We start from the raw sequence: 64,028 nt of genomic DNA on the forward strand, positions 1-64,028 counted from the left end.
TCTAATGTGTTAAATAAAAAGAAGAATAAATAAGTCAAACAATTAAAAAACATGAAACATAGGTTGTGAGCTAAAGAATAGACTTGCTGAATATAAGAATGTTAAATAAAGGGTAAAAAAATAATAAACACAGAAATATAATATGCATCAGTAACTGAGCCAACAATAAAAGGAAAAAGAGGGAGAAATAGTAAAAAAAATATATAAACGAAAGCAAATCTGTCTATTTAAATATACAAAATAAACAAACTGAATAAAAATAAATAAGTCTACAACAATACTTAAATAAATAACAATACAGGAAAATTAAAAACAAAAATAGTAAGAATCAAAAGCCAAAAAAATTACAATATATTGCCTTTTAACATGGAAATTTTTAAAAATATAAACAAAATAAAAAAACATACTTTTATAAATATAGAGAGCAAGTTTTCATTCAAAAAAAATACATATTTACATAAATAAATAAAATTAATATAATGCATAAAACATCAGCAGTGGAACACAAATGAATTACACTATATTGAAATGGAATGATTAAACCAAAAAGGGAACTAAAAATACAGTGTGTGTGTGTGTGTGTGTGTGTGTGTAAGTAAGATGTAAATATATTAATTAAAAAATGTTTGCATCTGTATCTGAAGAAATAACCAAGAATGTTGAGAAATATCCATTGCAGTTATACATGAAAAGGAACAGTGTATAAAATAGACATAATGAATGATAAAAAGTATATATATATATATATATATATATATATATATATATATATATATATATATAGATATAGATATAGATATATATATATATATATATATATATATATATATATATATATATATATATATATATATACACACACTTCTTTTCAAAAATGTATTCAAACAAAAAAGTAGTTTATTTGAAAAGTTTGTATTTACTTATCCATATATTTCTAAATGTAATAATTTTTTTATTAGTGCATTTTCTTCCTGTCGTGCCATAACATTCGAGCTGATGTCACGTTTCTCTCTGAACAGGAGACCGAGAAGCTGGAGGAGGAGAAGGCCGACCTGCAGAAGGAGATCGAGAACCTGCAGAAGGAGAAAGACAAGCTAGAGTTCATGCTGGTCGCCCACAACCCTGTGTGCAAGCTGCCCATGGAGGAGCGCCACCAGCAGTCCAGTCACCAGCAGCAGCAGCAGCAGCAGCATCCGTGCAACCCGCTGCAGCTCACCATGCGCCCCGGCATGAACGCACGGGCTCAGATGAACCAGGTAGTGGTGAAGCAGGAGCCCGAGGACATGGAGGACGAGGTGGGCAAACCCCAGCGCTCCGTCATCAAGCCCATCTGCCTGGGGGGCGGCGGCGGCGTCGGCGGCGGGATGTACTGCCCAGACGGAGACAGCCTAAACACGCCGGTGGTGGTGGCGTCCACCCCGGCAGCCACGGCAAACAACGCCCAAAACTTCATATTCACCTATCCCAACGTGATGGAGCCCGAGAGCCCCTCGCCCTCCTCCGAGTCCTGCTCCAAAGCCCACCGGCGCAGCAGCAGCAGCGGCGACCAGTCCTCCGACTCCCTCAACTCACCCACACTCCTGGCGCTCTGAGCTAGCCGGGTGGGGCGGGGCGGGCCGCCGAGGCCCCGACTGGGAAAGAAACACTGTGGTTGAAAACAACGAGGACAGACCTCCCCTCCATCCCGAGACCGTCCGGTCTCTCTAAAGCACACTGAAAAAAGTCCAGACCAAGCTGAGCGCGTGAGCCGGTTCCCCCTCTGCGTGAGAGGGGAAGGGAGAGGGGACCCATAAGGGCTACACCGCGTTTCTTCTTCTCCTTCAGCGTGAACATTTTTGTATCCATCGACGCGTGTGCAGTCATCCGCCATCCCTTCGGCATTTTCGACCCCCAGAGTGTTGATTTACTTACTGACATTACCGAAGAAAGGGAGGGGAATAAATATAAAGAAAAAGAAGCAAAACACAGCCATGTTGATGTGACATCATCCAGAGAACGACTTGTTGATCTATTTTTTCTGAAAACACCTAAAAAGCCATGCGGTTGACGCTCGCACTCTGCCGATCAGTCGACAACAAATCACCAAACGAGGTCAGCATTCTGCTGGGATTTCTGCAGAGGCGAAGACTATCATTTTATTTTATTTTTTATTTTATTTCTCTTTGACTCTTTTGACTCAATTCAGGACAGAGGTCTCACTCTCTCATATTATCTCCACCTCTCTCAGTGTATTTATGACCTGTGCTGATTGAATTTTTCTTGTCCTCCTTTAAAAATCTGCGAGGGTGACCCGAGGGTGACCTCCTCCTCAGCATTACAGAGAATTTGAGCCAACTAGCTTCTCAATACTTTCTCTTTTTTGCCATAGTGGCTTGAATTTGCAGTAGTATTGTGTGCTTTGTTCCTCCTCGGTGATTCTGTACCTGAACCCGTTTTTTTATCAATGTTTTTTTTGTTTTGTTTGTTTGTTGTTGTTTTTTTTTTTTTTTGGACAAAGTGTATGTGATTTACATTGATGTCAGGGATTTTTTCTCTCACGTGTTTTAGTAGAACCCCTGTTGTGAAGAGTGGTTGTGGCAAAGGTGGTACTAAAAAAAAAAAAGAAAGGGGGTAAAAAAAAAGAAAATTATTTAATTTCCTCACAACGAGTTGTTTTTCCAAAAAGACCAAAAACAACAACAAAAAAAAACTAAAAACCAAACCCTCCTCTGCTTCGTTCTCTAAATAAACATCCTTTTGTTCCGCCACTGCCTTCTCAGGGGCAGCGTGGGTTTCAAAAAGCCAAATCTGCTTTTTCTCGGCACGTGTAATCCCGTGTTCCATCGGTCTCTGTCCAAAATTTAAAAAAAAAGAGGAATTTTTGGTCAACTTGAACAAAAGCCACGGTGGTCCAGACTGTTGCCAGCTGCCAAATGATGTCAACCCTGTTTATATATATATATATACATAAATATATATATAAATATGTATAGGTTATATGGTGTTTGTAAACCAGTCACTTTTATGACGATGTTTAAACTCCACTCAGATGGGCTGATTTCTGGGTGCAGGAGGTACTTTAGATGGACGAGGAAAAGGATGAAGAAGACTCTCTCTACAGCTGGTCTGACGTGAAAGAGCGAACACTTTGAAGAACTTCTTGTTCATTATTTGTACATGTTAAAAGGGACGAGGGTTTGGGCTATCATGCACTGACAGATCAGGCGATATTTACCTTTTATTTTTTTGTTTACTTGAAACATTCCAGATAATTTTAACGTCAAGAGGTTTGAAACCAACCCCCCCCCCCCCCCCTTCCCGTTCTAATTAGAGGAGTTTAAGATGCTTCTGAATGCAGAAAGACTACATTTGATAACCAATCCAAGCTGCTGTTACTTGTTTGGAGAGAACTCGTCTGCGGTTTTAAATGTGATTTTTTTTTAGTTTGGCTGGCTGTTTTGAATCCAGCAGGTGTCTTTCATTTTGGCTCGACAGCTTAAAGACACAATCTGAGAACCAAAACCTTCTAAATGTCTATATGTGAGAACGTTCTGGAGCTCAACCCTCAACACACGTAATAAAAGCCATTGACTGTAGAGGTTCTGCTGTACATGTCATCTGCTGTCTGTCGCCTGTTGAACTATGATTTCTTCTTCTTCTCTCCCCTCCCCCCACCCCAAATGCTTTAACTGTTTAAAATGATTCAAAATGAATAAAAACAGCAATATGTATAGCAGTGTTTGTTAATTTAAAAGAGTAATAATAAAATAATTTTCTTCTTGCAACCGCCTGCTTTCATGCTTTCATTCAGGTAACAGAAGGTTGACATTTTGATCGTGCTTATCGTGTCAAAACTAGAAATCCAATTTCTGCTTTCAGGAGGACAGAAAAGTATTTAGCCGTTGAGCAGAAAACGGGATATTTCAGGATATACATTTGCCTTGTAGGTACAGCGCAGCAAAATAAAGGGTGATGCTTTTAGAGATAAAATACAAAAAAATAATGACAAAGCGAGGAAACAGATTATGTGTCCTGAATAAGCATAAAGAACTCCATCACTCCACGTCTGCATTTTTAAAATACAGAAACCTCTACACAATAAAAAGGTTCATAGGCATAAAATCCTTTTCATGAAGATGGTTCTAAAAATCTGAAAACAAGCTGCCAGTCTATTCTAGGTAAACAATTAGAAAATATCAGAAAATCAGGAACAACAGCCTATATTTGATTTATCTGTGTTGTAAATCAAGGGAGATACTCTCAGAGATAAAGATATAGAAACTATCCTGGAGTGGGGAAATAAAATCAGGCATTGTGTCCTGAAAACTTAGTAACAACTCCCCCACTACACCTCTATATTTCCAATATACAGACACTTTACCATGCTAAAAAGATTCATATGAGTGAAATAAAGCAGAAAAAACCTTTTCAAGAACTCGCATTGAAAAATCTCAAATCCTGACTCACAAACTGCAAGTAAACATTTACATAAGAATCTGAAAATTGTCGGCATAAACATTGATATTCATCTGCCATAGCTATGCAGCTCGCCGATTTAGACGAAAAACAATAAAATGCTCTGAGAATTTGGCCCCAAGTCAATGAAACATGAGGCATGAGTTTTACAATTTCAGGAAACAATATTCTAAGTTATTCAGCATGTGGTGCACACATGTTTAGGATGATGATGATGATGATGATGATGATTATTATTATTATTATCACTAAGGGGGGAATTAAGTGACTCAAAACAGTCGTGATAATGACTACAGAAAGGTGTGAAGGGGGGAAAGGACAGTTAACAGAAACAAAAAGGTCACAGAACCTAAAAGAGCAAGCAAAACGTGGAACCATAACATAAATAACAAACCAAAATCCCAAAGATCATGACATCGAAAACTGATGTAGTTTGGTTGTTAAAATATGTCCAGCCATACAGTCCTGGCCCCCTAGGTTTTACCCTGAAGCACATAAGTCCTACAGAATATTCTAACACTTTTCCATTATTTTTTTTTTTTTTGCTAAATGAACCTAAAAAAAAATGGAAATGGGGAATGTAAACATTCTTTAAAATCAAATCCACTCCCCTTAAAAGTTTATTTTAAGTTCCGATTCTGATATGAGTGAAGTAGCTATTTCAGGCATGACAACAATTTGTTTTTATATGTACTCAGACTAAAAATGTAAGTTTTTGTCATTTTTATAACTCACTCTTGACAAGCAAGGATATTTTCGGTTTAAAAATTGTACATTTGGATTTTCTGTAAAATAGCCGCAGGTTTTCCAGCTCTGATCGTGAATCTTTTTTACATTTTATTTCTAGTTTTACTTTGTTAATTGAATCAATTTCTCCCCTGTCAGCACAGGACAGTGGAGCTATTCGTCTGAAAGTCAAACAAATCAAATAGGACAAAGCCGTTTTCCACGCGTGAGAAAACAGGATCGTCTTCATTTTCAACACTAAATTTATGTCAAAACGGTTGAGGTCTGTTTTGGCTTCCGTTTCCTGCCGTGGATGATTTTATTAGAAAGGCGAGGATTCGCCTGGTTATGGTGAAATGATGTGTGTTTGCTGCCCTCTAGTGGATCTGTAGGCGAATTACAACTAGAAAGAAGAACGTAAACTTTTAGAGCTAAAAGATGTATGAAGATTTAGTGAAAAATAACATTAACTAAGAATGAAGAACTGCAAACTAACAATGCAAGTAAGCAAGTAAGTGTCATTACAGATGTAAACATTTTTGAGCAAAAATTGCACCATTAGCTAGAAGCCGTGTGACACATTATGGCCTTACATTCAATATGACGTGTAATAGGGATTTGGGGGTCTGGGCAGTGTCAAAAGTAGTCCCTGAACTTGTTAATGAGCCCAGTAGCAGACGGAAAGAAGCAACTGTTCATGGACCACAACCTGCTACAGGAGGAGAGCATCTCAGAAGGACTGTGTCTGTCCGTCTCTGCTCCTTGCTGAAAGGAGCAGAGTGCTGCCAGAACCCTACAAAGTGACTGGTGTGAAAGTCTTTGACCAATCTGTTGGAAACAGACTTCATGTGGGTGACCTCAGGGTGCGACGTCCTTTAGAAGGCCCTGCGCTCACTGCCAAACACCGTGGAGCTCGACTGGCATTTGCCAGAGATCACCAGAACTGGCAGATTCAGTACAGGCGCCCTGCTCTTTTCACAGCTGAGAACTGAAAGGGTCTGAAGAAGCTGTGGTGAACATTATACCGCGTGCAACATTGTTCAGCATGATTGGTTTGGTGGTGTGTTGTTGTTATTTTGTTTGTCTGGGGAAGCATCGCTATGGAGAGACGCACAGACATGTAGAGAATAAACGACAGCACCCTGACTGCCATTAGGTACCAGGATGAAATCCTCAGACTTAATGTCGGACCATTTGCTGGTGCAGTGGGTCCTGGGTTCCCCCTGGTGCAGGATAATGGTCGGCCTCCCGTGGATAAAGTTTGCAGGCAGTTCTTGGAGGATGAAGGAACTGATACCATTGACTGGACACCATGCTCCACTGACCTAAACCCTACAGAACATCTCTGGGTCATCATGCTTAGGTCCATTCGACGGCGTCAGGGTTTACTATAGTCTGTTCAAGAGCTCAGTGACAACATCCATCATGTCATACGAAGCACACGGGGCCATGCAAACTACTGAGGACCATATAGAGTTGCTGCAATGACATTTTAGTAAATTAGGCCAGCCTGCTGTTTCGCTTTTCCAGTTTCAATTTCTCGTTGAATACAGATGAAATGCTATGGGCTGACCTTCTTCATTTTCTTTTCATGGTATCTTTTTGTTCCTAACGCATTACCCATTCCATATTAGTACGGCCATCCAGGATGTTTTTTTTTCCCAACTGAGATCTAATGTATTTTCAAAGTGTTGCTTATATATATATATATATATATATATATATAGATAGATAGATAGATAGATAGATAGATAGATAGATAGATAGATAGATAGATAGATAGATAGATAGATAGATAGATAGATAGATAGATAGATAGATAGATAGATAGATAGATAGATATAGATATGGCTACCTTATTTAAAAAAAAGATAAAAAAAAAACATTGCCATTGTTCAGACATAGATAGATATTGATAGATCAGTCAGATGATTTAAATCATAATGAAGGCATCTCGAAAGGATTTGAGATGTGGGATGAATATATTAAAGGAAAAAAAAAGGTTCATTCCAGTATTTTTCTGTGCCTTTTCATGCATTTACATAGAACTTTCACCTCAGAATGGGACTAACTATACAAGGACTTACGTTTTTGTTTCTTTCTTTCTCCGTTTTCCATAAACAGGACATGTCTTTCAAGAAAATGGTTTGTCTTCTCATAAGGTTTGACATTTTTCTTTGTTCTAAAAACCTAAATATAGATCCAGTTCTGAGGTGGCTGCAGACCTGCTGACAGAGACTTTCATGCAGGAAAGCGGAGAAATGAAATCAGAGTGGGGCACTGGGTGACTTCAAGTGTAAAGATGTGTCACAGGAGGAGGATAGATATCTCCAAGTGCTGATTTAAATATTTATCTGAGCTGAAACCACAGACTAAGTACTGACAGCTGCACTAAACGTTCCCAGCTGCCACTGAAACAGAGCCGGATGCAAATTGGTACACTTGCTCAGTGAGGCTGGGGATAACTTTTGGTTTTAAACACTTGTGTAAAAAACAGTTGTCGGAACATTTGTCTGAAATTCATTGTACAAAGAAATGTCTAACAAAGCTAATTTTAAAAGTATGAATTACTTGAGTTGGAGCTGAATGTGACTGAGGTGTAACAGTCATAAAGTAGGTACATTTTGATCAGATCCTTATTTAGACGTGTCACTAGCTGGCTTAGGGCTGGATGATAATTCATTAACAATATATATCAATCGATAGACGTGTATTGATGATAGGAAAAAAGGGTCAACAAAAAATTCAATAGAACAGTTTCCCTTCCTTCTTCAGTGTAGCCTATCATGTAGGTTAATATTACAGCCATTAAATCCTCCCAACCAATCACAAACACAGACCCAGGAGCACTCCGCCCCCAAGCTCCGCCCCTTCAAAGAGTTCAGAGTGCATGATTTTTAATATTTTTTTTTCAAACTTGCAGTTTTGGTAAAAAGTCGGTTGAATAAAGGGTTGAGTTTGGGCTGCACTTAAACTATATGTTTTGATTTTGTTGATAATTATCAATATCGATCAATATGATTTCTGTTATTTGCTTTTTTTCTATATCATCCAGCCCTAACCTGGCTCCTGCAGAAGTTGGTCAAAATTCAGTTATTATGCTTCTGCTAGATTCTCACATAAAGTTGGGTCTTTTTATGGCTTTATTGGCACTTTTTTTGGATGGAATGATTATAGCAACACAATTATAGAAGCACAAGTTTCAGAAACAGGAGTTTTGAGCATTAGTTTGATTATATGGTGGATTTTCTCAAATCCACACAGGGTCAAAATTGTGGGTGCAGACGTACATCCAGCCCGGCAGAAGCCTGCTAAAGAGCCATTCATCTGATTCAGGCGTGATGGAGAAGGGATGCATCTAAAAGCTGCAGGACAGTAGCTCTGACACGCTGATGAAATTTGCATTCATGAGGAGCAGTGTGGCTTTCACCCTGGTCATGGAGAAAAAAAAAAGAGATCATATCTAAAGTTTGGTTGTCTAATCCACAGGTGCTTTGTGGAAGCTCTTTTTGCATCAGTAGGAGTCAGTTGAGATGGTTTAGAGATTTCATCCAAATGCCTCGTGGGAACTTCCCTTTGGAGGTTTTCTGGACACTTTCCAATTTGGAAGTGCGCCAGTCGAACCCAGAGCCTGATGGAGGGACCATATACAGGTGCATCTAAAAAAAAAATTATCTCTATAAATAATTTTCTCACTCATATTCAGAAAGGGAAAATCATGTAATACAGATTGATTACATGCAGAGTGAAATGTTCCAACACTTAATTTCTTGTAATTTTGATGATTAGGGTTTACAGATAATTAAACCTCAGTCAATTACAATATTACATAAGATCAATAAAAAAAAATGATATTTCAAACAAAACCGAGGCTTTTTAAAGGTATGTTCATTTATATGTGGGCAGGTGCCAAGTCAAGCTGAAAAGTGAAACTGTCAGCAGAAGGACGCGTGAAGTGCTCTAACATTTCCTGTGTCGACTGTAGACTTCAGACAACACAGCGGACCAACACTAGCAGGAGACATGGCTCTCCAAACCATCACCGAGTGTGGAAACTTCCTACTGGACTTCAAGCCATGTGGGTTCAGTGCCTCTCACTCTTCCTCCAGGCTCGGGGTCCTTGGTTTCCAAATGTAATCCAAACTTTACCTTCATCTAAAACGGAGATTTTGGACCACAGAGCAATAGCGCGCATGTAAGGCGTTGTTTCTGGTCTAGAGTGCTTTGACATGCAGAATGCAGCGTTTGCAGCCCGTGTGTAGTGGCTCCTGATGTGCTGATCCAGCGTCAGTCTACTCCAGATTCTCAAGGCTGCAGTTATCCTCGCTTCTTGTGAACCCTTTTCAACCACACTTTTTCCTTCCACTTACCTTTCTATGCTTGGATACAGCACTCTGTGAGTAACCTGCTACTTTTGCGGCTTACCCTTTATGTGGAGGATGTCAAATCACTCGTCTTTTGGAAATCTGTCAAGTTAGCAGTCTTCCCCATGATGGTGTAATAATATTTATGCATTATAAATGCTTTTTAAAACTGATATTATGTAATATTCTAATTTAATGAGACACATATTTTAGGTTTTCATGCGAGCCGTAATCATAAAAACATGAAAGGATTGAATTATTTCACTGTTTAATAAATGTATATGAGTTTCACTTTCTGAAATGAGAGCTGAAAAATATTAAAGTTTTTCATGATAGGCTTAAGTTTTTTTAAAATGTACCTGTTTCTTCTAATTTGGGAGCAGTTTAGGATCCCTGAGAATGAGAGGGTTACTGGGATAACAGATGCCTGGGTTTTCCTCCTGGATCTGTAACCATTGCATCCAAATCTCAGATGAAGACAATAGAATAATGGATGTTCAACAGAATGAGAATGAGGAAGAAAAGAGCTCCTGGAAATTGCTTGGTAATTCAAACTTGAGCTCTCCCTCCATCTTTTAAAGCTCCACTGGCTCCCTGTGCATTTTAGAGTTCATTTTAAGATTATTTGTTTTTAAACGTTTCCATGGTATTGCCCCATCTTACCTCTCTGAGCTGCTTCACCCATACTCTCGTGGTCAGCTGCTCCTGGAGGTGCCGAGGTCTAAACTTAAGTTCAGAGGAGACAGAGCTTTTAGTGTTGCCGCTCCTAAGTTATGGAAGGTTTTGCCGTTCCATATTAGAGGTGCGCCTTTTAAAACTCGCCTTAAGACACTTATTTATTCCTTGGCCTTTAACACATGTTGAGACTTTTGCTCTTATTCTCCTTTTTATGTTTCTATCATAATCTTTTGTCCATATAAGGTAGAACAGATTACTGGATCAATGTGTGCTTCTGTGCTTTTTTGTCTGTCTTGTTGTGTCTCTGCTCTGTCTTCTCTAACCCCAGTCGGTCGAGGCAGATGACCGTTCATACTAAGCCTGGTTCTGCTGGAGGTTTTTCTTTCCACTGTCGCTTCATGCTTGCTCAGTATGAGGGATTGCTGCAAAGCCATGGACAATGCAGACGACTGTCCACTGTGACTCTACGCTTCTCCAGGAGTGAATGCTGCTTGTCAAGATATGATGAAATCTACTGGGTTTCTTCAGATAGGAAATTTCTATTGACCGATCTGTATAATCTGATTGAATTTGACTTTGAAAGTGCCTTGAGATGACATGTTTCATGAATTGGCGCTATATAAATAAAATTAAATTTTGTTTCATTCCATTTTAAAATGTTTATTGACTATGCAGCACTTTGTTGCAGCTGCTGTTGTTTTAAAGTGCTTTATAAATAAAGAAATAGTAGCAGCAAAGCAGTTAGAATTCTTCAAAAATCTGTATAGTGAGTTTATTTACTCTTAATTTTATTTTAAAGCCAGATACAAACTTCTCATATTAAAGTATTTCAGTTTTCAAAATACATTGAACTGTTGATCGTAAAGTAAAGCAAAGATGAAGATGTTACTTCCTGTTTACACTGGCAACATGTAGTTATTGAGCTGCTCGTCTCTAATCTAATAATCATGTAGCTGCCCGTTTAGAAATTAGCATCCAAACGTCTGAACATTGAGCACACAATAAAAGGCAAACTTCCCTTTTCTGCCTGAAACACACCCCTCACAGACAATGTTGTTCATCACGCTACAGGACTGTGGCACAGCGGGCAGCAGCTGTATTTACTGATCTCCTGTTCCACAGCGCAGTGTTTGCACACGCTGCACATCCAAAGCTGGTACACCTGGATGGGCAGACCCGTCACGATGCAGGTGGGCAGTTTTCCCTCCGCTCTAATGAAGAAAGGAAAAGCAGAACACGTTTAAGAAATATTAGGAAATACCTTGGAAATACCTTGGAAATACGATGAAGATAAAGACAGTCTGTGCTCTGCTTTGTTGTTAACACAGTGATACACGCTCCCAAATCTGGTCTTGGTGTTCAATGCTCAGAGTGCATTATTTTGTGTCAGTACGCTAACAATGGAAATTTCTATGGAGAGATTTAGGGTTTGATCTTGACACTGTGGAGTTTCTCACCCCTCTGAGGAGCCCACCGCCTCCAACACGTGCTTATCCTTTGGAGGATGCTTGGTGAAGATCTGCTGGGCCAAGTCCTCGTAGAGCTGCCGCTGTTCGGGGCTCAGACTCTCCAGAGATTCCAGCTTGATGAAGGCCTTTGAGCAGGTGCCAAAAGCCCGGTTCGCCGCCGAACACAGAGCCAACAGAGAGTAGATCTCGACGGCGGGGATGGTGTCCTCGTACTCGCGAAGATGGAGGGCTTGCAAGATGGAAAACACGGCACAACGTTTACTCTCAACTCAACAGATCCATAAAATTGACAAATTCCAACTGGACAGTTTAGCGGCAAATTTATGTCTTAAACTAATTAGTTTTGTCTCCAAAACTGGTGAATTGTTTTAATTAAAATAAGGCCATATGTACAAAATATAGACAGCTCAGTCCAATAACAATAGTCACCGTTCTTCATCTAAGCTGAGTTATAAATCATGTTTAAGTGGTTTAGAAATTGATTAAAATTCCAATTACATTTTCTAAGATATAGTAAAATAATTCCGGAAATAATAGTGCAGTACATAATGTTAATTTTATAATTTTCAACATCGTTCCTGATTGGCATCAGATCTGCATATTTTTGACCTTGAGGTGTTAATGGCTGACCTCTATAGTTGTTACTGTATTGAACTGGTTGGACCTGGGCTCAGTTCTGATCAGCCCAGTTTGGTCACCTCACCTATTGGCATCACCTGCCTGGCTTGTTAAATCTAGTTAAGGCCAGATGAATTATGACAGGGGAAAAAAAAGAAGAGGATTTCCTTAATGAAATATGTAAATCCAGTTGAGTTTTTATTATTGCAACTCTTGAACACCAGGTGGCAGAAGACTCTCAAAATAAAACCAGAGCTGGCGTCTAGTCAGTAGTAGAAATCCTCTTTCAAAGTGTGTACAAAATGGCAAATAAAACGATGTGATGAATCTGTTTTGTATCTAAAAGAAACTTTTTTTTTTTAAATTGGACCAACATATTTTGTTGTTTACAGGTATTACACACGTTGTAAGGTGTAATTATAAACTTAACAGCATGAAGGAAATGCTGGTTCTAATAGACTTCATTCTTGCTTTAATAATACATAATATATTATTCACTACCCAGGGGCGTGTATTTAGAAAACGCTAAACTATAAAGATATTTTGAGTTATTTCACAATTTTATGTTTGAGACATACTTATATATACTTCATAGCTTTGGTGTCTTTGCTGTGTATCTACAATGCAGAATGTCATCAAAATTAGGAAAAGCCACTGAATGATAAAGGTGAGTCCAAACCTTTGAGTGGTAGTGTATATCATATGATATGAGATATTATAAAACACATTCCAGTCTAGTCTTTCTCTGATATTGTATTGGGGGACAGAACAAGATTTTAGGACTTCTGTATTTATTCAACAGCTGCAGGTTTTTACAACATGCTGTGGATACAGGTCATCAGACCAGCAATATCAAAGTAAAGCTGTGCTCTAAAACAGCTGCAATCAGAGACCAACATATTTTTTTTCTAGAAAATCTTTTACAGCCAATTGTTACTTTCTCCAGCCCCCAAAGTAATTATTCAGCGCAGCTCTGGGAACTAGTCTGCACCTGTCCGCGTGGCGTTCTCCGTGTAGCCCGCGTGGAGCTGCCTCTGAGCGAGCAGGAAGAAGTGATACGCTTCAGCTCCACGCCAGGCGCTGTCAACGATGCGACTGTCCGACGACGTTGCGTCTTCTTCAAGAAGGCCGGCCAGTGCGAATGTTGCCTAATTTAACACAACGATACACACGACAGTACACGTTGCGTTTAAAAAGCTCACACGTGGTCCAAAGCATTCACCAACCACAGTGTACAGATGAAGGGCAGTGAATTACCTCCGACTTCTTCCCTTTGGCTTTGGCCTGCTGGGACGCCTTCACCTGCTCGTGGTAGTCCTCAACAAGCTGAGCTGCCAGAACATAAAGCTTCTTCACCCTCAGAGGTCGGCTCATTTTCTTCGCCTCCTCGTCTGCTATCTACAAACAGAAGCCGCCATCGCAGTTTTGACATTTACGAATGTTTTTCCACGTTCTGCCGTCAGCTCTCTGTAGAAGCTTGCGATGCAGGTTGATTGGTAGGTAGTTAAGTTATAGATTATTACTGAGAGACTGGGGGATGCATGAAAGGCCTGAGCCAGGCTTGAACAGACTGAAACGGAGCCAAAACGAAACATAAAACCTGAGCATGGAGCACTTCGAGCAACGCGGGAATCTTATTTAAAGTTTACCAAGTCAGTTCTAACTTTAGCCACATCCCACTCTGCCAGTGAGAGCTTTAATCCAAAGAAAGGTTAGCAGATTCTGCTGTCTGAATATAAAAACGTTTTGTTTTTTATTGATAAAAAAACTTTAAGCCTACCTTAAACATGAGCTTGGCTGCATCTAGAAAGTGGTGAGCTTTCCGATAAAGTTCCACTGCTTCCAGAGTTTTGTTTTCCTCTAGAAGATGAGAGGCATATTTGGAAAGAAGGGATTTTATCTCCTTCATGTTGTGCGTCCTTGCCAGTTCCACCGCTTTGTTCCACTGACAAAAAAAAACAACAACAGCTTTTGGTTTTAATTCAATTCTATATTCACAAATGTAACATTTATAAAATTGCTTTTAACATTTTCTTAAAAATACTCGTAATTACAAGCATTTAAGAAAGTTCAAAGCTGTAATCGCTCCTTAAATGATCCCAATAAAAGCGGTGCAGCGTGCTTGTTACTGGGAAAGAGATTAAAACCCTGTTTATGACAACAGGAGTTCATTGTTTTTACATTGTGTCAAACCACAGACCTACTGCAGCAAAGATAAAAGTCTGAGAGCTGCATTCACACTCCGGGGCTAAATATCTACAACCGGGCGGGCAGGAGTAGCCAGGCTGGCTGCTGTTCCTGCAGCGTCCGTGCGTCACTCGGAAACTCCGGCGCCACAGTTTGTCTTTCTGTCTCTCACCTGGTTCAGATGGACGCACGTGTCCACTGCCGCTTTTGGCTGGTTGCACTTCAGGTACGCCTTCACAGCCTGTTCACACATCCCCACGGTGACAAACATCTGTCCGATTTCCTACATACAGATGGGCAATAAAAAGGGAGACCGCATAAATTTAGAAACTCTCTAAATGTCCGTACATGCCATGACAGAAAAATGGTGTTACTTTGGCGCACCGGTAACAGTTTGTGATTTTCAGGGAGGTCTGCAGCTAGTTGCTCAAGGCCGTCGTAATCCTCCAACCTGTAGTAGCAATCAGCCAGCCTCTCCTGGTTATGGCCCTTTAGGTAGTACTGCGCTGCATTCACCCTTTAAAAAGGAGAATGTTTAAAAGTGAGAACATTAATTTAACTTCCATTTTGCTAGGGTACAAAATATTAACATTCCCCCCAAAAAAGGAGGAAAACTTTTAGCCTCCTCCTTAAGGACAATCTGTACACGTTTTATCTTGTCAGGAAGTGGTGTTGGTACGTTAAACCTGAACATTTATGTCCTTGATTTGTGTCTGTGTATTATATGTGAATTTTGAGCCAGTGTCTCACAAAACTTTCATTATGGTTTCTTAATGACATTAATGACTCTGGATTCTTCTGCAACTGTTTATTTTCCAAATCCATTTTTTCCCTATAAAAAATAGATTTGGAATCTGAATTTGCCCCTTTAAAGTTATCTTAAAGGAGCAATAAGTAAGATATTTACTGTAAAATCAACCATAATCATTCTCATTTGTCACCCAGGATGGAAGTAGCATTCCCTATAAAGAATCGGTCCTCTCCATCAACAATGTCTTTGTCAAGGTTTTTTCTTTCCAAACCTAGAGGTACGGTCAGGAACTACTTCAGGAACTACAGTGTTTACTTCCTGGTTCCTGAGCCAATCATATGCGAGTTCCCAGGGAAGTCAGTAAGAGAAGCGGAACAGAAATAAAACAAAATACATGGTATACATATCTTGTGGAAGTAAAAAAAATAAATCAGTGCAACTACGGACCGTTGAGTAAATGGTTTTTCCGATTTTAACCACTAGGCGTCCGTATTACTTATTGTTCCTTTAAGACACAAACACTTTTTTTCTTTAATCTAATTACACAATGATCATAAACATAAACAACCATGAAAACCGGTTTTTGGAGCGATTGTTCAGCTGTAAAAACACTAAACTTTAGCTGAAAGAAGTGTTCAGATGGTTTGTGAGGGCCCTACTTTAACTTGTAACTCTTAAAGTCAAAGTCTTATATTTTAGAACTAGAAACCATAAAAATTGTGAAGGTATGAAACAAAAATACATTGCAATCAGCATTTCTAACGTTTTAATCCACTACGAAAAGTAAAACTTAGATGAAACAAAAAGTGCATGTCTTTTTTAGACATGCACTGGAACCATTGATGGACTATTAAACAGCACATGATAACGACACAGCCTGGAAATCTCGCATTTTCACTTTTTATTTGAGAAAAAGAGCCCTTTGAACATGAATATGTTAAATGGATCTGGGTTTGCTTAAATGCAACAACATATGGTTGGAGATATGTTCACTCAAAGATAATCTATGCAGGACATATGGGTCAGGTCTGTGGAAGTAGGGAGTGAACGAGAATGACTTACTTTTTATTCAGCAAAAACATTCTCTCTCCTAAAAAAAACACTTTTTATCCAAAAATTACAAAACTATTTGAATCTTGGATTTCAGGAAAGGAACAACTTACTGTAAAACTGAGGGAGGAAGACACAACATAGTTCATACCACAGCTAGTGCAGGGAGTCAACAGCCAGACCACTGAAGCAAATGTAGCTGTTAATGAGCATAAAGTTTATCTGGTAAATTATTCTGTTGGCGCAAACCATCTACAGTTGTCTCCAGATCATGTTAATAAAAAGAAATATCAATAACCCCACTCCACAAACTTTCCTGCTACCTGCTTACCCACAATAATTATCTGTAGCACCCAACTGTTTTTTTCTTTATAAGCTCAATGAAGGATAGAGCATTTGACTACAGCTGCTGTCTTATTATATATTAGTATTTTTAACATCTTCCATCACCAGACCATTACTTTTTAACACTAAATGACTAACTGCAGATGTCCTCATTGTGGTCCCACAGTAGTTTAGTGGTCTGACAGTTTTTGTGCTTGGTATAGCATTTTAACAGCTACATCACTGTAATACAGTTACATTCTCACAGGGAAAAGACAAACTGATCATGTGGAAATCAGTGAGACTGGCAGAATCACTCGCTAAAATAATTTAGGGTACTGTAGTGCAAAGCTAGTTGGAAAAACTATAGTGTTGGTGTCTATTCATATCAGGGTAACAATTACTGTAGATCTACATTCAATGGGTCACTTATGTTCAAATAGTGAAAAATGCCAATAGCCTCTGCTATTCTGAAAAGACAGAAGTCTGGAAGTAAAATTCTATCAGGCATAGTGTATATATCGATGGTAGAAGGTATGTAGATATTGATTTTAGGTGTGTAGCAACGGTTTCAACAATCAGAGAAACACCAGAAATGAAATCAAATACCACTTCTGTCTGTCAGCATAGTAGTCCCCAATCCCATTATATGCCTGTTCGAGCAGAGCGTCATCGGAGTCCCCAGAGCCACTTTCGAGTAGCCGCGGAACCTTAAACCAGTCTCCAAGCTTGATCCTTAGGTTGATGGCGAGGTCCCTTTAAAGACAGGCACCGTCACATATAAATAACTCTAAAGCCTGAGTCAAGCTCAAGAGAAACTGGAATAAAAGGAATCATTTGTCCCGTTGTACCTCCGATCCATATGCAGATACATGCTTACAGCTTCCTCAAATCTGCCAAAGTAGGCCGCCACGTCGGCTTGTTTCATGGGCTCGCTCTGCAGGTTGCCCAGGCACTTGACAAACTGAATGCCTGGATAGTCTTTGCACCGGACAAAGGCCTCCTCTGCCGTCTTCAGATCCAGTTTCTGTAGGGCTGCCTCAGCCAGCAGGTGCCTGGCAGATTCCCAATGAAACATGCAGAGAGATTATGTAAGATTATGGCTGCATGGCATGAAGTTTACATGTTTAGATTAAATTCTATTCGGCTGAGTTTATTTATATAGTGCCATTGCACAACAAATGTCCCAACAATGCACTTTACAAGAAATAAGTCAGTTCAATCTAATCATTCAGACATATTCCAAGCCATTTCAAGCTTTTTGTAATGATTCTTCAGTGTAATAATGATAGATGATAGAAATTATTATCATTATTACATTACAGATTGTGACTGATAGAAGAGCAAGGCCCGTTTTGTTTTTATAGCCAGGTTTTGAGGGATCCTGCAAGAACTGACACCTAAGCCAGAGAACACACAAAAGCTACAGTGGCCACATTGGAAGAAATCTCTGATATTTCACTGTCATCCTATACTAACAGATCCCTGTTTGGACCTTTCTTTACCCTGCCAACAGAAATAGCTGTTGGCAGGGTAAAGAAGAGTTTAAATGCTGAATATGACCAAGATTTTAAAAGTGAATTATTATTTGTACTTTAGAGCTTTATAATCTTTTCGCTGCATAAAGTCCACATTGCTGCTCTCATCTACATGTCTGCCGCAAAATAGAAAAAAAAAAAATAGAAAGAATTGTACTGAAACTTATTTGCAATCTGCAAACAATGGATACCTAAACGTCAATAAAGCTAATCTGGAAAAATAATGTCAGCGCTATGTTAACAAAAATTTACCAGAGTCTCGGGTGAGGATTGTCTTCAATGAACTGTGAAGCGTCTTCAATGCCCACTTTCTCAATAAGTGCCCGGCTGTCTCTCAGGGAGCGGATTTCAAAGTTGATGAGGTTGTCTTTGTTTGGCCGCTCTGGATCCTGCAAAGAAACATCTCATGATCTTCAAATAAACTTGCATGAACTTTTGTGGTCCAGAGTTTTGTAAAGAGCCTTTGTTTCAAAGAAATATATAAACTGTCTTCAAGGTTTACCTTCATAATTTCATCAAGCAAAACTGATTTGATTTCCAGATCCTCAAAGTTGCAGATGTATCCAGATGTTTGAATGGGTTCCTATTTAGTAGAGATTCAATGTTAAATAGGTTTTAATTGGGAATTACACAGCTGTAACTTGTTATTTTTAAAGATCACACTTGAAAGCTCACTTCCGGGTCAAGGTTCCTGAACACGTACATCCTGGTCTTCTCCATCATGGCAAACAAATCGGGATTGTCGTTTGCCCACTTCATGTCCCAAACATCTTTACGCTCAAACTTGGATGGATCTCCAGAGGCTGCTTGGCTTCCTGCGTCTTCGTCTGTGGCAGAACGGACTTCCAATTCCAACAAAGTGAGCAAGCCCGAAATGTCAATTATGGCCAGACGACTAGAAATGAAAACAGATCATGAGACTTTTAATCAGGAATCTAATGTACTATGGAGATGATGATGAAAACATATATATTGGCTTATTCTGTAACTAATTTGATGTCAGCCAGTGGTTACCTGGAGTTGCAGTTTAGAGACAGATAATGGGCTCGGTTGTTTGAGGAATATTTCTGGATGAGGGTAACATTTGGAAGGCTGTATCTGTGGAGGGCACCGGACTCCCGACCCTGTAACCACAAATGCTGCTTTACAAAGATATATGTTTTCACAAGCTTGTTATATTTATTTAAAAACCTTAAATCAGACAGACAACAAGCTAAGCAATATATTTATTTAATCATATGATAAATCAATCTTTAATGTTTCGATTGATTTCCTCTCTCTCCCATTAACCATAAAGGTACATACCACCACCAGGGTTTTGTCTGTTGCTGTAATACAGCAGATAGGATCTCGAGTTGGCTGTTGAAAATAAAGCAAAACAAAAGAATAACAGGTATAATACTTCCTGCTTCATAGTCTTCATAGACTCTTTCTCATTCGTTCTCCCATGCTAGCTACATATTTAAAATCCTTTTAATGTGCTTTTGGCATCTCAGCATAAAGTGCTTTGCAAAAGTATTCATACCCCTTGAACTTCTCAATATTTTGTCACATTACAACCACAAACAAATATATTTTATTGGAATCTTATGTTAAATGCCAACAAAAAGTGGTTGTTAAGTAGATTTTTTTTTATTTTACATAATTAAAAAATCTTTTTTACAAATAAAAAACTAAAAAGAGCGGTGTGCAAAAGTATTCAGCCTCCTTTTCTCTGAGTGCCACCTATTCAGTCTTCAGAAGTTGCCTGAATATTGCTAATCACTGAATAGAGTCCCCCTGTGGGTAATCTAATCCCAGTGCAAACACAGCTGCTCTGTGATGGCCTCAGAGGTTGGTTCAGAGAATATTGGGGAGCAAACAGCAGCATGAAGTCCAAAGAATACAGCAGGCAGGTGATGAATAAAGTTGTGGAGAAGTTTAAAGCAAGATTAGGCTATAAAAAGATTTCCCAAGCTTTGAACAACTCACTGAGCACAACTGTAAACAAAGAAAAGGCCGTCCTCCTAAACTTCCAGGCCCAACAAGGAGAGCACTGATTTGAGATGAAGCCAAGAGGCCTATGGTGACTCTGGATGAACTGTAGAGATCCTCAGCAGGTGGGGGAATCTGTCCAAAGGACAACCATTAGACATGTACTGCACAAATGTAGTCTTTATGGAAGAGTAGCAAGAAGATTGCTATAAGGAACCCATAAGACGTTCCGTTTGCAGTTTGCCAGAAGCCATGTTGGGAACACAGCAAACAGGTGGGAGAAGGTGCTTTGGTCAGACGAGACCAAAAATGCAAAATGCTATGGTGGAAAACTAACACTGCACATCACTGAACGCACCATCCCCACTGTCAAATATGGTGGCGGCCGCATCATGCTCTGGGATGCTTCTCTTCAGTAGAGACAGGGAAGATGGTCAGAGTTTACGGGAAGATGGATGGAGCCAAATACAGGGCAATTTTGGAAGAAAACCTGTTGGAATCTGTAGAAGACTTGAGACTGGGGCGAAAGGTTCACCTTCCAGAAGGACGACACTAAACATAAAGCCTACTACAATGGAATGGTTTAAAACAAAACATATTTATGTGTTAGAATGGCCCAGTCTAAATCCAGACATAAACCCAATCGAGAATATGTGACAAGGTCTGAAAACGTCTGTTCACAAACACTCTCCGTCTAATCTGACTGAGCTTGAGCTGTTTTGCAAAGAAGAATGGGCAAGAGTTCGAGTGACTAGATGTGCAAAGATGGCAGAGACATAACCTTAAAGACTTGGAAATGTAATTACAGCAAAAGGTGGTTCCACAGAGTATTAACTCAGGAGGGCTGAATATTTTTGCACAATGCCCTTTTCAGTTTATTTGTATAAAAAAAGAAAAAGAAAAGAAATCATGTAAAACTCTCGTTCTACTTCACAAATGTATACCACTTTGTGTTGATCTTCACTGTAAAAATGGATCTAAAAATAAGTAAAATGTTCTTAAAATTAGTGCATTTGTCCTTGATTTGAGCAGGTAAAAAATATTATCTAATAATAGTATTTTGACCCCTAAAATAAGATAATTAGATATCCTGCACTTGAAATAAGATGATTGAGATGAATTGTTCCTATTTAAAGTGCAAAAATCTAATTCCATTGGCAAATCATCTTATTTACCTACTCAAATCAAGAACAAATACACAAATTTTAAAAACATTTGACTTATTTTTAGTTCCGTTTTTGCAGTGTTTCACGTAAAATTCCAAAACAAAATAGATGTTTGTGGGTGTTATGCGACAATATTCAATTGAATTGAATGCATAAATACTGAAAGTCTTTATAATACAGCAGACAAAACAAAGACGTGTTACTGTAAAGGTTTTTGAAAAATCTGGCCCATCATCGCTGGCTCCAGGTTGATTGCTGTCGATGTGATAGAACCTGCAGAGGAAGAACACCGAGCACATGAGAGAGAGAGAGGAGGGGGGTGGGGGGGGGGGGGGCACATAGACAAGCAGCTGTCGGTCTGCGGGAGTGTGAGCTTTGGTCCGGGTGTGTGGCCAGTCCTGGCAGAGCAGTAAACACACCCATACTGTCTGGAACCTCAGTGGCACTTCATGAATGAATGAATCCTTTTCATTGCACTCTCAGAGCCAACACTTTACACTGTGATGATGAACCAGTGAAGCAGAATCTAGCACTGTGGTGCGCCTGCTTTTCCGTAAGCGTTCAGTGATGCGTTGTGGAAACCCAGAGGTGGGCTTTAGAAAAAAAACGTCTTGTTTTGTTTGTAACATTTATGTGCGTTCCTTCTGACAGCTAACCATGATTATAAATGTCACGGACATGTCTGGGCTCACCTCTCTCTGCCCCCCTTCTTGGTCCTGGTCACTTGGTTGATTTCCAGGGCGGTCAGTTTCTTTGCCACCCTGTACTGCCACAGATAGAAAGCCTCTTTGGACGCGGCGATGACGTGCGTCCTCGTCATGGTAACAAACAGTGGATCTGACCAGAAAGAGAGGAAACTCGGTATGGAGCGAGCATAATTTTTTGCAGCTAGTGAAGAAATTGTTTTATGCTGGTTCTTACACTATTCTTTTAGGAGATTACGTGTGGAAATAGTTGCAGGACCTATATTGCCAATAAAGAGCGTCGCTAATTTCTTCAGTTTTATACCCTTTAATTTCATCCACCCATCCATTTTCTATACCTGCTTTTCCATGCAGGGTTGAGGGTGGGGCTGTAGGATTTTGCCAAAAATCAAAATTGCGATATATTTCAACCATCATTGCGATTCAAATTTGTACCTTTCTCTGCATTAACCACAAGCAACGAAAATGGCCTATAGATAAAGATTTTTGTAAACAAGGACTATTTAAAAGAAGAAATTTGACTGTTTTAATTAATCAGAATATTATCAGTGAAGAGAATAGCTTTGTGAATTGGACATCAAGTGTAACCAACAAACAAGTATATGTATTAAACTGTTTTACCGCTATTTAATGCTATGATGAAATTCATGAGAATTTCTGATAAAAAAGTATGACTATATAAACGCTAAAATAAATTTAATATTTAGATTATCTCACTGCTGCAGCTCTCTTTCCTTCCATGTGGAGGCAAACCCACTTTAAACACATTACCAACACCTGAAAGACGTGACTGATCCATTAATTGTTACGTAGCCAAAAATTGCAGACCTCTGCGATTTTGGAAATTGCGTTTTTTAAAATTGCGATTACCATTGCAAATGTGATTAATTGTGATTAAGCCCTAGTTGTGGGGATCCTTTAATTGGTGTTTGTAATTTATTATTAAAATTATTAAAAGACGGCATGTAGGCGGAAGTAGGAGATATGTCGAAGAAAGTGCAGAAGTTCACCTTCCAGCAGGACGAGAACCTAAAACATGCAGGCAGCGCTGCAATCAAAGCCCACTCATGTGTTAAATGTCCAAGTTTAAAGTCCAGACCCAAATTCAACTGGAATCTCTATCCAATCTGACTGGACTTAAATTACTTTGCAAAGAAGAACAGGCAAACATTTCATTCTCAACGTGTAAAAACTGGAAGAGACATACCCCAAAAGACACGCGGTTGTAATTGAAGAAAAAGGTGGTTCTAGAACGTGTCCACTCAGGAGGACAGGCTACATAAGAATCAGCACACTTTTTGGAATTTCATTTGGAAAAGACTTTACTTTATAACACACAAAATAACTTGACAAATTAAAGTCAAACTAACCAATATCGATGTATTTGGAGTCCAGAGGAGTCCCAATGGAATTGCAGAGGATCAGGACGTACTGAGAAAATACACACCAAGTTAAAACATGAACTGGATACCAAGACAGATAAGGCATGAGGATTTAAATCTAGCATTACCCTCGCAGGACTCCCAGTCTCTGATTCTGCTTCTTCCTGTAAATCAGGAAATTAGAAACACACGATCAAAAACTAAATCCTGTTGCCATTTCTTAACACTAATCATGTCAGTGAGACTAACTTTGAAAAGCATCAGCAAAGCTGTCTTTATTACCTGAGGTTGTAATTCATCAGCCTTGCTAGCCAGGATGCAGAAGTCTCCCGAGGTCGTGATAGACATCAAGCTCTTGACATATTTCACAAACTTCTCGTTGTTTTTGGTGTCCCAGAAAACCACACAGTACTCCTGGCGCTCTGGCTTTGTGTAGGCGTACACCACCGTGCTACAACAGTAGCCCCACTGGTGGGACACAAAAACAAAACAAAAAAAACAGTGAGGAGAATTACCCCAACCATGTGGATCCTTTCTGTCAACAGACAGAATCTTAAATCTCTTTATTATGCTTCCTTTCTTTAAGATGAAACATTACTGTATAATTAAACTTAAGGTTTTTCTCTTCCTCTGATATAACTAGTCCAGGTAGACGTTGTAACCAAAAAAATCTGCCGGTATGAATGAAAAGTGTTAGTATTTACTTTGTAATCTGGTCTTATGTTGGCAAAGTAGATGTAAGAGTCCACAGCCAGGGCGATTCGCAGGCCTCCACCCTCCCATGAGATCCCAGACATGTGCTTCCCGGGTACTTTCAGAGTTCTCAGATGCTGCATACAAGCAATCGACAGTGGCAGGGATCAAATTAACTTTTTTTTAACCATTTCATAACACTTTTAAGGCCAAACCGGAGTTTATTTGTGAAAAAATATAACTGTTGGCTGCATGTTAATGTAAGAAAGTTTTTTCAATGAATAATTATATTGGCAATTATTTCACTTCATATGTGGTAACTTTCAGAATCCTACTTTAGGCTTGATGAATTAAATAGTTTATATTATCTATTATATAGTAAAGGTATATAAAATTTTTAATTTAAATCTACACACCTCCCCAAAGGGTGTATAGAACTGCACCACGTTAAATTCTTTTTCCAGATTTGAAACTCTGAGGGAACCTGCCACTGCCAGGACGCTGCCGCAGTGGTTCCACTGGATACTGATCACATTCATCAGAGTGTCGATGTACACCGGGTCTGCGGGAACATGAAGGGGTTTCAACTGTCGTTGGAGAACGTTTCTTTTACGTTCACAATCAAGTGATTGAAAAGGCGTTCGGTTGCTCACTCTCGTCATTCTCATAGCGCATGATCTGACACCTCCCGTTGTCGAAACAGATGGCGAGGCAAGGGCAGTCCGGCTCCACGTAACCGCCAGCCCCCGCGTACCAGTGGATTCCAGCGATGCTGACAGCTCCGTTTGCCCCGGTGAGGCAGCTGATGGTCATTTTCATCTGAAACGTAGCAACACGTAACAGGCTGAAACATTTAGAGAAGTTTACAGGAATCAAAACGTACATCACGAAAGGATTATGCTTTTATTAAAAAGCAGTGATGAAACTAAAAAAACGATGGGTTGAGGTTGAAATCAAAGGAATTTGTAATTTATGAATGTTCTTTTATAACAACATGAAAGAAGGAAGGTGGTGCCGTTCAAGATGGCCTAAGTTCACAACATATATCCTCCAGTCAAGTTCAAACACTCACTATGAAGTTTCCTTGATTGTCATAAATATGTACTTCGCCGCTGGCCATGCCGAACAGCAGGATCTTACTGTCAGGAGACCAAGCGACATGAGCAAGCTGACTCCCCTTCAACTCCTTCCCCCAAATCCGGTTGCCTGCAAACAGAATTGGAGTCCAATTGAAAATATTTGTATCCATTTATTCAAAAAGCAATAATTTAAATAAAATAAATAATCTATGGGGTCTTTTAATGCTTTAACCCTATGTACTGTTTTCTGTTGAAGTTACCGTACCATCCACCGATCCAACGATGACGGCGCCGTCTTCATACACGATGCAGATCTTCTGACCATCGGCGTTCCAGCTCATGCTCCTCACTACCGATTTGTTCCTGTTGTTGATCATCTCCTCGTACCATGCACCTCGGGACAGAACAAAGCCATGCAACCTGACAACACTGATTCACGAATAAGCAAACTAAATCTCGGTTCGGCTGCTGCCCTCACCTTTATATAGCATCCACACAATAATGAGTCCATTCTGGTCACTGGTTGTCAGTTTTTCATACTGTTCATTCCAGGTCACTACCTGCACGGCGCCTGAATGGGTTTCAAGTATGAAAAGGAAGAATTATTTTCATGTAACGCATCCTATGCTTGAACACTACAGTTGGTATATGTAGTTAAAAACATATACATATTAATTACCCACACAAAGAAAAATTTATAAAAAAGCCAGAAAACCCAACCACAACTACAGACATTTAACATAAAACGACACATACATCCCAAAAATATGCTGTAGGACGGGTTGCTGGACTAAAACAATATGGAGGATCGATGCCTTGTCATCCCCAAATGATGCTGGGACAAGTTCCTGCAAATTAAAGCTAACTTCTTCAACTAAACCTTTTGAGTAAGTCTTTAAAAACTATTAAATCCCATGATGCATCACATCTGAACCCAGAAAAAATAAAATAAAACTAATGAATGTGTTGTGATTTTTTCATCATTTAAAAATTGCACCACAAGCTATATGTGAAGCGTAATCAATTAAAATGAACCACCATCAGTTACTATTCAACTCACAAAATTAATCAGGGAGCAAAGAACTGTGAAAAGACCCACAATGTCCACATAGAGAAAAAAGCTGGAATAACAACAGAGCAAATATAAAAAATTAAAATTAAATGAACAGTTGCCCCCTTTTTGGGAATATTTCAGGACTCTATTTTCAGTACATCTTAAGAAGAAATACATTGTTTTGTTTTGAAAAACTTTGGTGTCCTGAGTGAGATGTAACTTTTCATGTTCTACTACGATGTTCATCAGGGAGGCTTTACTCAAAAAGTAGAAAGAATCAGAGTATACCAGAGATATGACCTCATAAAAATGAGTAAGGGAGCCTTTCTCTTAGCATCCAGGTTGATTTGATGCAAGCACAATCATGCGATGACGACGCTGTGCACCGTACTCACCACTGTGTCCCTCTAAAGTCTGATTCATGGACAGGTTGCTGGGCGCAGCAAGACCTTTCAGTCTACTGTCGTCTGAAAGACAGCAAAAAAAAATATATGAGTTGATTCATTATTTATTGTGAGTTGCACAGCATCAGGAAAACGTTTGCAGTGGTGTTACAACTTGAGATACACAAGTACCCTTTTTTCCCACTCATTCCCCCGCTTTTGTTTCTTTGTTCACACTCAGAACATTAATCTGTGTTAGTTTTAGCACTTGAAGGTTTCGATCCAATATGTTACTGGAGGTTAGAACGAAATGAGGCTATAATTACCTATATCTGAATACACTCAGATCGGTCCATTGCGAGTTTTGGCCAGTTCTCCGTTGCATTTACCATCTACACAACAACTGCAGGTCTGTCCCACCGACAGGGTGGTACCACCTCTGCTTATAGTGCCTGGACATTGAGGGACCTGAGCTAAGCCTATTAATGTTTTCAGCAGATTTCTTTCAAACTGTAATGGCTATTGTTTTAGTCGCCGTATAATCTCAGTCACACAAAAGGTTGCGTAAACGTTTCAGACGGCAACAAACCCACTCTGGCACATATAGAACATTAATCCTCACAGCCACAGTAACAGTAACAAAACCAACTTAGGCTCTATTATGTAATAGGCTCTATTATGTAATATGAGGTCAAGATAAAACCGATATTGTCCAATTTATTTTTTCTAAAGGTGATATAAATAGGGTGGCAAAAGATTACCGTGTGTTCAGTTCTTTTAGATTTTTCATGAACTGACATTTTCTCACATTTAAACCACAAATATTTCAAAATATATTTCACTTTTTTTTTGTTATAGTCTTATTAGCTCCAGATATCTTCTCATCAACTTCGACCAGCTTCTGTGTCCCACCTGAAGTAAAGTATCTCCACTACATAATGCTGTCATAAGACGTTTTCACAGTAAGTAGGGTGTGATCAGGATTTTAGCTTTCTGTCGCACGTGGCTTTTTGCATCTGGGACAAAAAAAATATATTTTTCTGTTCACCTTTAACCAAAGGACTTTCTTTAATGTCTTTGCTGCATCTCTTACATGTTTTGTGTCAAGCTTTCACCAATTCAATAATCTTTGAGAAGGGCAGGACTAATAGTCTATTCAACAGATTCCTACCTGAGCTGTGGATCTTTGCAGCTCCTCAAAAGTTACCGTGGTTCTTTTTTTTTTATCCCTAGCCTGACCAGTGTGCTCATGACTAGGGCGTGTTTTGTTCTAACACACCCTCTTATTCTTTAGATTAACTAGTGAATTGCAAACAACTGCAAGCTTATATCCCGCCTACTGTACAGTACACTAGTGTGCAACATGACCTTCTCAACAAATCAGCTGTTTTTTCCCGTTTGCAACAAAACAGTGCTTTCCTAATACTACTTACACCTTCTGCCTCTCAATATGTTCCCAAAACCACTCCCTTACTGCCTAATGTAATCTCATCTTTTATATGTTATTTGATTCTATGGTAAAAAATTATTTTTGTTTTGTTCCTTTTCCCCATAGGAAACACAGTATTTTCAGTCCTGTACGATCTCTGTTTAGAGTATTTCATAATTATTTAATATCTTCCGTTATTTTCCCTATATTCTTTGACCCTGACAGACGTTTTTTTTTTTTTTTTTTTGTGAAATGTTCTTCCTTTCTGATCCTGATTCCATCCTTTTTTGCCGTAGCTCCGTCCCTTATTAAAACCCCGCTGGACCTCTTCCAAGTGGAATTGCTATTGCTATTTAACCTGTAAGGTGGGGTTGCCCAATTCCAGTCCTGGAGACCTACTATTCTGCAGCTTTTAAATGCATCCCGTCTCCAACACACATGAATCAAATTCATACCAGGCCTAGAGCTGGTTAGGATGCTGATGGGGGAATTCAGCCATTTGTTTCAGGTGCATCTTAGATGGGTTGCATCCAAAACTTGCATGACAGTAACTCTCAAGAACCTGACTTGGGCACTCCTCTAAGTCCTCCGCAGAACATCCATAGATCTACTTGGATTAAAATACACTCCTTGTCTGTTTAGGAGCTTTTCCTTATTGATTCCATGCATTGCAACATAAAGCAAGTAAAGCTGTAAAGAACTGCACCCCAGTTCTGACTTTCAACCTACCTGTCTGTGTTTCAAGCTTCAACACCCTCAGCAGACCATCTTCTCCTCCGCACGCAATGAACCCCTGCTGCTTGTTCCAGGAGAGGCATTTCAGATGGATGTTGTTGGGAATGGCGATCTACAGGACACGGGGAGATGACAGCCACGTTGTTCCCCCCACATCAGTTTAACCACCATGTTGATCCATAGTTAACTGCTCACCTTCTTGCTGAGGTAAATGAACATAGTGGTTGCGTGATGATAGTGTGTCTGACTTTAACGTATAAATATGCAAGTATATACATATATCGATGAGGGCATTTAAACGTTAAAACTAGCTAATAACTGTCGCGTGGCCTCTGTTTTGAGTGCGTCGTTCACCGTAGCCTACGCTGTTAGCTTAGCTCGGTTCGCGTTATAAGTGCCTAAGACAACAAAAGGAAAAGCGTTTTGTGTTTTTAAACCGTCCATGTTTTTTTTTAAAGCCGCGCCGTCGTCACAAGAAACAACGAAGGCTCCAGCGTTTAAAAACCCCGTTCACAGACGAAGTTTATCTGCTTCTGATGCTAGACTGGAACCCCTTAACGCCGTTGGCTACCAAACGTTTCCCATGGTAACAGTAAACCGGAAGCGCCAAGAGCTTGGTGCTTCTGGTAGTTGTAGTTTTTCTTGTAACATTCCAGGTCAAGTACGTTTCGGTCTAATTTCTAAAAAGAAAAAAAAGGTTGCTAATTTGCTTGTCATTTCAAATGAGAGCAAGATGGTCCGACACCTCAACGAACTCTGAGCTAAATTTCCACCTATTTACTCATCATCATCATCATCATCATCATCATCATCATCATAGAAAAGAAAACGGGGGGAAAAAAAGAAGAAACGGACTAACAAAAAATAATGAGCATTGTTTTAAGCTGAATTTGACCGACATCCCTCAAATAAATAAATAAATAAAGAAAGAAAGAAAGAAATGAATAAATAAATTATAGTGTTAATGGCCGTCTAGTTTTGTCATCAAAACAAAACAAAATTAAAAAAAAATGGTTGGCATGAAACAATCACACCTGTTGAGGTTTTCAATTAGTCCAAAGCAAACACTGCACAACAAAATGACACACACCTTAGAACGTTATGAAGTGAAAGGGAATTATTTTTATGTGTTAATTGTTTTTCATAATCTTTAAAACCAGTTTCATTTTGGGCTGCAAATGTATTCAGCACCTCTAAGAAAATGCAAATGTTTTGTACAACCACCTTCCTATGCAATGACAGATGCAAGTGTTTAATTGTGCATCTCTGCCAGCTTTGCTCATCTAGATATTAAAAATGTTGATCATTCTTCTTTGAAAAGTAAGTCAAGCTTACTTAGACTTACTGGAGAGTTTATGTGCACAGCATTTTTCTAATCATATCACATTTCGATTTAGTTCTGGACTCTGTTTGGCCTTTCTAACAAATACATATACACTGTTTGAAACCCATTATACCTCTGGCTGTGTGTTTTTGATTTTTCTCCTGCTAAAATGTAAACTTCACCTCAGTCTCAAGTCTGCAGCCTCCAGCTGGCTTTCCTTCAAGATTCCCCTGTATTAAATCTGGCGAGCTTGCTGATCTCTGCTTAAGAAAACCATTCCCAAAGGATGATGCTGCCACCATCATGTGTTAGCAATGGGAAAGTATATTCTGTGTGAGTTGTCTAACATACATAGCATTTTTCTCAGAAATGTTAAAATGTGGTCTTATATGATTAGAGAACCATCTTCCACGTGTTGGCTGTGTCCCCTACATGACTTGTGTGGCACACTGCAAGTTGGAATTTTTAGGGCTCCTTTGTCAATTTTGACTTTCTTCTTGCCACTTTTCTATAATGAATGGTTTGCACCAATAGTTCTGGGATGCACAGTGGCACAGTCAGTAGCACTGTCGTCAGGCAGCAAGGACGTCCTGGCTTCAAATCCGGCCTTTTTTCTGCATGGAGCATTTATATAGATAAAAAAAATAACAATATCTATAACAAAATATGAAAATGCATTTATTTTACATAATGTTAAGATGAACTCTGACTCCTTTTAGTTCAAGTGTCAGTACTGGTAGCCCTTCATATGACTGTACCAATGAAGTAGCTCTGTTTCCAAAAGGTTGGTGACCCCTGCTGCATGGTATAAGTGGGTATAGACAATGGATGGATGGACAAATAGCTCTTATTCTGCCATCAGATTTTACCACTTGAACCCTAGATCTCTGCAGCTCCTCTGAAATAACCATGGACCTCTGGTGTCCTTCTCTGATTAATGCTTTCCTTGTCAGTTTAGGTAGCCATGTCTTGGGAGGTTCCCCGTTTCTGTTTTCAGATGATGGACTGAACTGTACATGAGATTTTCAAAGCTCTGGGGGCTGTTTTACTACCTAACCCTGCTTTAAATGGCTATACTTTATCTCTGTCCTGTCTACTGTGTTCCTTGGTCTTTGTGATGCTGTTTGTTTTTTGATATTCTCTAACAACCCTCTGAAGCTATCCCAGAACACCTGGATTTATTCTAAGATTAAATTACACACAGTTCTGTTCTATTTACTTGTTAAGTGATATCTAAAGGGAAATTGGTTGCATTGTATTTTATTTTGGGGCTGTGTGAGAAAGGTGTACTGAATACAAATAAATGTTTACACTTTTCAGTGTAAAATAATAATTTTAACTGTAAGAAAATACAAGTTCTGTATTGTTTTACTTTCATTTCAACTTTTTCCCCCTGCTTTGTGTTGGTCTATCATGTAAAATCCCGGTAAATATGATAAATTAGTTGGATTGTACCACAATCCAGGTAAGTTCAAGGGGTATAATTATTTTGGCAAAGCATATACCTTTCATATAGAAATGTATTTGTGAAAAGATTCTAACTTTTGTTATTGAAACGTTATCACCTCTCATCACATAGAAATGTTACAATAAATAACAATAATATCCATGAAGATCATACTTTTATAAGACTGGGGACAGGACTGTAGACATTATTTCATACAAGTTTATTTGTTGCAGGGGATTTCCTCCTTAGAAAACATGTAAATAACTGTTTTACATTTCAAAAAAACACCAAAATATGCAATGCAAATGCAGAAACACAAAGACAGAAATGGAATTCAGTAAAGGTTTGTAGAAAAGTCTATGCTCTCAAAACCTTTAGCTTGAAATAATCTAATTAAAGGCACAGCTGAAAACAAAACATGGCCAAATCTGAGTCACATTTGAACTCCATGAACCATTTCATCAACCAGCTAAAAAAAAAAACCCTGACCTGCCTTGACAAAATAGTTGAATTATATAACTTGTACTTGTTTCCTACAATCAACATAAACACTAAGAGTTCTGTTTAGGAGACCTTTCTTGACATGGAGATGTTGTCACTGCAAGTAGATATGAAAATGAGCACAATAACAGCAGCTTGTTGTATTAACAATGAACCCAATGTAGATTTTGAAACAACATTATGAAATTTAACATTTTTACAGAACATGTCATCCTCAAACACTGGTTGGAGTAAAAGCGCAGACATTTGTCCTCAAGTGCCGCCTTTATTCTCAATGTTGGAATTCACCTTCAATGTCGTTCAGGCCATTGCAACATCTACTTTGTCGTTTTCAGCCATTCTGTTGTAGATTTGCTGATGTCTTTTGAAATATTTTCCAGTAGATGGCCCAGTTTGGGCCAAGTTCAGCTGTCTCAAAACTGAACTCACATTTGACTCTAGAATACTTTGTTACAAAAGAGTTTATGCCTGTGCAAAGCATCAGTTATTCGGGTCATCAAAACAGCAAACAGTCTATTGTGTAAAAACCCAGTAAAATACAATAAATTAGTTTAATTGTACCACAATCTGGTAAAGTTCAAGGGGTATGATTATTTTGGCAAAGCACCATGGCTTTCGAATAATTAAAATAGTTAAACACCTTCCATTTAGAAATGTATTTATGAAAAGATTCTAACTGAAATTAAGTCACCTCTCATCACATAGAAATGTTATAATACATAATATTATCCATGAAGATCATACTTTTATAAGACTGGGGACAGGACTGTAGATAACATTATTTCATACAAGTTTATTTGTTGCAGGGGATTTCCCCCTTAGAAAATATGCAAATAACTGTTTTACATTTCCAAAAGCACCAAAATATGCCGTGCAAATGCAGAAACACAAAGACAGAACGGGAAATTGAGTAAAAGTTTGTAGAAAAGTCTATGCTCTCAAAACCTTTAGCTTGAAATAATCTAATTAAAAGCACAGCTGAAAAGAAAACATGGCCAAATCTGAGTCACATTTGAACTCCATGAACCATTTCATCAACCAGCTGAAAAAAACCTGACATGCTTTCGACAAAAAAGTTGAATCATATAACTTAAACTTAGACACTAAGAGTTCTGTTTAGGACACGTTTATTGACTTGGAGTTTTTGTAAATACAAGTATATATGAAAATGAGCACAATAACATCAGTTTGTTGTATTAACAATGAACACAATGCAGTAGGGCTGGGCGATAAATCGATTTAATCGATTAATTCGAATATACAATTCTTTAAGATTTCATTTTTGGAAAATCTGGATTTTATTTTGCCAATACACTCACTGGGTTTCCATGAAGAGAACAGCATGTGATGCTGAATTTATGTTTAGGCAAATATATTGTCAAAATATTGTTAAGTGGAAACTTTTTTTTACCATAATACAAGGTACTTCATTTACTTATTTACTTTTTTTTTTTTACTTAGTTTGAAGTTCACAAGTGCAGTGAAGCCTGTTCTTAGCTCAATGTGTAATACCACTAGCAGCAAATGTTTTGTTATATTTTCATTGTTTATAATGGCACGGCTGCCATCTTGTTTTACAAAAATGTTTCACAGCTTGTTTTTAGTTGCACTTGAAAAAATCGATTAATCAGATTTGGTATGATAAAATCGGAGATTTAATTTTTAATCCATATCGCCCAGCCCTACAATGCAGATTTTCAAACATTATGAAATTTAACATTTTTAGAGAATATGACATCCTCAAACATTGCTTGGAGTAAAAGGCCAGACATTTGTCCTCAAGTGCCGTCTTTATTCTCAATGTTGGAATTCAGCTTCAATGTCGCTCACTTTGTCTGAAAGTTCAGCCAGTGCACAAACAGTCAAGGGAATACAAATATTTACAGAATAAGTCTTAATTTGATGCAAAATATGGTATAATTAAAATAGATTTGTGTCAATAAATTTGTATTGTAAAATCAAAAAGGATATGTTTCCTGGTGAGCTCCTGAATGGATGACTGCACTTTTTTCTGGAATACAATCTGAGCTTCACACATGCATGCGTCCTCTGTTATTTCACCCCTCAGTTCCTCTGAAATCAATGAAAACACATTTGGAGAGGGTCCAGGAGGTGCAAAAGAGGTTTGCCTTCATAGATGTAGGATACATGACAGAGAAAGGTAATACTGAAAGTGGAGTCAGAGATCGACGTAAGATGAAATCAACAGTGTTATTTCACATAGTGAGGCTCACATTGTACCTAGCAGCCATGATTGGGTATAAGAGGATTTTTATCTAAGAGACAGATTAGTTGTGTTTCTAAAAAGTTGTCAAATCTAAACCATTATGACTTAAACATGCTTACTGATTGAGGTCCACCTTAAATGGGAAATTAAGACACACAAGCATTAATTAATTGAAAAGATATCGAGACAAATGTAAAAACAACATGTGACTAACAAATTCAACAAACTAACACTTAAATAATCAGAACATTTTTCTTACAGGACCCTGGTCTATAAACTGTGCAGAACCGGTTAAGTTACTGCTTATCTTTGGACTTCATGTCTTAGTATCAGCTGCAGTGTTTCCCAGAGCTGAGGGTTGCAAAAAACAAAGACATGATGTTTGTGTAGTTCTAAACAAAACACACATTATAATTAAAGGTGGAGAGAATGGTTTGAGTGCACCATATTTTGGAGAAACTCCTGCAGATGAAGAGTGCAGCTCCTGACCCTTTCTATGTGAAGCTAACCTTGATTTTTTTTTTAGCCTTCGCAGTTGGATTATTAATAACTTAAATCAGGCGCCTAATGCAAGTATTTCTTAATAAAGCCTGCTTTAAACTACAGTAAACTGTAAAGTTCCTGGTTTAATTTACATATTTTTATAAACCCCCTTAGCAATATAGCCTCGTGAGACCATCCTGATCTCGCGAGCTTTCAAGGTTTCACTCGCAGATCAGTTTGGCTACTTTCCGTTAAAGAAAATCTGGAGCCGTTCACCAAACGAACGTCCAATCAGCGTTGGCTTTGAGGCGGGTTGAGGTATGACGCAACGAGAAGTGCAACAGTTCAGTCTAAAGAACATGGCGGCTTCAGCTGATGAAACTAGCGTTAGCGTGGCTATCGAGCAAGTTTTATCGGAATTACAGAGTGTTTCTTTACTGAGCTAACGAGCCTTTACCTGCAGCAGCAAGAGTAGCTTGGCTTGTGGTTGTGTTTTGGTCGTCGCTCGTAACAGAGCGACGACGAAGCATGTTGATGAGTACGTCATATGCTTCGTTGATCTGATTGGTTTATTTGGCCCGTCTATCACCAACATAGGCCAATCAGCTAACCAGTATTTTCGCCCCTTCCCAAAATTACTTCAATGGAAGGTTTCCAGATGGATATGCGGAGCAAATCTATCTGGCGGAGTCAGGTAATTAGCAATTACTCTCAGTTGTCATTTCTCTTCTTTCCAACATTTCTTCTCTTCATTTAGATTTGCAGACATCTGTTTATGCAGCACTTTGAATTGTCTTGTTACTTAAATGTGCAATACAAATAAACCTGCCTTACTCTACCCTGGCTGACACAGCTCTCTTAAGGTCTCACCAATACATTTCAATGTTGTGGAGGTCTGGACTTCAACTAGGCCATTGCAACATCTACTTTTTCCTTTTTCAGCCATTCTGCTGTAGATTTGCTGATGTCTTTTAAAAAATAGTCCATTAGATGACACAGTTTGGACCAAGCTTCCCACTTGTTAATAATCTTTCCCACTGACGGACATTCAATTGCTTAGAAATGGCCCAACAACCCTTCCCAGATGAATGGGCAAGAACAATTGCTTATCAATGGACACTGCTGATTTCTTTCTTTCGTGGCATTCTGTAGACCCAGACCTGCACTGAAAATCATCAAGTTTCCTGATGTACATGCCAGCAGCTTTAGGGAAGCTTGTGCCAGACTGTTCCTTCAAGTGGTCATACGTCACTATCAACCTGCCATATAAAAAAAGTGTGCCTTGAATAAAGTACAAATCCTTACGTGAACATGTTTTCTGGTCTGAATTTAGTGTGTATCCTACTCGACACTTGCAGTTGTAAGAATCACCGTTGTTGATACAAATATGCTGGCAGTCGTGTCCCTGCATACATGCATCCAAACCTGGAGGAAGACACTGAGTCAGTTTACTCTGACCACAAACATGTTTTGCCTGTCAAAGGTATGTTCAACAAAGCATAACCTGTGAACTGTGGGTCTGAATCATGCTGTTTGACAGGTGGAAAAAGTCAGACAATGTCATATTTTTTAACATCAGGCATGAAGACATTTCAATCTCTTCTGGTTGTTGCTTTGTGAAAATTTGTGAAATTTTCCACTGGAAAGCAAAGTTAGATCTAAATGCCAGAAAAAAAGATTTTTGGATGAAACATAATGATATTGATTTTTGGGATTTCTAAGAATTCATCTTGAGCCTTTGGATAATAAAGATATTTACTTTTCATCTTTCCAGTCTCAGAACTAGTAATGTGAGTCATGCTGAATGTTTTTCTGCTCAGGGTGTGCGCTCAGGTTGCTACCCAACTTTACTAAATCATGAGAGGAGTTTTGTGGTCGTGTGATGTTAACGAGAGCATGAAAATTATTTAACAGAACAACACTGGCATCCTACTGTGTGAAAGAGTCCCGGAAGCAGTTCGATATTGAATTTAACATGCAAATAAGAACATATTCAGATGGCAGCCTACATATGATTATAACATTTTCTCACAGGAAAAAACAAAAGTCAAATTCATCAAGGTCTACATTTCTCAAACTGTGATACAAAAACTGCTGGTGGCACTCGGCCAGTTAGTAGGGGGGCTAGAAATCCTGGTTTAATAATATCCAAGGTAAAATTAAACAAATTAACTGTGATGTAGAACTAATGTGCGCCAAAAAATGGTGAATTGCACATACATTTCTATTTCATCAAAGCTGTGAAAATAGTGTTGCTTTAAGACCTGCCGGTAGAAACAGGAGCAGATGACAGTAAACCAGGAGCAAACGCTGGTGTCTGGTTTTGTTGTCTTGTAGTGCTTCAGAGGGACAGCTAGCCCAGCTAACCTGTGTTCCACTTTACATGCATGTACATGCATGCACGGCCGGCCCTTTGTAAACAAGAGACCGGAGAATAACACAGAGAGATGATGTGGGGCGTCATACCCTATTCCATCTTAAAAGATACCTTTAGCACTTCACATCACTATATATTTCAGTTCAATCTGTCTAAAATGACGACATTTTGCTTATTGCTCCTTAAAGTTAAACTTTCAATATTTCACTGGGATAATCAGGTTTGAGTTTAAGCAAAATAAAAACTCCTCAATAGCTGCTGGATCAATTACGGAGGTTCTGAAAGTAAAATTTCTCACGTGAGCATGTTTTCTTGTCCATGTTCAGCACATATCCCAGCCGACACTTGCAGACATAGGAGCTTCCGCTGTTGACACATATGTGCTGGCAGTCGTGTCCCCGAGCACATGCATCTGTACCTGAGAAGAAAAAGATCAAAGATCAGAGACTCCTGATATCAAGAAACTCTCTTTTTTTTTTTGGAAAGCCTTTTGTGTTGCATTAAAAAGCTGCATAAAAACAGTCCTGCTGTGATGATTTATGTAGAGATGTAAAATAGGGAATCTTACGTATGCATGTTTTCCTGTCAGGATTCAAAACATATCCTGTTTTACATTTGCATACGTACGAGTCATCAGTTTGGACACAAATGTGTTGGCAGTCATGCCCCTCTGCACATGTACCTGAACCTGAAAAGAAAAGCGTTTACATCCATGTGGCTCAGATAACAATATGCAATAAAGAACAGCTTTTCCAGAAAAACAAAGTCTTACGAGAGCATGTTTTTCTATCTGGATTCAACACATATCCCTCTTGACATTTGCACTTGTACGAGCCATCACTGTTTACACAAATGTGCTGACAGTCATGTCCGCGGGCACATGGATCAGAACCTGAAAAGAGATCACACATGACCTGACATTTCCAATAAACAGTCAGGACTTTCCAGCTGGATCACCTAACTTGGTAATGGACAAGTAACTGATGATAACATCTGTAACAAGTCAAAGACCGTTACATACAGTTCTGCACAGATGTTTATACATCATGTGCATTGATAGTTGGGACTTTTATTGACAATTTTTAACTATTCCTTATTATGGTGAAATGTTTACAAATCATACAACTTATATTATTTTAAAATGTAGACATTTTTATGCTTGCATTAATACATATAGCCCCACAACTGTTTGGTTACAGCAAACCAGGCTTAAATCAGAGTGACCAAAGCCTGCACTCTGAAATGATTCTAATTTTTTCCAACCTGCCAATCATCTGTTGCTTAGTGCACCTGCTCTTAACCACCAGGCTCCTCTGCATTCTCAGGAAGAGTTGTTCCAGCCTGCATCTAGTCTCGGGTTCCTCATTTTCTTTTTTTTCCTAATTTTCAATAAAGCTGTTACGTAAATGCAGCACCATGTCTGGCTCATATATCAAGTTCTCTGTTTGCTCAGATTTATCAAAAGTCTCCTTGATTCAACTCCGGTCACCTCAGCTTTTGTTTCTGCAATCCATTTAATATCATCGCCATCTCACAAACACGGGATGCAAGAATGACTTGACAAAAATATTATTTTTGTGACAACCGATGTAAATCCATACATAAAACACAAATAACTTTTTCAGTCACAGATTTCACAGCTTGATCTTACGTGAACACGTTTTCTGGTCTGTATTTAACATATATCCAAGTCGACACTTGCAGATATATGATCCATCACTGTTTTCACAAATGTGCTGGCAATCATGTCCATGGGCACATGGATCAGAACCTGAAAAGACATAAGTTAGCATGACAAAATATCCAGTGCCAGAATTATTTCTAGCAGTACAGACAAATGCCTTAAAGCAAGCAATGCAAAGCCTTATTGCAATAAAAATCAAAAGTACCAAAAGGTTTACTGTGTTTAATACCTCTAAGGGCATCATAGACATTTAAAAAGCTGACATTATTTTAAATATGCGGTATCCTCACACAAGAACATTCAATTCTGTATATCTTTATATCTTTGTAATGCTCTACATATCCACCAGCACAGCATATTCATTCTGGCTGCAAGTTTCCTTATGTGAACATGTTTTGTTGTCAGCGTTCAACTAATATCCTTTGCAACACATGCAGACATAAGAATCTCCACTTTGGACACAAATATATATGAAAGAACAGCAACAAGTGCCTTGACCAGTTTACCATCTTGTGGATTCTCATGACGCCTGCTGCTTGCAGTGATAGGCTAAAACCAGCCTTTGGAAGCCAAATGTATTCGATAGGAGCAGTTCCAGATTGATAATGTGTAGAACAGAGTGCTACACATTATCCATCTGGCTTGCAAGCTTAGAAAAGTGAAGCTTCACACCAATATTAAGACTTTCGTAGGCCCTAGTTAGGTTTTCTCAAGGAAATGGGCCTGTATTTAGCTGCATTCCTCTTCCTGTTAGCCACAGCTTCCCTGTCATTGCTGAAGAAAAATACTTCCACAGCATGATGCTGCCATCACTATGGGGAGGGTGTGTTCATGGTGATGTGTCGTGTTGGCTTTCTTCCACATATACTGTTAGACTATAAGTTAGATTTTGATCTAATCTGATCAAAGCACCTTCTACTTTGCCCCCGCTCCCCGTTTTAAATCATGGTTTTCTTTATGCCACTCTGACATAAATATCAGTCCTGCTGGAGAAAAAAAAAAACTCCCACCTGAGCTCTGCAGCACTTCCAGGTATAATAGGATTAATATAAATTATGAATGTCCTTTCACTTCTCAATGATCCAAAACTTGTGTTTTCTGTCATATACAATTGCAAAACAAAATCTACTTTTTGGGTTTGTGGCTGGAATATGACAAAACGTGAGAAAGTTAAAGAGGTATGAAAACTTTAGCAAAGCACTGCATTTGTGTTTAACAATGGACATTAACAATATCAACATTTCTCTTGATAATCTGACTCATTGTGAAACCGTTGTTCTACCTTGCACATCGGGGTCTCGGTCACTTTAGATTTTCAGTCAAGTACAGATACCGAAAACACTTGATTAGAACATATTGTGGTATGGAGTTAGGTACAGCTTAGCCCTGTTAAACATACATAACGACATCTACCGGTTGGGGGGTTACATGCGCAGAAAAAAGTACATATGTGGATTTTCTTTTCTCCTAATGCTAACTTCAGGTTTGCATCTAGAAAATGGTCAACTGCAAGACCTCTGATTTCTGAGGCAAATTGGAACTTCGAAAACCTTTATGCTCTTCTCATGTAAACCAGAAAATCTATAAGTCTCAGCAGCTGATCTCTTGGGGGAAATTTTTTTTCTTACGTGAGCATGTTTTCTTGTCTGCATTCAACACATATCCATTTCGACACTGGCACATGTATGAGTCACCGCTGTTGACACAAATGTGCTGGCAGTCATGTCTCTGGGTACAGGCATCTGCACCTGCAAAAAAAAACATTTGCACATCAGGTTGACAATTTATTTTTCAATAAGAAGGTGATTTGTATGGATTTATAGAGTTACACCACTTAACATTCTGGGTGTTTACTGTGCTCTGCCAGATGCACAAGTGTAGAACATTATGGGCCCCCGCTGACAGATATTTGTTTAACTATCTAAATCCAGAATTGAAATGGTTTCTTATGTGTCAAATTAAGCAGATTTGACATGCGTTTTTAATGTAAATTGTACTCCCATTGTTACACTTTTAATTTGTGTTCCAGTGACAGTCTATTGTCTGTCACTTCAAATTCACCATTTGGATCTGTGTTTTGTTCATTTAGAACATTTAGAACAAGACTTTAAAAATGAGCTACAGAAACAGTAAGAGAACTTGGTAATTACAGCTTATGGACCTTCTGCAACCTGTGGTTGTTGTTTTTTTGCATTCAACTTCACAACAGTATCATCAGCATAAATCTAATCCACATCTGCTTACATTTAATATACAAACTGAAAAGAAGCGGACTCAATGTACAAATTTGAATCTCACAAAAATTGCAATCAGCTATTCAAAAAATTATGAAAGAATTTATTTTCTATCATTTAGATATTAATATTATCATTAGACATCTGAAAAATTGCCGATAATCTCATGGTAAATTGCGATTTTTCACATAAATCATTCAACCCTCTCTTACTTACGTAATGCTTGTCTACAATTTAGTAAATCTTAACCATGATTAGGTTAAAAAGCTGAATAGTAAAATTTTAATAGGATATTTTAACATTTCTTACGTGAGCATGTTTCCTTGTCTGGATTCAAGACGTAGCCTGGGCGACACTTGCAGCTGTACGAGTCGCCGCTGTTGACACAGATATGTTGACAGTTGTGTCCTTGAGCACATGGATCCAAACCTAAAAGGAAACACTTGTTGTCTCATTGGCTTATGTCTACTAAAATCATAGGACAATCAGTTTGAATTGGATTGTTGTGTTAGTTAGTCTGTGAGTAATTAGATAATCTGCCACATGCAAGTAATTGTGTGTGATCCCTATGATTCAATTCAAGGGATATTATATTGAGCTTATTTGAAGGAGAAACATGCAAGTAACAGTCCATCAGTAATAGAACCATGCCGTAAAATAAAAAGTTAATCTAATTGTAAAACTACTGAAGATATTGTATCTTTCAACTTGTCTTCAGTAATTTCACTGTTGCTGTTAAACACAAGTTGTTCACATTGAAGCTCAGAGTTCACTCTACAGGGTCAATAGGATGTTCAACAGCAAGTTTTTTTTCTCTGTTAGTAGCAAATGCAATATGCAGTAAGCTTGATATTTGGGATATTGCATGACTTTCACATGATTCTTCCGACCGCAAGGTCTGCTGGTACAAGTTGGAAGTTGAAACGTAAATACTGTTATTTAATTTTAGATGATTAGTATCGTTTTCTCTGAAAAACTTCTGTGTCATCCCTTTCCAAACAGTTTTCCATATGCAGTGCATAGTCTAATTGTACGGATCGGCTCCCTAATCTTGGTTGTGGAGAAAGACAATAATAATGTATAGCAGGATTTTCGCAAACAACAAGCAGGAAAGAATGTATTTGGGGAACCTTGTATTGAGAGGGACTGCAATTTTATTTAGATGCCACAGTTGACATTTTGAGAATTTAGTAAAATTTATTTTTTAAATAAGTATGATTATTATTACAAAGCCACAAGTAATACATTTTGATAATAACCTTATGTTAACATAAACTAATGACAATACGTATAACATTAAATAGAGGCAACTTTAAGGAACATTTTCATGCTATTTTTCTTTATTGACTTCTAAACATCGCACGTTCTTACTTTTTTTTAAATCCTGTGGTTAATTTCAATATTAAATTTAAGAGGTAGCTAGTACACTGTGAAGAGACTGGTGTGAACGTTTTATAACCTTTGTACAGAGCCAGCCTAGCAGCTACTGCTAAGCTTAACCAAGTGTTACCTTCGACGGAGTACTTGGTAGCCATATGAGAGAATGAAACGAAGGCAAATATTTAAAGTTGCGGCATTTTTAAGGCTTTTAAGATATATACAACTAGTAGATTGTAAAAGGACTGGTTTGGAAGTTCATTAACTTTTTTAAAGAGTTACACTCAAAGCTGCTGAAAAGCCAAGCTAAGCAAGTGTTAGCCTTGATAGAATGTGATTAGGTTACTTAGCTGACATTTGTGAGCTTAAAGCGTATTTTCCCTTAAAAACATGGTAAAATTAATTAAAATGAAATGTTTTAAGTCTTACTTTAGAGCTTCTATAGCAAAATGTCTATTGTCAGTCTCTTCTTTTAAGTTGGCAGCAATATTTGTTTTCTAAACTGCATATCCCTTTTTCAGCACTAAACATTGAACATTTAAAAACATGGACAATTTTTCATGTTTAACTTGCTGGTGTGCTTTTATTTTGGCATACCAAACAGTACATTTTGAAAATTTCTTTGTTTTTTAGTTCATTTGTTATTTTTAACACCAAGCCTTAACGCGATCACTTTTGGGCGCTTGTTTTAAGATCAATACACTTTGTGCTGAACCAACCAAGTGGATATTAGTAAACTAAGCTAACCTCACTTGAGTCTGTGCTTTTAAATTAAAGCCAATAAACAACTGCATGAAATATACATTAAATGTATAACATTCCTTAAAATTAAGCTTTAAATTAAGTTGTGTACTTTAAAGGAGCCTTAACAGATAAGGCTGCTTGGATTGCTTTCCCAGATACGAGAGAATGAAAAAAATATATATTCATATTTATATTTTAAAAATGTATAATGTAAAAAAGATATTTTCGTAAATGTTTTAATGCTTTTTTAAAGCGCTTATAGCAAAGCAGATGCCTTTTATTAAGTGCCTAGTTTGAACGACTTTTTTTAAAGGCTTGCAGCACAAATTACAGCAGCAGCACATTTCTGTGAACAGAGCAGACAACATCATATTAGGTTTCCAACATTTTAAAGAATGTGGCCAGGATTTTAATGTTCTCTTCTTTAAGTTGGTTAGTCCCTGTTTAATGCTCACGGCATTAATACCATTCAGTTTTTTTTCCACCGCTGCTGGACATCTTTTCAGTAGGATATCCAGTTAGAACGAGTGGTGAATTAGTGGTTATCTTGGCTTTGTACTTGGAACATAAAGAAGAGGACCAATAGCTTTAGAATGAAGAACCCTCTATGGTGCTGTCCATATGCTCACAGGTGAATATAATCGGACTGATCTGACATACCGTTGTTCCCTTTATTGTCACGCTCATTTTTCATTCCATTATCGTCTTTCCTGCCATTTAGGCCTAGTCCGTTATCATCAATATCTGCACTCCCATTATCATCATCCTTACCACACAAGGTTTCCCTAAATTTGGATGTGAGCTTCTCGATCACACCATAGGTCTCCACATAGAAGACATGGTCAGCATGTGGTTGGCTGGCCATAAGCTGCAGGGAAGCCATGTCGGCTCTGTCAACTCCCACTGCATAGATCTCTATCCCCGATGCTCTGGCTGCCGCTGACACCTCCTCCACCTTGTCCTGGGGCCTCCCGTCAGTCACTATAATAGCCACCTTAGCGATGTTCATGGAGGCGGATCGGGCCCCGGCCTCCTTGGCGAAGGCTTTTTCCATGGCGGTCTTGATGGCCATGCCCGTCATGGTGCCTGAAGCCAGGGGCTCGATCTGGCCGAGTGCCTGCTTCACGGAGGATTTGTCAAAATAGGTGTTGAGGAGAAACTCAATCTTGACCGTGCTCGCATAATTAACGAGGCTGACACGAGTGGCATCTCTTCCGATGACCAGGCTGTCCACCATTTCCTGCAGGAACTCTTTGGCCTTTTTAAACTCAGCAGGGCGCACACTGCGGGAGCTGTCTATGATGAAAACCAGGTCAATTGGCCGGTTTTTGCAGTTAATTGGTATTGCTGTAAATGAGAAAGAAAACAATTTTACTCACATTGTTTGCAAAATTAGAGGCTGTTTATTTTATTTTGGAAATAAAGAGAAAAATATTGTTACTAGTGAAAAAAATCACGTGTGCTTTCTGTTTGTGCTAACCTTGAATTTGGCTTTTTCCAAGTTCATTTGATAAATTTTCTTTTTATTCTAATACAATACTTAATTACTAACCAACACACCTGTACTGCATCACTACTTATTTTTTCAGGTTCCTTTGCTTATTGCTTGTTGTTGGTGCAGCAGTCTACACTGAGGAGAGTTATTCCCTAATTTAGCTTTATTTAAAATTATGTCTATTTTTCACTCTCCTTAGGGCTGGGCGATAAGGACCAAAAATAGTATCTCGAAATGTTTAGGTTGAATGCGATATATGATATTTTTCTCCATAGGTTTTTATTCTCACAAAGTAAATATAAAAAGGCAACTCTGAATCAAAGCTTCATCCTAAATGTCTCACAGTCACATTTTGTTTCAACAAACCTGTAGATAGATACGAGAAACACAAAATAGATATTTCAAAATTCAAGGTTTCTTGTGTGAAGGCCAGCAACGACCATTTTCTTATTTTCATATGAGGCCGACCAAGCAAAAGCACAATAATAGAACAGAAAAGTTGTTTTAATATTTTTGTAGCAATGTTATTGAACAATATTACTACTAAGACCCTGAAAACAACTCCATAATAATAATAATAATAATAATAATAATAATAATAATAATAATAATAATAATAATAATAATAATAATGCCAGCTAGAAATATAAATACAATTTCATATATTTCTGGTTTTAGTTCTAATATCTGGTGAGGTCCAGTATCTGCACTGTTTCTGATAGTTGCTGCAGAATCTGCAGCAGGCTGTATGGAGCCAGAATGTGCAACTTTGTTCCTAGAGAGCTTGGAAAACCATTCAGGAAAATAAACTAGCGCAACAAACTTAAGCATCCATAGCTAATTAACTCTGAACATCACTTCATGCCTTGAAAAGTCGATAACAATACTGACTGCACTGGAATGTTAAACAAATCCTACATAATAAACGATTATGTTCTGTCACTTCTCAGTAAAATGACAGCGGCTGTGTTGGTTCAGCCTGAACGCATATCGTTCTCAGAGAACACCGACCTGCGTCATTCCTCCGTCCCTCGTGCCTCAGGTGGGTGTCGGCACCTGTCCGCGCGCCCCGCAGCACCTGGACGCTCCTCTCGTCGCCCCGCCGGACCTCCTGAAAGCGTTCCGCACTCTGCGTCTCGGAAGACGTCTGCTCGATCCACGCCAAGTCTTCATAGCGCCGCGGAGACAACCGAGGCTGTGGGAGAGAGCCTTGAGAGCCCACCGCCAGGATACCCAAGACCACCAGCGTCCACGTAAACGAAGTCATGTTGCCTTCTTCCTGCTGCTTCACAGCAGGGACCACTCTTATTTATGTGCTGCGCGACCACTGCCCACTAGGCGTGGAGAGTCAGGGGTCCAATCAAGACCCTTTTGACCCTAATCCAACTCATTTCTGAATTTACTGTTTTCTGATGTTATCGTTGAGGATCATTTTAAAAAGCACATAGTTTTTGTATGAATGTTCTGAAGGTGTGGGTATAAACTGTGACTTGCAAAAGTACTTATACTTCTGTACGTACCACAATCTTCTGTGGGTTTTACTGGAAGATTTTGTGATGGAACAAGACAATTATTGTAAAGAATTATTTTATTTTATTTTTTGGAAAGTGTGGCATGTATTTGTATTTGGTACAATGTAAAATCAATTGCAACCAAAAAAATTCAGAAGATACCTAAATGAGTCCATATGTGTTTAGTAAAATATCTGTCTAAACTCAGTATAAATGCCCCAAGGTTTTCACAGAAGGCCTCAGAGGTTTGTTAAAAATATTAGTGCACAAACAGCATGCTGGTGTGCTGGTGCAGAGAAAACAGCCTGATCCTGAACGTGGACAAGACGAAGGAGATCATCGTCGACTTCAGGAAGAACCAGCCTCACCACGCTCCACTGCTCATCAACAGCTCAGCTGTGGGGGTGGTCAGCAGCACCAAGTTCCTGGGGGTGCACATCACGGACAACCTCAGCTGGTCTGTGAACACCATGTCACTGGTGAAGAGGGCACAGAAGCGCTTGTACATTCTGAGGAGGATGAGGAGAGCTCACCTGCCGCCGCCCATCCTCACGACCTTCTACAGAAGCACCATAGAGAGCATTCTGACCAGCTGTCTCTCTGTGTGGTGTGGAGGCGGCAGTGCCTTCGACTGGAAGAACGTGAGGAGAGTGGTGAGGACAGCAGAAGGGATCATCGGGGCTCTTCTTCCCTCTATAAAAGACATTTCATCCCAGCGCTGCGTGTCCCGAGCTCGTAACATCATCAGGGACCCCTCACATCCCCACCATGGACTGTTTTCCCTGCCCTCTGGGAAGAGGATCCGCAGCATTCGCTGCAGGTCCATCAGGTTCTGCAAAAGCTTTTTCTCTGCTGCCATCAGACTGTTGAACTGCTGTTGAACTGCTGAGCTATAACCCATAAACTCTGCACAACAGTCGCATATTTGCACATTTTGCATCATTGCATCTCCATCTAGCATTACAAATGCTGCCGAACTCTTAGTTTTTAAATGCCTTCTTGCACAAATGCCCTTTGCACAATCAAATTCTGTACATACAAATGTTTTTCAAAAATACTCACCTGTACACTGTGACTTTCTCCTGCATTGTTTACATTTCAATTGTTTTACTTTTAAATCACTGCTGCACCTTATACTGTATTTTAAATCTACTGTAATTTACAAGCTGTATTCTTGCAGAAATGCCCTAATTCTGTACATACAAATAAAGTTGAATAAGTCTAAGTCTAATGATGATGAGGAACATCCCAGATGAGTCAGAAGAAGTGAAACAGTGGAGAAGTTTAAAGCAGGACTAGGTTTCAAAATAATATTCCAAACTTTGAACGTTTCACTGAGTTCACTTCAAACCTAAAGTAGGAAACGAATGGTATAACTACAAATGTAAGTCCTAGCCATCCACATCAGTTGAGATCCAAAGCTCGGGTGAGAAAATCTGTTTGCAGGACAACTGTTAGTTGTGCACTCCACAAATTCAATTCAATTCAATTCAATTTTATTTATATAGCGCCAAATCATGAAACATGTCATCTCAAGGCACTTTACAAAGTCAAGTTCAATCATATTATACAGATTGGGTCAGATTATACAGATTGGTCAAAAATGTCCTATATAAGGAAACCAGTTGATTGCATCAAAGTCCCGACAAGCAGCATTCACTCCTGGGGAAGCGTAGAGCCACAGGAAGAGTCATCTGCATTGTCCATAGCTTTGCTGCAATCCCTCATACTGAGCAAGCATGAAGCGACAGTGGGAAGAAAAACCACCCATTAGCGGGAAGGAAAAACCTCCGGCAGAACCGGGCTCAGTATGAACGGTCATCTGCCTCGACCGACTGGGGGTTACAGAAGACAGAGCAGAGACACAACAAGAGAAACAAAAAAGCACAGAAGCACACATTGATCTAGTAATCTGTTCTACATTAGATGGTAGTAGCGGGTGAGCCGTCTTCTCTGGATGATGTCACAGTTAACAGAACGCCAGACCAGGTGTACCTACTATGAAGAGAAAAGAGAGAGAACAGAAAGTTAAAGCAGAAATGACAACACATAATGCATAATTGAAGAACAGTAGAACTCAATAGAGGGAGAAAATTAGATCCTGATATACTCCAGTAGCGTAACATGAGCCACTAGTTATAATTTTTGTCAAAAAGAAAAGTTTTAAGCCTAGTCTTAAAAGTAGACAGGGTGTCTGCCTCACGGACCAAAACTGGGAGTTGGTTCCACAGGAGAGGAGCCTGATAGCTAAAGGATCTGCCTCCCATTCTACTTTTAGAGACTCTAGGAACCACCAGCAGACCTGCAGTCTGAGAGCGAAGTGCTCTGTTAGGAACATACGGGGTAATCAGAGCTCTGATATATGATGGAGTTTGATTATTAAGGGCTTTATACGTTAGAAGAAGAATTTTAAATTCTATTCTTGATTTAACAGGAAGCCAATGAAGGGAAGCTAAAATTGGAGAAATATGATCCCTCTTGTTGATTTTCATCAGAACTCTTGCTGCAGCATTTTGGATCAGCTGAAGGCTTTGAACTGCATTTTGTGGACTTCCTGATAGTAAAGAATTACAATAGTCCAGCCTTGAAGTAACAAATGCATGGACCAGTTTTTCAGCATCACTCCAGGACAGAATGTTTCTAATTTTGGCGATATTCCGGAGGTGAAAAAAGGAAACTCTGGAAACCTGTTTAATATGGGATTTAAATGACATGTCTTGGTCAAAAATAACACCAAGATTTTTTACTTTATTACCAGAGGCCAGGTTAATGCCACCCAGATTAAGTGATTGGTTAAGAAGTTTATTTTTTGAGGACACTGGCCCAAAGATTACAACTTCGGTCTTGTCAGAATTTAGATGCAGGAAATTTAAAGTCATCCAGCTTTTGATGTCATCAAGACATGACTGCAAATCTGGCCTTTATGGAAAATCTACAACAAGGAGGACGATGTTGAAGGAAAACCATGTGACGTCCTGATTCAACATGTGGAAGAAGGTGCTCTGGTCAGGTGAGACCATTCAGAACCTTTTGGTCTAATTGCAGAAAATGAACAGTCCATCACACCGAACACACAACCCCCACCGCTGAAGCATGGTGGTGGCAGCATCATGCTGTTGGGATATTCATCACCACTTACAGGGAGTTGATAGGAAGACGGATGGAGCTCAGTGCATTGAAATCCTGGGCAAGAATGTGTTTAAGGCTGCAATAGATTTGAGACTGGGGTGAAGGTACACCTTCCATTAGAACAATGAACTGAAACGCACAGCCAGAGCTACTTTGAAATGGTGCCAATCTAAGCATACTCATGTAACCCAGGCGTTGAGCTCTAAAAGTCCAAAGGGTTCACAGATTTTAAGTCCAGCTGGAGAGATTCCCAAAAGTTAAGAATGTAAACCCTGAGAGCAAAATCTCCTTTTGTTTCTAGGATCAGGAAACACCCAACAAACCTGGATCAGATTTCCTCAGTGTTAGTGCCGCAGTGCTGTTTCACATTTGAAAGGATTAGGTATCAAATGCAATCAGGTCCGCACTGTCCAAATAAAAGATAAATATTTTTAATTACAATCTATCATAAATCAATTTAGGGTTATTTGTGCAGATAGTAGATGTTTTTTAGCTTCTTTGAGCAAACATAATCCTCTGAAGAAGCCTTTACTTCTCAATTCCCCATCATCATAAGCCCTCACAGTGAAGCCACGTTCCTCACAATGTACTGTTTGATGGCATGCTGGAAGCCAGCCAAGTCCCAAGAGACTCATTCGATCTCTGCAGGGCTCCAAAGAGTTTCTAAATCCCAGCAAGGCTACATAAATGCCTTTGCCTACATTATAGCTGTTCAACCATTGAGGCTGATCAGTGCAGACAGAATTTTATGTTTTATAGCACTACTTTATGCCTGAGATCCAGAGGTGGGTATTAACCAGCTACATTGACTTCAGTATGTTTTGGAACAAAATGTGCTTATAGAAGTATTTTTACTGCACTATACTTTTTACCTTTACTTGAGCAACATTATCAAAATGTATCGCTACTCCTACTTGAGTAAATTGTCTGGCCACTGTACCTGTACGTAACTTCATTGAATAAAAAACAAACTTGTTTTAACCAAAAATGCACCAGAGAGACACAACTACAGTTTATGTTTAACTAAGACTTCTTGTTTGCTTTGTTGTTTTAATGTTATTTTCTATCTGCTGAGATCTCTGAGCCATTTGAACATACGGTAAACAATAGATATTGACATTAGAAATACTTTGCACTGTTTTAAAATGCTGTTTATACATTACCTGCTAAAGGTATTCGTTTCTATAACTTTTATGCTAAAAATATTTTAAAGTGTTTCTTTGGCCTGAATTTACTTTGTAATTATGTTTTTTGTCTTTAAAATACTAAAATTTGTACAAACCTTTTTTATTTTTTTCTGCCAAGTACATAGTTTTTAAATATTAAATCATTACTTGAGTAGCCTTTTTACTTAATACTTTTTACTTGAGTAATTTATCGGTTGGCAGTTTTTTTTTTTTTACTTTTATATGAGTAAAGTTATTAAATTAAAGTTACTCTTACTTATGTACAATTTTGGTCCACCCCAGTGTGCTAAAAAACAATACCTGTTTAATCAAAACACTCAATTATAGGATTGTTGAGGAGAAAAATTATTTCAATGAAGCATACTGCCCTCTCATGGGCTTAATTTGCGGCACAGAGGTTTTAGATGCTCTTACCTCAGGGCAAAGTGCACATACAAAAACCTTTCCTGTTCAGACTGCTTAATCTGCTGAGCTCGTGTGATGATGACACGCAATCAGAAGTAACTGCAAATGAATCCTTCTTTGTGGGTGATTCAAATCACCTTCCAAACTTTGTGTCAGTATTTTACAGTCTGATGATGCAAATAATCCCACGCTGAAAAATGCAAACTTTATCCGAGAAGAAATTTCCCGGATCCACCTCACACTGCAGAGAGCTGAATACACAGCGCACACGTCTTTTTTTTACCTCTGAGCACCATGTTTTTGCTGAAGTTACTTGTAACTTTGATGAGTGTGTTTCACTCTAGCTCCAAAAATAATTATTTGCACGTGTACAGTCCTGGAGACATCATGATTGGAGGTCTTTTTCCTATTCACCAACAAAAAAACACAACAAAAGATTCTGGTCTAATCTCTTGTGACGAGTAAGTATGTCCTCAAGGGGGGAAGATTAAATTATCTTACATTACTTGAAGATGGATTGTTTATTCCATGACTTATTTTACAGATTTAATATCCAAACGCTGCTTCGCACCCAAGTGATGATCTACGCCATCCAAGAAATAAACCAACGCTCGCCGAGACTGCTGCCCAACCTCACGCTTGGATATGACATCTATGATACTTGTGGAGACGTCAGCCTGGCCATCAGAGCAGCTCTGCAGCTGCTAAAGAACCAGTCAGACCCTCAGATGTGTCTCATACCTTCATCCATCAAATCCTCCTTACCTGAACCCGAGACAAAGGTGGTTATTGGAGAGAGGTACTCCGAGTTATCCATAGCCGTTGCACGGATATTTGCTCTACCATCAGTCACCCAGGTTTGTCTCTTGTTACGTGTAAAATGCAACTCAGCACTCCCTGTAGATGTAAATATGTTCATATTTTGACGCATACCAAGCTAAAAAAGTCAACACAGTAGAAGATGTCAAAAATAAGACCATGATGGATATTTGAATAACCTTTTCACCCTTTAATGTGTTATATGTTCTGTAAATAGGGCACAGAAGGGAAAAGTAGAAGACAAAGTAAAAACAATCCACTTGCACAAGTGTATTAACCTTGCCTGCGAGCTGAATTCTCACAGTATTTGTGCCTTCACAAACATACGAAAATCCATCTTGTATCGCTCTCGTTTCAATCATTTGAGCTTGAGGCTGAACCAAAAATTGTTTAGGCCAATCATGTTGCAGTATTGTGGTTTGAGGCAGGACATATAGCTGTTCAACTCAATTTAATTAAAATTGTATTTATATACCGGCAATTTACAGCACATGTGATCATCTCAAGGCACTTTACAAAGTCAAATTCAATCAAATCATACAGATTGGTCAAAAAGTTTCCTTTTAAGGAAACCCAGTAGATGGCATCATATTGACAAGCAGCATTCACTCCTCATAAAGGAGCACAGAGCCACAGTGATCAGTCGTCAGCATTGTCCATGGGTTTGCAGCAATCCCTCATACTGAGCAAGCATGAAGTGACAGAGGAGAGGAAAACTCCCCTTTAGCAGGAAGGAAAACCTCCAGCAGAACCAGGCTCAGTGTGAACGGTTATCTGCCTCGACCGACTGGGCTTTAGAGAAGACAGAGCAGAGACACAAAAAAAGCACAGAAGAGCACATTGATAAATGAATCGTTTCTGTTATATGGTAATAGTGGATTATCTGTCTCCCCTGGATGATGTAACAGCTAACAGAACACCTAACCAGGGGTACCTACTACGAAGAGAAAAAATGTCAGATAACAAAAAGGTAAAAGTTGAAATAACAACAAACAATGCAAATTGGAGAACAGTAGGAGAACTCAGCAGAGTGAGGAAAAATAGATTCTGATGTCCTCCAGCTGTGACGGTAGAGGTTCTGAGCCTACAGCCAAACCAAAATAGACATGGCAGTGCAGGAGGACGTGTGCATAGCTGCTGCTATCACATCTGCGTTGTCAGAATCAACGATTTCTTGTTTGAAAGAAGAACAGGAAGAAGTGCCTTGACCAGCATATTTTGTTCTAGTTTCTCATGGCGCCTGTTGCTTACTGTTTTATTTGATACCGGGATTGGGCTAAAACCAACCTTTTGTAGGCGAGCAGGAGGTGTCGCTTTGTCCCATCATCTCGGAAAGTTCTGCTGAATTTACCAAGTCCAAGGACTTCAAAGTGCTTAGTACAACAATCAATCTGTCGCCTATGCACTTGCTAGTGGTTGTAAGCTACATTGTAGCCACAGCTGCCATGGAGCTGCTGACAGAAGTCATTGTGTTCTCAGGCAAGTGTCTCACCCAAACCAGCTCAAACTGCAACTTGCATGTTACTGGCCACTGTCACCGGCACCCACTGTGTTGACGCAACCCCACAAATTTTTGACAAGATTTTGTTCCAAACTCTGTCATGATCTTTCCAAACCTTTACATTTCCTCTCAAGAATATATAGAGATACATATTTATATATATATTTTACAGACAGACAGGTCTGCTTTCTCAATTAAAAAAGTCTGGAGTAATGTGGAGTAACAAGCTTTATACCATTGCCCAACAAAGGCCCTGTAATGGCTTAGATAACATGCAAATTCAATCGAAACAGGTCCACCCCCTTAGTAATGGGCGGTTGTTAAAGCCATTAAACCAGCAGATTGGACCGAAACTGGTCCACTCCTCTGTAACGAGGAGTCATAGGGTTGTTATTGGCTTGGCTTAAAGGAACAATGTTATTTTCCATAACCTTTATGTCAAGTATTGTTTTAATGTCAGAAGCACATGCCATTTTTACAAAGTTGTGTATTTTATTGATATCCTCTATAATTTTGTTCCTACTCTCCACAGATTAGTTATGCATCAACCAGTGAGCTGCTCAGCAAAAAATATAAGTTCCCCACCTTCCTAAGGACTGTTTCCAGTGACAGATATCAGACAACAGCCATTTGTGAGCTGGTGAAGTACTTTTCATGGCAATCAGTGGCCATTGTGGGAAGTGATGATGAATATGGGAAGTACGGCACTGATAGCCTCAAGAAGTTGTTCGGGGAGAATAACATCTGTGTTGATTTTGTAGAGATTCTCCCTGGTAACTTCAGTGAAAACTCTTCAACAGCAGGAGATCTGATAGAAAAAATAAACGTTTCTAAGGCTGAGGCCATCATCATGTTCACCAAAGACAGAAATGTTCGCATCGTCCTTGAAGGAGTTATTAAAAAAAAGATGAACAGAACCTGGATTGGAGGTGACACCTGGTCCACTTCTCCTGAGATCTCTAAAATAGAAGGCATCGAAAGCATCGGACCAGTTTTTGGATTCATCTTTAAACAGAACGATGTTCCCGGTTTTCAAGATTACATCAGCTCTGAGTTTAATGGAAGTACAAAGTCCTTTTTGAGTCATTACCAACTTTCCCCAAAAAACTTTGAAGATGGTACTGAATGTAACATGACTTCCAGCCAAAGCTGCCTGCACTACTACATTGACCGTGATGAATCCTACAGCATCTACCTGGCTGTCCAGGTCATTGCTGAGGGCCTCAGGGGCTTGCTAAGATGTGACAATGGAAGCTGTGAACGGACCAATTTCACCACCACTGAGGTACAGTAGAGAGAATTTTGTTCTGATACATATTGTTTTTTAAAAATAACTTTTTATATGTGCCTGTGCAAATTCTCAGATATTTGCACAGGTCATGGCAGCAGCAATCAGTTTAAATCAGAAGCAACCAGAGCGTCACTCAGTTTTTCTGAAAATATTTCGACACCTGTCCATAGACAACCTGTAGTTGGAGCGGTGCTGTTTTTAAGCACATGGAGGCCCATCCTCCTAGGACTGTGCAAAACCAAAGCTGAGTGGGGTTGTGTATGCAGCCCAGTCCAGCAAGGACTGCTCTGAGTCCTACATTAGAGTAACCAAACAGCAACTACAAAAAAGGATGGTACAACACAGGGAGGCCAGCAGCTCAGGGAGAGATTCAGCAGTTCACTTGCACCCTGATAACAAAGGACACACATTTGATGACAATGCTGCCCAGACTTTGGACCTAGAGAACAGATGGCTAGAAAGAGGAGTGAAAGATGCCATCTTGGCCAAAAGACAAAAGCCATCGCTGAACAGAGGGGGAGAATTGTGCTTCCAACTACCCAGGTTGTGCAGCTCGGTCCTCCAACACATTCCGAAGAGATCACACAAGCAATCTCATCAGGATCCAGGTGACCTAGTAATCCACTCACTCCAAGCAACAGCCTCTAAAGACCCAGGAAAATTATGGGTGGATCATTGATTTGCATCTGACTTGGTATGCACCTAGGAGGATGGGCCTCCATTTGCTAAAAAACACTAGCGCTCCAACTACTGGTTGCTCAAGTGTGAACTGTCAGAATTGAGAAAGACTCGTGGATAAGTGTCTAAATGTTTTTAGAAAACCTGAGTGAAGGTCCGCTTGCCTCTGATTTAAACCGGTTTGCTGTTGACTCAACTGAAAAACATCACATTTGTCTTTGCTTTAAGATCAATCTCCAACATGCAAAGATTTTTTTTTTTTGCAAGATCATTTTAGCACTCTTCTGGTACTAATTATTTGTGCTGATTAAACATATACAGAATAACAAGTTTTTCTTTGGTTCAAATAATCTGGTAAGAAAAAGGTTGTTGCCGGTTGATAGTTTTCTCAAAGCTAACTGGCTGTTAGCTGTGGATTAGTTTATACATTTGGCGGTAAACCAGATTTTTTCAGCAAGAGAAACACAAGTCAATTTCAGAACTAGTTCATTTTCTTTTTTAAAAACTACAGTCAGAGGATAGGTGCATCATGAATACAGTTTTCATATTTATTATGTAACCAAAATAATTTTTTAGTGAGACACCAGCTCACATATTACACAGAACCAGATTTATGTTGAGTGTACCAAACAACACTTCCTGAGAAGAAACAATTGTGCAAATAGTCCTTAGTATCTAGTAAAATTTCAATGTTCAAATAAAAAAAAAATAAAAATAAAACAGGAATGCATCAGGTAGCAACCAGTTTCCAGAACAATATGAATGTACCGTGCAGTTGCATAAATCTACCAGATAAACACTCTCTGAGAAGTTAAACAGATTGCAAATAGTATAAGTGTTCCAGTTACATTTTCATGGGAGAGACAGCCTAAATGATCCCTAATTTAATTAAGAATGATTGAAACCAGTAGCATTTTTGTGAACATCTAAACAGATTATGAACTGGTAGTGTATTTGATTTTCAACAGGGGACGATAGTCCTCACAGCTTCGGGATAGAAGTTGTCTTTAAGTCTATTATTTTATTATTAAATGTTCCTGATAGGGGTGGACAATAATTCAATAACAAAATATATCGATCGATAGACATATATCGACGATAGAAAAACAGGGTCAGTAAAAAGTTCAATAGAACAGTTTTCCTTCCTTTTGCATTCTAGCCTATCATGTAGGTTAATACTACAGTCATTACATTCTCCCAACCAATCACAAAGGCAGACCCAGGAATGCTCCGTCCCCTTCAAAGAGTTCTTCTTTTTTTAAATTTGCAGTTTTGGTAAAAAGTTGGTTGAATAAAGGGTGTAAATTTGAATTCAGTGTTTGGCTGTTGTGTATCTAAAAATAGGTTGCTAAGCAACAACACAAAATGGCCCTGGGCTGCACTTAGAATATATGCTTTGAATTTGTTGATAATAACAATATCGATCAATGTGATTTTTATTTTATCGATATGCTGTTTTTTCTACTTCATCCAGCCCTAGTTCCTGAATCATTTACTTTATGGAAGAGGGACAGACAGTGGGTGGACAGAGGGATTGACAGCAAAGAATGAAATTTTGAAATAGGCTTACTGTTTTTGATATCTACCTGCTTTTGTCACAAAATGTATTTGAACTGCGGTGCCAGAACAAATATTTACTAGCCTAAAATCTATCTCCACAGCTATTCAATGAAATCAAGAAAATCAACATCACTGTTAACAACACAAACATCCACTTCGATATGAACGGGGATCCCAGTTTGGGATATGACGTAATGTTTTGGAACCCATCCAAGTCCAAAGGAGGTGTTGACATAAGAAAAATCGGAGAATACTGGCCAAACAAGAACATTTTGTTAAATGAAGATTTCTCCCAGTGGAGAAAGAATGAGGCTGTAAGATCAAAATATTTTATTCAGGACTGGATTAATGTCTGATGATCATGTGCTAATTACCTGTATCTTCCAAAGGTGTCTGTGTTTAACTGCTACAAAAAATGTAAACCAGGAGAAAGGCTGATATCAAAAGATGGAACATGCTGCTATAAGTGCATCACCTGTTCACCTGATGAGTATACATTTGGAAATGGTCAGTGTTTTTGGAATTTATTATTCATGGTAACAACATACCACTTTCTCTTAAGCTGCTTTACTTGCATGAGCTTCTGAAGTGTTATTTCACACTAATGTTTAAGGTCATCGAGTAACTTTAAATAGCAAAGATAACCTAAGTAAATAAAATAGATGTTTTATCTTTAACAATGCCTTTAAATATTGAGAGAAAAAGCTATTCAAACAACACATACCGTACACAAAAAAGTAATCGTCCCCTTTGTTAAATCATAAATTTACTAAATCATTTCATAAATGATGTGGTTCAATAAATTCAATTTCACTAACCATCGTCAGGTGAGATAACTGTCTGTATCCATATTCACAGAGATTCTCAGAGTCCTCTCAGGCAGCTCCTATCTCAGCCTAAAAATTCCTTATTTTCAGAGCGAGTCAGATCGCTGCTGAGAGCGACTCCGAGTAAGAGATGACAGACGATTTTACCTTAGTGAGGAGGTATGGTTGACCCCGTCTCTAGGTGTGATGCCATCCTTTAGGACCTGTGATTGCAAATTATTTATTTATTTATTTATATATATATATATATATATATATATATATATATATATATATATATATATATATATATATAAACAAACAACAAAAAACAACACACACACACAAATGCGGCCCCAGAATTTAAAGGAGAGAAGTTAACCGATTAGACTGGATGAAGAAATGTGTCTCATGAGGATGAAACTTAGCAAAATTAAATAATTGTCACAGCATTAAAATGTTTGAATGCGCCTTATTTACATTGTCATTTTGATTTGCTTGTTATGTTTACTTGCTATACCAGTCCTTTTACTACTTCTTCTATTTGATATTAATATGCACTTACCTGTCAGCATTTTATTGTGATAGCCTGCTTGTATAAAGATAAGATAATTCCTTTATTGTCTAATTTTGACACCTTCCAAAATTGTCTTATTTTGAAAGGTGTCACTGCTGTTAAATATGGATTAAAATTAGCTCAGCATCTCAGGAACACAACATCATACCTACGATTAAACATGGTAGTGTGATGGTTTGGGACCACTTTGCTTCTTTAGGACCTGGACAACATGATGTACCTGATGCAACCACTACTTTTGCTCTTTGGGAGAAAATCCTGAAAGAAATGTCTAGATTGTGACCTTAGGACAAAGATCTAAAGTACAACAGCATGTCCTCATTTGAAAGGCTAAACAAACGTCTGGACTTAAACCTTACCAAGAAGCTGTGGCATGACATTAAATGGTCAATTCATGCCGCAAAAACTGTTGTTTGTATTTGCTCCAGTTATATCTGTCTGATGTTAAAATTTGTTTGATAAGATGAAAAATATAAGTATGACAACAAAGCAAAAACAGAAACCATTTGGACAGGGGAAAATACTTCTTTTTAAATTAATGTACTTATTTTTTATTTGTCTTTACTCTTATTCAATCCATTCCTACCTTTAGGATAATTTCTGCAAATTACAACAAACACAACAAATATATATTAAAAAAATGTGGTTCTTTTTCAGTAAATTTTTGTATTTATATTTCTTTTGTTTTTGTTTCCTTTGGCAGATACAACGTGTATGAAATGTAAGGAGGGGCAGTACGCACCAGAAAACCAAAGGGATACTTGTGTGAATAAAACTGAAGTATTTCTCGAGTGGACAGACCCCTTCTCCATCATTCTGAGCACAATGGCTGTCTTTGCGATAGTTGCTACTGTTTTCAGTGCTATCATCATCCGAATCAACCGTGGAACTCCCATTGTTAAGGCAATTGGAGGTTGCTTGTGTTTCGTGGAGATGGCCTCCTTGCTTCTTGGGTTTAGCCTTACTTTCACCTTTATAGGAAAACCCACTCCAAATTCCTGTCTAGGCATTCCTCTCTTTGGCATCAGTTTCTCCCTTTGCATCTCCTGCATCCTGGCAAACTTAATCCAGATCCTGCATGGTTTTAGCTTTGACCCGAGGGTTTCCTCTAAGATTAAGAAACTTAATCATCCAGTGGCTTTAGTCATCATCATCTCTGGTGTGCAGGTGGCTGTGTCCTTGGCCTGGTTACTTGTTCTCCCACCTAGTCCTGAAAAGATGCAAAAGAGTACAAAAATATTGTACCAGTGTGTCATATACGAAGATTCCTCAAAGTTCTTTGCAGCCACAATAGTCTACAACTCTTTCTGGGGCTTTGTGTGTTTTATCTTTGCATTCAAAGGTAGAGAGCTACCCGACATTTACAAAAACGCCTCGTTAATCACTGTGAGCATGGTTCTGTTTTTAATTATATGGATTGTTTTCCTCCCAATCTTTCTCACTTTAGAAGGAAAGTACAAGCCAGCTATAAACAGCGCAGCCATTCTCATTTCGTGCTTCAGCATCCTTGCCTGCCACTTGGCCCCCAAATGTTACATTATGCTGTTCAGGAAAGAGATTAATAATCAGAATGCTATCAGCGAGTACATTAGAAAACATTACGAGAGGAAGGACATCTCAGTGATTACATCATGATCATACATGCTTGTCCTAATTCCTCCTGATAATAGATGAGCTACAAAATAATACAAATGAAGCGTGATGTATGCATAGGGCTGTTTGCTTAATGTCTGGACTTAAATCTGACCAGAATTTTACATTTTTAGGTAAGTTAGGAGGATTTTTTTTTCAAACCAAATTCTAAAGATGTATTTTCATGTATAACTTCTGAATTACTAGAAAAAAGTAAATCTATGAAAAAAAGTCTAAACATTGATTATGTTTGTTAAATTCTAAGCATTGAACAAACAAAAATATGTTCGGTGATCCTAACTGATCTAAAAGGACAAAGGTTTGATTTGATATAATGTTAGACAGCAAGGAAAAAGGGTTGTGTCTTTGTTTTGAATTTCCAAAATAATAGAAGGGTTTCAGGACACAAATGAGAATGATTAATCTACCCTTAGAACATGGATATGTACCACATGCCTTGAGGTAGCTGTTATTAAACCTTTACTTAAGAAACCTTCTCTTGATCAAGATCATGTAAGAAATTTCAGACCTATATCTAATCTTCTTTTCTTATCTATACTTCTTGAGAGAGCAGTTGCTAATCAAGTATGTGAAGATTTACACTAGTAATGACCTATTTGAAGAATTTCAGTCAGGCTTCAGAGCTCATCATAGCACTGAAACGGCTCTGGTGAAGGTCACTAATGATATTCTCATGGCCTCAGATAATGGACTTGTGTCTATACTTGTCCTATTAGATCTCAGTGCTCCATTTGATACGGCTGATGACAATATTATCCTAGAAACACTTGAACATACTGTAGAGATTAAGGGGAAAGCATTAGGCTGGTTTAAATCTTATCTGTCTCACAGATTCCAGTTTGTTCATGTTATAAATCTTCAAACTCTAGGGAGAAAATCCTAAAGGAGAATGTACTAAAGGGTTCAGTCCTTGGACCAATTCTGTTTACTATATATATATATATGCTTCTGATTGGTAAAATTATCAGACAGTATGAGATTAATTTCCACTGTTATGCTGATGACACTCAGCTATATTTATCCATAAATACTGATGAATCCAATCAATTACTTTGACTACAGGCATGTCTTGATGACATCAAAACTTGAATGACTTTAAATTTTCTGGTTTTAAGTCTTCAGAACACAGAAGTTGTCATCTTTGGACCAGGGTCTTTGAAAAATAAACTGGCCAACATTAGAAATATTCAGTCCAGGACTTTTGTTACTTCAAGGCTGGACTATTGTAATTCTTTACTATCAGGAAATCCACAAAATACAGTTCACAGTCTTCAGCTGATCCAAAATCCTGCAGCAAGAGTTCTGATGAAAATCAACCAGAGTTCACATTTTAGGTTCTCTTCGTTGGCTTCCTGTTAAATCACAAATAACATTTTAAATTCTTCTTCTCACATATAAAGCCCATAATACTCAAGCTCCATTGTACGTCAGAGATCTTATTTCCCAATTTGTTCCTAACAGAGCACTTCGCTCTCAGACTGCAGATCTTCTGGTGGTTCCTAGAGTCTATAAATGTAGAATAGGAGGCAGATCTTTTTTATGTCCTGTCTGGCAATGTGGCAATAAGAATTCTTGTCTTAATGCCAAAAAGAGCCCAACAGATTTTACTTTCACAAGTGGAGCATTACTGCTTTCGCCATATTGCTCCACTTGATTTATATATGGAAGAAGCTTTATTAGATTCTACGCTGGGACTATTTCATGTTCAATGTACACTGAAACGAGAAGCTAGAAGAGGGAGAGAAACGGAGAGAAACGGATGAGACAAATGCTAAAAGGGGGAAAACGTGAAAGAGAAAGGAGGAGATGAAAGGGAGAGAGGAATAAAACATATCTTTTAGTTATCAGGCTCCTCTCTTTTGGAACCAATTCCCAGTTTTAGTATTTGAGACCTACACCTTGTTTACTTCTAAGACCAGGCTTAAAACTATCCTTTATAGTGGCTTGGGTTATCCTGAGCAATCTCTGCTGTGATGCCACTGGAGCACCTAGAGATCACTTTCTCTCACTCTGTTAAATTCACCTATTATTCTCAAATTTTTTGCATTATTTGTCTGTTTTTCCCCTCTTCATAGTAGCTACATCTAGCCAGACATACTGTTTAGTTGTGACAGTAAAATGTTGAAAAGGCTACTAAAAACCTACTTTTTTAAACAAGCATTCAAGTCCTAACTGAACCAATGTTGTCACCTTTTGTGTTGCTCTATTTTTATTGTCTGCTTTTACTACTGTGCAGCCCTTTGTGACTCTGTGTCTGTGAAAAGCACTATAGAAATAAAAGTCCAGTTGCTTTGTTTTTTACTTTTTTTGGAATGACCATAACCTGGATGACTGAGAATCTTCACCAGCATATAGAAATAAAGCCCTCTTACACCATCCTGGTGGGCAGATAATCTGCTATTACCGTCTTTAATATAGAAAGTGTTCCTGGATCAGTGCTTCTATCTGTTCTTTTAGTGTCTCTTCTCAACCCTCCAGTCCGTCGTGGCAGATGATTGTTCAGACTAGCCCTGGATCTGCATGAGGTTTCTTCATTTTAAAGAGGGTTTTCCTCTCCACTGTTGCTACATGCATGCTTGGTATGAGGGGTTGCTGCAAAGTCAACAACAATGCAGATAACTATCCACTATGGCTTCACATTCTTTCAGGAGGAGTGAATGCTGCAAGTCAATGACTTGATGTAATCTGTTGAGCTTCCTTAGATAGAAAACTTTTGACCAATGTGTCTGTACGATTTGACTGAATTGACTTTGTAAAGGGCACTGAGAAAATATAAATAAAATAAACGGAATTGAAAAAAAGTTGTTAAACATATTGATGTTATAAATCTCCATGATGTTTTAGTCAAAGGTACATATACATAGGTTTTGCAGACCTGAACCTGACAGATTGGGAGCCAAACTTTAACTTTGCTGTTTAAACATGGGTTAATTCTTACATTAAAAAAATAAATATATATTGCACCTTTTAAGTTGTTGATACTAAATTGTGGTGATCAAACAGTACAATTGCTGCAAAAAGGGGATGATAATTTCACTGTGCAATGAATTCACTGCAAAGCTTAACATGCAAAATTCCCCTGGATCCGAATGCATTATTGCACGCTGCCAGCTTCCTGTTTCATGTTTCATGTTTGTATTTTTCTGTTCACAAATCTAGTTCAGATTATTTAGTGGCACATTGAAAAAGAAACAAAAAACCATACACCTCTCATAAAAAGTATTCTTTTCTTTCATGCCTGAAATGATTTGGGTCAAAATTTATCTAAGCTGCTAGCTCAGTTGGGAATCTGTTTGTATTCGCAGGTGTGGTAATGTGCTGTATGTAACTACCTGCAAATGTAATTTTCACCTACAAAGAATACCATGATGATCTAATTTGACACTTTCCTTTCTAGAGTTATTGCTTTTACTTTCAGATGTTTGTATTATTTAAAATAAGGGCATTTATCTACTTCTGTTTGCTGAGTAACATGCAAATACAAAAAGTTTTTTTTTTTTAAAGGCTAAGATATATAAACTGAATAAACTGAGCTGTTAATTTTATTTTTACATTATAAACTGGGAAGATGTAATTAGCTATCAATGGTAAGTAGGGTTTTTAAATATTAGTTTTCCCCTCTATTTTCCTCTCTCTTCCTTTTTTATTTATTTTTTTATTTTTTTTTTGCTTCTGCCTCTCTGCCTGTTCGGACACCTTTTCCACTGTTCCTGTGCTCCCTGCTTGCTGGTATTTTTCTGCTCTTGACTTGCCAAAACTACAGAAATGTTGGACAAAACTATTTTAGATCAGGGACTCTCAAGGTGAATTGGCAAACTTGAATGGTTGCCACACAGAGCGGCCTGGCAACCATAAAAAGCCTTTCCAATAAACCAGCTGCAATTTTAAAAGGATGTCCATAATGTTCTTCCAGCAGAGACATAGCATGTGCAAAACCGCTGTGAGCTGGCATGTGTTGACAACGCTTCACTAGATTTTGTGGTTCCCCTCTCATGTACTGCTCTAGAAAGTACAGCTTGTCAATGCTGTAGGCCAATCTGACTTTACGTCATTATGTTTGCCACGAGGCATCGCGGTATCATGCGGCAGAAATTGATTGTGTGATAGTGTGATTGTTTTGTTGTTAGCTGATTGTTTGGAAGAGGATTAAACTAAGCTGATGGCACTCTCCCCATTGGAGGTCTAATAAAAAGTGTTTTTTTTTGGATCCCTTCCAAAAAAGGAACGCTTAAAAAGAAAGAAATTGTGTCCATATCTTG

General features: G+C 38.6%; 4 protein-coding genes across 9 annotated transcripts in view; 2 read left to right on the forward strand and 2 right to left on the reverse strand.

The window, feature by feature from the left end:
- Positions 1–3,764, forward strand: part of fosl2 (FOS like 2, AP-1 transcription factor subunit) — a 26,504-nt gene extending 22,740 nt beyond the window's left edge. Inside the window, 1 exon segment of the mRNA XM_036132822.1 lies at positions 1,020–3,764. Within this exon segment, the coding sequence (XP_035988715.1) occupies positions 1,020–1,592 (573 nt within the window). The 3' untranslated portion in view covers positions 1,593–3,764.
- Positions 3,765–10,994: 7,230 nt separating this feature from the next.
- On the reverse strand, positions 10,995–29,356 carry wdr35 (WD repeat domain 35). Of its 2 annotated transcripts, XM_036132833.1 has the most exons (28): positions 28,955–29,356; positions 28,754–28,871; positions 26,608–26,679; positions 25,637–25,729; positions 25,424–25,552; positions 25,152–25,285; positions 24,733–24,898; positions 24,496–24,641; positions 24,091–24,216; positions 23,669–23,854; positions 23,515–23,550; positions 23,375–23,435; positions 21,993–22,137; positions 21,504–21,573; positions 19,466–19,519; positions 19,175–19,284; positions 18,836–19,055; positions 18,663–18,743; positions 18,413–18,549; positions 17,474–17,677; positions 17,232–17,378; positions 14,882–15,014; positions 14,670–14,780; positions 14,091–14,255; positions 13,568–13,708; positions 13,302–13,458; positions 11,681–11,921; positions 10,995–11,434 (listed from the first exon to the last, which is right to left on the reverse strand). In XM_036132833.1, exons 1-28 carry the CDS (start codon positions 28,976–28,978, stop codon positions 11,284–11,286), a joined length of 3,558 nt encoding a protein of 1,185 aa, XP_035988726.1. In that variant the 5' UTR covers positions 28,979–29,356; the 3' UTR covers positions 10,995–11,283. The 2 variants fall into 2 exon arrangements, with proteins under 2 accessions (XP_035988726.1, XP_035988727.1); XM_036132834.1 differs by lacking the exons at positions 28,754–28,871; positions 28,955–29,356 and adding an exon at positions 26,922–27,000.
- A 4,293-nt stretch (positions 29,357–33,649) lies between these two features.
- LOC105939622 (matrilin-3) lies at positions 33,650–45,934 on the reverse strand. 5 transcript variants are annotated; one of them, XM_021308252.2, is made up of 11 exons: positions 45,664–45,934; positions 43,929–44,504; positions 41,346–41,465; positions 40,431–40,550; positions 38,770–38,889; positions 37,891–38,010; positions 37,687–37,806; positions 37,417–37,536; positions 36,047–36,166; positions 34,003–34,104; positions 33,650–33,881 (listed from the first exon to the last, which is right to left on the reverse strand). In XM_021308252.2, the coding sequence occupies exons 1-11, from the start codon at positions 45,917–45,919 to the stop codon at positions 33,829–33,831; spliced, it is 1,827 nt and encodes a 608-aa protein (XP_021163927.2). In that variant the 5' UTR covers positions 45,920–45,934; the 3' UTR covers positions 33,650–33,828. The 5 variants fall into 5 exon arrangements, with proteins under 5 accessions (XP_021163927.2, XP_035988721.1, XP_035988722.1 ...); XM_036132828.1 differs by lacking the exons at positions 33,650–33,881; positions 34,003–34,104 and having other exon boundaries at positions 35,675–36,166; XM_036132829.1 differs by lacking the exons at positions 33,650–33,881; positions 34,003–34,104; positions 37,687–37,806 and having other exon boundaries at positions 35,675–36,166; positions 37,417–37,540; positions 37,889–38,010.
- A 3,214-nt stretch (positions 45,935–49,148) lies between these two features.
- On the forward strand, positions 49,149–60,199 carry LOC110366557 (G-protein coupled receptor family C group 6 member A-like). The gene is made up of 7 exons (XM_036132823.1): positions 49,149–49,168; positions 51,175–51,345; positions 51,429–51,741; positions 53,737–54,489; positions 56,835–57,047; positions 57,123–57,240; positions 58,820–60,199. The coding sequence occupies exons 1-7, from the start codon at positions 49,149–49,151 to the stop codon at positions 59,749–59,751; spliced, it is 2,520 nt and encodes an 839-aa protein (XP_035988716.1). The 3' UTR covers positions 59,752–60,199.
- The last annotated feature ends 3,829 nt before the right edge of the window (positions 60,200–64,028 follow it).

Source organism: Fundulus heteroclitus, unplaced genomic scaffold, assembly GCF_011125445.2.
Source record: "Fundulus heteroclitus isolate FHET01 unplaced genomic scaffold, MU-UCD_Fhet_4.1 scaffold_55, whole genome shotgun sequence".
Lineage (NCBI taxonomy): Eukaryota > Metazoa > Chordata > Actinopteri > Cyprinodontiformes > Fundulidae > Fundulus > Fundulus heteroclitus.

Excerpts from the sequence above, each read along its gene's own strand:
- wdr35 (XM_036132833.1), bottom strand. The coding sequence starts at position 28,978 with ATGTTCATTTACCTCAGCAAGAAG. Across the intron at positions 17,379-17,473 it reads TATCTGCATATGGATCGGAG|GGACCTCGCCATCAACCTAA; the intron begins GTACAACGGGAC and ends CTGTCTTTAAAG. Across the intron at positions 14,256-14,669 it reads CGTGCGTCCATCTGAACCAG|TGGAACAAAGCGGTGGAACT; the intron begins GTGAGAGACAGA and ends TTTTTTTGTCAG.
- LOC105939622 (XM_036132828.1), bottom strand. The coding sequence starts at position 45,919 with ATGACTTCGTTTACGTGGACGCTGGTGGTCTTGGGTATCCTGGCGGTG. Across the intron at positions 44,505-45,663 it reads GGGACGGAGGAATGACGCAG|CAATACCAATTAACTGCAAA; the intron begins GTCGGTGTTCTC and ends TCTCATTTACAG. Across the intron at positions 38,890-40,430 it reads AGACAAGAAAACATGCTCAC|GTTCTGATCCATGTGCCCAT; the intron begins GTAAGAAAAAAA and ends ATGTCTTTTCAG.
- LOC110366557 (XM_036132823.1), top strand. The coding sequence starts at position 49,149 with ATGTGGAAGAAGGTGCTCTG. Across the intron at positions 57,048-57,122 it reads AGTGGAGAAAGAATGAGGCT|GTGTCTGTGTTTAACTGCTA; the intron begins GTAAGATCAAAA and ends TATCTTCCAAAG. Across the intron at positions 57,241-58,819 it reads TGAGTATACATTTGGAAATG|ATACAACGTGTATGAAATGT; the intron begins GTCAGTGTTTTT and ends TTCCTTTGGCAG.